Here is a 72,089-nt window from a genome sequence, read left to right as displayed (position 1 = left end):
CCCAAAATTTAGTGAATGAGTAGAGAGACAAGGAGGTTTGTGGGCATCAGTATAAAAGGATAATATGACATAGCCAGACAGCATTAACCTCAGAGGCACAGAAAATTTATGTAAGGGTTGAGGCATAAACGCCTGGAAGTTGCAGTGAAATGGGAAAGAGACTGCAAACTGGCATCCAGACTCCCACATCCGGAGAACGTGGGAAAGCTATTAGCCTACATTTGAAAGAGCTGCAGGGGAAGTTCTTACTGTCTTCAGAAACAAGCCAGTCTTCAGGTAGGCAAGGGGACAAAGGGAAAATACTAGAAAGCCTGAAAGTATAGACGAGATTGTTAGTAAAGAAGTCTAGAGGAAGCATCAGGAAGATGAGCGAGATGAAGGAGAGAGGAGAGGAGAAAGGAGAGATTGGATCAGAGGAGAGAAATCACGGTTGAACTAATAAGGGAGAAGATAAATAATGACTTAGCTTTTGGTGGTGACCAGACCAATGGGCAAATCAACTTAAGTGAAAATATCTTTATAATACCTTCTTGTTGAAAGCTTGAACGGAAGTGGAACACCAACTATAGGAGTTCTTCTGGGTGCTGGGTGGAGAATGAGTATATGGCAGTAGTTCTCAGTGCTAAGGGCGCCTTAGAATCTCCCAAAGAACTTTTACAAAACGTAGATATCTAGGCTCCACTCCCAACCAATTAAATCAAAATCACTGAGAGTAGACCTGAACACTGGTAGTTTTTGGCAACAGAATTCTTTTTTTTTTTTCAGAGATTTTATTTTTTTATTATTTTTTAAGATTTTATTTATTTATTTGAGAGAGTGTTTGAGAGAGGGAAAGAGAGAGCACAAGCATGGGGAGGGGCAGAGGGAGAAGAAGACTCCTTGCCAAGCAGGGAGCCCAATGTGGGGCTCTATCCCAGGATCCTGGGATCATGACCTGAGCCAAAGGCAGATAGATGCTTCACTGACTGAGCCACCCAGGCGCCCTAGAGATTTAATTTTTAAGTAATCTCTACACCCAATGCAGGGCTCAAACTCGCAACCCTGAGATGAGAAGCTGCATACTCTACTGACTGAGCCAGCCAGGTGCCCTGGCAATGGTATTTTTTTAAGCTCTCCAGCTACTCTTACAGCCAGGGATGAGAACCACTGATAATATGGCAGTGGTTCTTAAAGTTGGTCGTGGACTATAGGTATCACCATAACCTGGGAACTTGTTAAAAATGCAAATTCTCAGGTGTTGCCCCAGACTTACTGAATCAGAATTCGGGTGGTTGGGCCCATCAACCCATGTTTTCACAAGCTCTCGGGATGACTGTGATGCATGTTGAGGTTTGAGAGGCAGTGGTAGAGGGGATGGCTTGGGGGGGGCTCACCTGCTGCCCAGTGGCCACGATAGCTGTGTGTGTAAGTATCCTTCATGGTCAGCAGAGTTATGTTCTCATCAGCATTGTATGAGAGTTCTTACTGCCCAGATCTTTTTGCATATAATTTTTGGACAGTTTGATAGGCAAAACACAAACACACACACACACACACACACAAATTGTTCATCTGACTTAAGACTGAAGATTTTTCATATGTTTATCATTATCATAAATCCTGCATGCTGCAGTTCAAACTATTTTATTTTATTTTTTTAACATCATTGCTGTTTATTTTTTAATTTAAATTCAACTAATTAACATACAATGTATTACTGGTTTCAGAGGTACAGGTCTGTGATTCATTAGTCATATACAACACCCAGTATTCATTACATCCCATGCCGTTCCTAACGTTCACCACCCAACCACCCCTCCCTTCACCCCCCTCCCCTTCAGCAACCCTCAGTCTGTTTCCTATGATTAAGAGTCTCTTATGGTTTGTCCTAATTTCTTTTATTTTAGTCTAAAATAAAAATAGAGACCAGCCAGTTACTATCGAGGGGAGGGGCAAACACACAGAAAACTTGCAAGGCGGTAGAAACTCTCCATTTAGCCTGCTTTATGAAGAATCATAGGATGAAGATAGTGTTTTAATCATGAACTTTCAACCTGAGAATATGAACATATACAATGACATCTGTTTGTAGTCTCCATTTTTATGAAAAAGGAAAGGGAACCACTCACAAAAAAAAAAATTTTTTTTTTGAGGGAAAGAAAACTAAGAAGAGGAAATTCCTCAAATTAAACGAGTTGAAATATTGGCAGTAGGTGCAATAAAACACACAGAGAAATGTGGTATACATTTCCTGAAAATGTTAGCTGTTCAAGGGAAGGGATCATGTTTCATATTTTCTTAAGTAAAACTTAGCATATCCAGGGTGGTCCATAAGTTTTAAATAATAACAATTTGCTCTCCAATCTGGCCTCATTTAGCTTCCTTTTTTCGCTGTAACATCCTGAATTTCTCCCAGGACTTAGCTTGCAATTCACTTAAAAAAGAAGAAAAAAGCTAAGAATAAACATATTTAGGGGGGAAGAAGGCAAAATAAAACAACAGTGTCCTCAAGTTTGGGCTCAACTAACAAATCATTTACAGAGGGGGAAAAAATGTGTTTTCATTTCAACATACAAATTCATTCAAATATTCATTACTGCTTACCTAGCCTAGTAATTGTTTCCTTCTTCCTTTCATGTCACTTTGCTGCAAGATTAATTTTCTTATAGCAACATTCAAAAGCTTTCAGTAACCTACCCCCCACTGATAACGCATGAAGTACAAACAAGCTGTTTACCAGGCAAAGGCCATGGGCAACCAGCTCTGGGGGAAACTACAGGAGAGACAGGAATGTATTGATCTTAAAAACTGAGAAATTGGGCGCCTGGGTGGCTCAGTTGTTAAGCATCTGCCTTTGGCTCAGGTCATGATCCCAGGGTCCTGGGATCGAGGCCCGCATCGGGCTCTCTGCTCCGTGGGAAGCCTGCTTCTCCCTCTCCCACTCCCCCTGCTTGTGTTCCCTCTCTTACTGTATCTCTCTCTGTCAAATAAATAAATAAAATCTTTAAAAAAAAAAAAACAAAAAACTGAGAAATTCCTGGAGAGACTAAAGGCCATCATCAACTTTGGGTGGAGAGGCTTGCAGAGATGGAGTAACAGGTAAAGAGAGCCCCACTAGATTGCTCTGCCTCTCTCTCAGATTTCCTTTGGATCACTGCCTGTCTCAGATCCACTGTGAGTCAGAAGGCAGCAAGAGTCCACAGAAGCAGGGAGGCTGACCATTCGCCCCAGGCACCCACTCCTCAAACCCCCTCAGCAAGCCCGCCTAAGGGCTAGTGGATCACGTATGAGACAATTGTCTTCTCCTTTTAAAACTTTAGAGGAGAATCCTGACCAGAGGAATCCTGTTGGGGAGGCAACAGATAAGTGGTTAACTGCAATCTGGTGTCTAGGACTTTCTGCCCTGGGGCTTATCTTCTAATACCTTAAAATCACAAAAGAGCCATGAACTAAGGCCTGAGCCTAGTATCTCATCTTTGTACTTGATGACTCCAGAGGAACATCATCAGCTGTGAAAAGATTGAGTGTGTGTGTGTGTGTGTGTATGTATAACTTGAAAGAAAGAATAGTAGATGGAATAAATAGCAAACTGAATATAGCCAAGGAATAAATTGTGAAATTGAAAGAGCAGACTGAGGAAATCTCCCAGAAAGCAGGGGAAAAAAAGGTTTTTGCATGGAGGATAAAAGTAGACAAGCTGACATACTGAAAATAGGAATCCAAAAGGAGAGAAGAAGAAAGGGCCGGGGCGGGGGGGGTGGGGGTGGAATATGTAAGGAAATAATAAAAACAAATATCCCTGAATTAAAGAAAGATGAAAGAACTCAGATGGAGAGAACTGAGTGTCCAATAAGAGAGATTAAGAACTCAGATACAGGATTGGAAAATTTAGGCACATCAAAGAGAAAAGGAAAATTCTCAGAACTTCTAGAGAAAAAAGAGCCTATCTCCTTCAAAGTTACAAGAATTAGACTGGCATCAGATTTTTTAATAGCAACACTGGATCCAAATATTTAGGGATTTTCTGTTCCTGATTTCTTTTTTTTTTTTTAAAGATTTTATTTATTTATTTGACAGAGACACAGCGAGAGCAGGGGGAGTGGGAGAGGGAGAAGCCAGTTTCCCGCTGAGCAGGGAGCCCAATGCGGGGCTCGATCCCAGGACCCTGGGATCATGACCTAAGCCGAAGGCAGACGCTTAACGACTGAGCCACCCAGGCGCCCCCTGTTCCTGATTTCTAATTTAATTCCACTGTGGCCTGAAAACACACTTTGTATGACTTGAAGCCTTTTAAATTTATGGAGACTTATCTTATGGCTCAGAATATGGTCTATCTTTAGCAGACACTTCAGCAAAGAAGATACATAGATGGCAAATAAGCACATGAAAAGAGGCTCAACACAATTAGTCATTAGGGATATGCAAATTAAAACTGTAAGGAAATACCTCTACACACCAACTATACCAAGTGTTGCCAAGAATATAGAGGAACTAGAACTCTCCTATGCTTCTGATTGGAATGTGAAGTGGTTCAACAACTTTGAAAAATAGTTGGGCTGTTTCTTAAGTTAAACATATACATACCATCTAACCAGTCATTCCATTCCAATGTATTGTCCAGGGAAAAAGAAAGTCTACGTTCATACAAAGACCTGTACTTGAACGCTCCTAGCAAATTTATGGCAATAGCCCAAACTGAAAACAATCTAAATGTCAATTAACGGGTGAATGGTTAAGCAAATAGCAGTATATTCACACAATGGAATTCTAGTCAGCAATACAAAGGAATGAACTATTGATACATATAATAGCATGAACAAACTTCAAAATCATTATGCTAAACAAAACAAAATCAAGGAGTATATACTGTTTGACCCATTTATATAAAATTCTAGAAAATGCAACTTATCTATAGCAATAAAAAGATCATTGGTTGCCTGGGGATGGGGAAGGAGGACAGGAAAGGGTGTGAGAACAGGATGACAAAAGAGCAAAAGAAAACTTTTGGGGGTGATAAAATATGTTCATTACCTTGATTATGGTGATGGTTTCAGAAATGTATGCATATATTAAAATTTATCAAAATCTATACTTTAAAATGCAGTTTGTTGTATGATACAAAGATAAAGTTGTGGGGCTCCTGGGTGGCTCAGTCAGTTAAGCGTCTGCCTTCAGCTCAGGTCATGATCCCAGGGTCCTGGGATCGAGCCCCACATCAGGCTCCCTGCTCAGCAGGAAGCCTGCTTCTCCTTTGCCCTCTGCCACTGTCCCTGCTTGTGCTCTCTCTCTGTCAGATAAATAAATAAAATCTTTGAAAACTAAATAAATAGGGGCGCCTGGGTGGCTCAGTTGGTTAAGCAACTGCCTTCGGCTCAGGTCATGATCCTGGAGTCCCGGAATCAAGTCCCACGTCGGGCTCCCTGCTCAGCAGGGAGTCTGCCTCTCTCTCTGACCCTCCCCCCTCTCATGCTCTCTATCTCATTCTCTGTCTCAAATAAATAAATAAAATCTTTAAAAAATAAAAATAAAAATAAATAAATAAATAAATAATAAATAAATAAACTAAAATAAAGAACTGAAAAATTAAAAAGGGAAACATTACCATCACACCAACCCTCCTTTCCTCCATTGGCGGCAGTTTGTTCCAGTACAACAGTTGTTTCCAGATTGCCGTGTTTCCAACCAGAGAGTCATGCCCTCCTCAGAGCCCTCAGCCTATCTCTGCAGGGCTCCTCCCCTAAATGTACAGGTTTTAATAATTTCAATCTCCTCTAATACGCTACAGAAATACTGGGGAAATATGAACACCACTTATTTAAGAAATAATTAAGGAAATTTCACTAATTTTTAAGGTAAGATCATATAGCATTAAAGTTATGTTTCCCAAAAAAAGTCCTTATCTTTTAAAGATTCACACTGAGGGGCACCTGGGTGGTGCATTCTGTTAAGTATCTGAGTCTTGGTTTTGGCTCAGGTCATGATCTCAGGGTCGTGAGATCGAGCCCCTGGCCGGGCTCCACACTCAATGCAGAGCCTGCTTAAGACTCTTCCTCTCCCTCTGTCCCTCCCTGCCGCATGCACTCTCTCTCAAATAAATAAATAAATCTTTAAAAAAAAAAAATCACGCTGAAATATTTACAGAGAAAACCATATGATGTCTGTAATTTGCTTCAAAATAATATAAGGGGAGGGATTGCTAAAGTAAATGGGGCTATGGATGAAACAAGATTAGACATGAATGGATAATTATTACAAATGGGTAATACATGGGAATTCATTATAATATTCTCCTTTTTTTATGTTTGAAATTTTTTACTATAAATGGTATGTTAGAGAGCATGCACACAATAATATTTGTATAATAAAACATGCACAGATAAAATATAAATATCAAAGGCATTAGATTGGTTGCTATTGGTGGAGGTGGGGACAGAAATGAGAAGTGGAAATAAAAGGAAATAAAAATGAATGAATGAATGAATGAATGAATGAATGAATGAAACAGAAAGGTCCAGCCCAGACCAATGGCCAATCTGCTATAAACTAAGGAGTGCAATTGGCTCAGCCTTCAGCACCTTAGAGGAAAACAATAATAACAACAACAAAGTCCTAAGTCTTTAGATTAGTATTTTAGGTCTTCTGGGTTTGGATTTGACCTATCACTTAAAACTTATTTTTTATTATTCACCTTCAAAATCTAACATTCCATCAAAACAAAATACTGTTGACTATGAACAGCCCATTCTCTGATTCCATGATGTAGTTCCTTGTGGTCCTACTGCCTAAAATTCTATGTCCGGGTCCCACCTCTACATAACAACTTTTCACCTCTCTGTCAAAGTCTAGCCCACATCCCACCTCTGCATGATGCTTTCCCCAATGCCCACCTTACAGTGGAGAGAAATCTATGTACAAGACAGACAGATAAACAGAATAGCACGTTATCGGAATTTTGCTTAAATAGTCATCCTTTTCTAATATGTATTAGAAGTTTTTGTTTGTCTCGGGTTTTTGTTTTGTTTTTGTATTTACCTTCTGTTCTAAAGATCCAGTTCTTTGCAGTATAGTATCCTAGGAAATATATCGGTTGTGTTCCTCTGTATATCCCATAATGCTTAGCACTTGTGTCTCAAATCTCAGAAGTGTTTCCTAAAATGATCAATGGTGGGGGTGGGGGGGGGCGGAGAAAAGGAAAGAAGAAAAGAAATGCTGGACTGAATGAAAAATTGAATTTCAATTCATGGTTCTTTTAAGGGTGAAAACTGGTCAACAAAGCATCCAAGCTCACTTAAAACCATAAATACGATTTAATAACAAAAGATGTTATCAATTTTATAATTTTTATTTCTCAGTTGTCTGGAGCTTTTTTTTTTTAAGCATTTAAGTGCATACATCAAACTGTATAAAAGAAACAAAAATACAAGATAAAAGCTGAAAAATTTGTCCAGAAGCCTTTTTGTGAGTACGCTGTGCCCACTTGATGCCTACTTCAACAGCAGTAAGGCGGAAAGGTGTTTCACACCTTTGCCCTCGAAGGAGATGTGTGCTTCCCACCCCTTGCTCTGTTTACCTCAGCTGACATGCCCAGCGAGAAGCAAAACCAGGCCTGGGGGCAGAAGAAACTCAGAACGTTTTATGGTAGGTGGCATAGCTGACTTTGAAGAGGCAGTCCTGAGTGCAAATCCCACGAATGCTTTTCAAAGTCGGTGATGTTGGGCAAGTCATTCAAGCTCTGATTTTCTCTGTTGAGCTGCTAATCTAAAAATGGGGTAACAGCTATTGTGGTCTGTTGCTGACTGCCCCGTCTCCATTTTCCTTTAAGTGACTTGATGCTTGGGGTGGGGTGGGGGGGAAGGGAGGCTGTTGCAGAGTTTTCTTGTTAAGAAGGTAATGAATGCGTTGGCACCACCTGGACATACTGTGGAGACTAGCATCTGGGAGGAAGGTCGACCAAAAAGAGGGTTAAAGTGTCCAGACAGGCAATAAGGTAAGGAGGGGCAGCAGAAGCTTCCCAGAAAGACTCAGAGACCATCTGGCTCTGAGCAGAGCTACTTCCAGACCAAAGAGAGCAAGCGCAGTTTGGCATTTGAGGCCCAGCCCCTTCTGGCCTCTGCACGCTGAAGCAGGAGAGACTAGGACAACCAATCAGTACTGGGTGGGCAGCATCCGCACCTCCTTGCTCTCTGTGCAGACCTGGGAAGTCTCGCGGGATCCTGCTTCCCGCCGCAGGAACCAGGACAGGAACGAGAGCACACAGGTCCGTTGTGGTGACACCAGCGAGCCAGCTTATACACCTGGTGTAAGGCATCCCTCCCAAGACTCCCAGAAATACCTAGCAGATGCATAGAAAAATGGGGAACTGAGGGGCAGGACTGAAGTCAAGCAATCACATTCTGGGCAGAAGAACCATGGTAAGTTGGATATTAAAATATAATGGTGGGCGCCTGGGTGGCTCAGTTGGTTGGGCGACTGCCTTCGGCTCAGGTCATGATCCTGGAGTCCCGGGATCGAGTCCCGCATCGGGCTCCCTGCTCGGCAGGGGGTCTGCTTCTCCCTCTGACCCTCCCCCCTCTCATGTGCTCTCTCTTTCTCATTCTCTCTCTCAAATAAATAAATAAATAAAATCTTTAAAAAAAAAAAAAAAAGAATCATACTAGCAGGGCGCCTGGGTGGCTCAGTTCGTTGAGCGACTGCCTTCGGCTCAGGTCATGATCCTGGAGTCCCGGGATCGAGTCCCGCATCGGGCTCCCTGCTCGGCAGGGAGTCTGCTTCTCCCTCTGACCCTCCTCCCTCTCATGCTCTCTCTATCTCATTCTCTCTGTCTCAAATAAATAAATAAAATCTTAAAAAATATATATATATATATAATGGTATTTCATTTTTTTTTAAGATTTTATTTATTTGTCAGAGAGAGAGAGCACAAGCAGGGGGAGTGGCAGGCAGAGGGAGCAGCAGAAAAAATGTAACTATTGTGTTGTGAAGGGATTTCTTTTTTCTTCATATCCCCCAACTAACCAAAGTTGACTCCTTTTTATACAAATACATATATATACATATATGTACACATACATATACATATATATACTTTCTATACATATACATTCTCTTCTCACCATTTAATGTCTGTTTGAATGTTAATATTCTACAGCATGTGGGCTACAACTCATTTTTTTTTAAAGGTTTTATTTATTTGTCAGAGAGAGAGAGCACAAGCAGGGGGAGCAGCAGGTGGGGGAGAGAGATAAGCAGGCTCCCCGCTAAGCAGGGAGCCCGATGTGGGACTTGGTCCCAGGACCGCAGGATCATGACCTGAGCCAAAGACAGATGCTTAATGACTGAGCCACCCCAGGCGCCCCAATAGTTATTTTATCTCTAAAAATTGGTGGTTATCATGGTTTACTCCAGGACATACAAAGACAGTAATAGTTTCTTAAAATGTAAAATTATAGCATATGTAGAAATATTCGCCTCCGGCTGCAATTTACTTTTAAAAGCTGTAGGAAAAGTATGCGTGTGTAATAAAAATAAATGTATTTCCTACTATTACCTATAACTTTCATCAGAGGTTAACAATTTTATTATTCTGGAATCCTCAATAATACAAGTATTTCAGGATTCAAACTGTTGGTAAACATGTTGTTTTGAACATCATTTGCCCAGAGAGGCCTTTCCTGACACGTGAAACAGCCACCCCCTGTCCCATCTAAACGATGTCCTCCTCCCCTCATTCTTTTACTGTCATAAAACATAATAATTTTAAATTATGCATTAATTCATATGGCTCTTTATTTAACACCAGTCTCTTCCTACCCAGCTTAGCTATAAACTGGGAGAAAACTACCAGGCCTTTTGCTCACTTGTTTGTCCCAGCATCTAGCACATTCCTGGCGCCCAGTAGGCACTTAATAAATACGCATTAGATCTATTCCTATTTCCCCAGTACCCCTACTTTACTCCTATACCTACCTCTCTTTATTGAACCCCGCCCTTCCCAGCTCCTCCATTAACCCCTGCAAAGTATTCACTGACTACTGGAACTAGAAGCAGGAGATGAACTAAAGCAACCAGATGGAGAGCTGCCCTCCAAGATGGTGCCACCACCACATGAAGTGAGCAGGAAATGCCCACAATTTCCAGAAATGCTACAGAAAATCAGGAAAGGTCAGGGAAAGAAAGGTCACTGATCTCAGTGTCCTTAGAGCCAAGAGCTGACTTTGCAGGAGAGTCCTGGGCCTGGGACCTTTGTTCTTCTATGGTATTGGGAAAGAGCAGGTGGCAGAGGGATGCCTGGAGAACTGGAAGTGAAGAAGCAAGGTGGTGAACACCTGGATTTGAGTTTAGATTCTGCCCTTTACTAGACATGTAACTTTACAAGTAGGCTTAAATCCTCAAAGGGTTGCTTTATTCAACTGGCAAATGGAAATGTTGTCTCCCACCTTGCATTGTTGAGAATTAAATGAGAGGATGCTTAAGAGTTTGAACACAATGACAGACCCACACTGTGGCCTCAGTTAATGGAACACAGCCTCCATAATCATCTGATCCTGGCCTTGCATTAGATAGATGAATGAGATGAATAAGCCTCCTTGATCTTTTCTTCTTTTGTAGGATGAATCATCTACCCAATTTCTTCCCCAGAAATGAGATACTATATCTTACATATGCAAAACTATAGAATTTTTTTTTTAATTTTACCATAGGCACTAATGAAAGAGACATTGTTCAGCTCCTACTGTACCCTCATACACTCAACTGGAGTACTGGGCACCCTGCAAGCTTTCTCACAAGATAAAGTGTGTTCATCTTACTGTCTGTGCAATGGGGCCTGAGCCCCTCTTGGAAGCCACTTGCAATACCTCCAATACAGTTTTAGAAATAGGATGGCAAGTGGGCCTGTGCATTTATTAATAGTATCTGTAGAGAACATTTTTCTGTAGAGACTTTTTTCAAAGCACTGTCATAAATGTTATGATGTTCAACCCTCACAATGACTATGAACCAGGGCTGGAATTATTATCATTCCCACTGGTTTCTTCTCTTACTTTTTTTTTTCTTAATCTTCCCCCTTTCCCCCCAGAACCCAGGCTAAGACATGAATTTATTTGCCCAAAGTAATATCACCAGCACGTGACTATATGAAGGAATGAATGGGTGAGTTATACTGAGCTGGTAGGTTAGGAATCGAAGACACTTTCTATCTTCTTTCCTTTCCCTCTCTTTATCCCTTTCTTCTTTCTTTCATTTTTCCCTCTGTTCTTTCTTCCTCTCTCCCATTTTCTGGTAACTTCTCATAATCTGCACCAGTTTTTATAGTCCTTCCCCTGGGACCCTGGAATGCAATACTAATGCGATTCCTAAACTACAAGCCTCAGAGAAAACAAAACATAATAGCCATTGTTTTTTATTATTTCAGCAGTGTGCTAAGTACAGTTACAAGAAATCCAGTGTTCACAAATCATGCAACGACACGTTAACTGAACTGAGCTGTTAACAGACTTGAAATGTTGAAGTAAATATTTGCCGGCTTACGTTGGCATATTTCTGCCTTTTAAATAAACTATCATATAATCATCTAAATATAAAACAAACAGCCTGAAACTGTCTAAACTAGCCATAACTTGAAAACTAAAACATGGAAACCTCAAGGCATGTTACTTTAGTTAAAAAGTGATGACCCTGAATCTCCTTTTTTACATCTAGAAATTTTTTTAAAAGTTTTTTTTTTAAAGTAATCTCTACACCCAATGTGGGGCTCGAACATACAACCCTGAGATCAAGAGTCTCATGTTCTACTGACTGAGCCAGCCAGGCGCTCCCATCTAGAAAATTTTTAAATAGGTAAGAGAGAGAAAACTCTTGTTGAGGATTCCATCTTCAAGCAGAATTTATCTTGTTTTTTTTACAAGGAAAAAAGAGGATTTATAAGCAACCTTGGGTGTAATATAATGAGCATGTATTCGCTTATTTATATCTTATAAACTTTGACATCATCAAACATAACAAATTTCTGAAAAATGTGATTATTTGTACTTTTCCTCTCTAGTTTTACATTCTAGATGGCTTCCACCATCTGCGCTAGGAACTTTTTATCAATATGGTCTACCTGCAGAATAGTATAGTGTAATGTTAACAAGAGCATGTTATTAATCATCGTTTTCATCACGAGTAATGTTCAAAAAAATAAAAACCGTAATCATGTAACAAGTCCAGTCAATGTAATTAACATCAAATTAAATATTCCTTGACATTTTGACACTATTTTGACTTACTGAATAAATCCCATCATAAATCTCTCATAAACCCTTCAGGCTTTAGATACTGTTTAGATATTATGCTTCTAAGGCCTATAGAGTCATAACAGAAACCAGGGACTATCAAAGGTAACTAAGGCATCTGTCTTTCCATAACATTTCCCACTGATTATCTCATTTTGAAGGAATCTAAGAAGGAAGCTATATGCCCTACCTGAAGATAAAGGCGGGGGGTGGGGGGAATTCTTCAACTGAGAGATTTTATCCCCAGCTGGAGCAAAGGGAATTTCTCCAGAGCTGGTGTCTCTTTCAGTATGCAATATAACAGCCCTGGTAGCTAAATCATTAGCAAAACTAACCAGAAGACAGTTTGACACACATAAATCATCATGATAACAATAGGTGCTGTTTACTATTTTCTTAAAAATGGCATCTAAATTATGGAGTTTATTTTCTTGTTGATTGTCTGTCTTCTCCCTCTAGAAGGAAAGCTCCATGAGAACAGAAATGTTGCCTTTCCCATTCACTCAGGATCTTCAGCACCAAGAACAGGACCCATGCAGAGTGGGTACCTAGTGCATATTTATTAAATAAACAAACACAAATTTAATCCAACTGGCAGAGAATTGCCTTAGTTACATAATCATGGAACTTCATATATTGTCCGAACTCCCAGACGTTCTTTGTAGTCCAGATCAACACTGGTACTAATTTCGCAGATAGTTTATGGACATATTTAATCCATGTTCTTAAATATTAAAAGACATCTGAAAAAAAATTTTCTTAGTTGTTTGTTTTGCATAGTGAAAACAAGAAGATAGTACCTAACTCTAACTTCAATAATAATATCTTTATGGACAAATTCTCACATTCAAGCTTTTGGCTATTGTTATAACCATTGCAGCCTAATTATGATTCAAAAAACCTAGTGAATTTCCCTATCACGCATGCCCACAACCACAGGACTGTGTCCCTGACCTTACTGAGGGCAAGGTGAATCCTGATTAGTTACCTGTATGTGGAAGTGGTTCATGATCTGTCACATAAGTTATGTTTGGTTTGCTGGACAGGAAAAAGGGCTTTGATATGTGCTTGAGAGACATTTCTGGACAGAGAATTTTCATTTTCAATACCATGAATTTTACTGAATGATACGATTATATGATACTAAAAAGGTGGGCTCTTTTACATCCATGGATTTACTTTATGGATCATCCTTAGGATTTTCCCTTAAAAAGGAACCATTTCTTGAGGGCAGCCATAGTAGCTCCTATGGTTCTCACCTCTCAAGGCTATTTGAGTGATTGGTGGTTCAACCCTTCATCTGCTTTTTGATTTTTCTCTGTATCTTCCTCCATGAGCACAAGACATAGCTATTATTCTAAAACCCAAAAATTATGAACAAAGAAGTCAAAGGGCATAGGAAGAGAAATAGAAATGTATAAAGAAAACCTTAAAATATCAAATTTAAGAGTTTCTTTTGTATAGTCTCAACCCGGTAAAGATGACGATATTTTGGAAGTCTACTGAATGAAATTACACCATCACTCTTGGGGCAAGGTGGGTCCTGAATTTGCAGTCAGAAGTCCTGGATTTAAGTGCAGGTTCTAGCATTCAACTTTTCTTTAGCTCAGTTTTTCATATCTAAAATGAAATCGCATTAAAATTCTGTAAGGTGTGAAAATGGGACATATATATTGAGGCAGCCTATTATATATTACGTTATATGTTATATTAAGGCAGCCTACATATTAAGACCTCTCGAAGGCAGGAGGTCAGATGAGGGTACTGTTGGGAAAGACTGTGAGGAAGAGATGGGGTGAACGTGAGCACTCAAGTCATCACCCTGATGAGGAGGGACCTCACCACCTGTCCCAAGCCAGTGACTCCTCTACCCAGAGAAGAAAGTCATTTCCTGGGCTAGCCTTCCCTTGTATTGTCTTCTTAAAAGACAGTTGACTGAGGATAGTTTTACAGGGGAAATGCAGGGGGAAAACTATCTGCTAAACTTCAACTCTTGAGGACCTCAGTTTGTGATGAAATATTCACTAATCAGTGTCCACTGCCAAGTGCTGGCAAGGTTGGAACAATAATGATGTGTTCTGGGCACCTGGGTGGCTCAGTCGGTTAAGTGTCTGCTTAGGTCATGATCTCAGGGTCCTGGGACCAATCAAGTCCTACATCGGGCTCCCTGCTCAGTGGGGGAGTCTGCTTCTTTCTCTGCCTCTCCCCCTGCTCGTATTTTTTCTCTCTCTCTCAAAAATAAATAAATAAAATCTTTTTAAAAAATGATGTGTTCTGATCTTAGCTTGTCCTCTAAATGGCCACTAGCTTGGCCACTACCAGTGTGACTTTTGGGCAAGACAAATAACTTCGCAGCCTGTTTCCTCCTCTGTAAAATTGCCCTACTCTACCAGTGTGTTAAAAGAATCAAATGAGATAAAAAAAATATGTAAAAGCTATACATCATACACAAATATGGGCTATTAGTGTGCTCATTCTTTGAGTCCAGTTCTTAGAAGTAGTGAGATATAGAAAGAAAATTCTGAAAGAGCAAATTAAATTTATAAAACACACCAAAGCTATCTACTATAACTTTATGGCTCAGAAATTAAAACTGTTAAGAAGATTAAGTAAGACTGTTGATGTAAAGCACAAAATTCAGTGTAAGTAGAAGAGAAATGTTCATTTGTTCACTCCTTAATTCCCCCTTTCTTCTGTCAAAGCACATCATAGGCCATAAAGGCCTACTCAAAATTTAGGTATTACTGTTGATATGATTGTGTTCTGTTTTCAGCAATGAGAGGAAAGTGGAATGAATTTGGACTCGGAAGGCAACCAGACCTGGAATCAAATCCAAGTCCTGCTGTTTTCTTGCTATTTACAAGTATGGCCTTTGAGTGTGCTTCCTAATCTGTGAGCCTCAGCTTCCTCCTCTGTAAAATGGGCTAACGCCTCATAGAAATCGTTCCCAACCCTTCTGATAACATTACACACCTTGAAAATGAGAATATTTTTACTGCAAAGGATGTTGCTGCCTGCAGTGAGATGTGACCAGACCACGAGGCTCTGGTCACCCATATCAGGTCCTCCTTTGCGACCACATGGGCTAAAGGGAATGCCATTTTGGCATTTCATTACTAGTTAGGGCACATTAGTATTCCAAGGCATGCTCTTTGGAAGGCTCTGCCTTATTTGTTCTGGGGGGGAGGAATAAAAGTGAATCTTCCTGGTCATAATAAATAAATGATTTCTTAGCTCCCCCTCCTTCCCTGGATCAGGGACAAACAGAACAACCTGCTTAGCTGGCTGCACACTCCTCCAAAGGTGACAGTTGGATTATGCCAGAGCAGAGCTGTCCACACTAAGTGATGCTTTGTGGCAACTCTCTCTTTGGTGAACTTACCACCACACCCTTCCATAGGAGCTGTGACCTGCCCACTTTAAGCATAGTTCCACAGTGTTCCTACCCAGGGCCAGGGAGGCAGCTGTGACCAGCAAGCTGTTGTCTACTTTGTGCAGGTGTCTACTTGGGGAAGGAGAAAGTAGAAGAGCCAGTGAAGGTTTGCCCGGACTACTCTTGCAGGGGAAACCCTGACAGTAGTTGTGAAACATTAAAAATTAAAGTGCCAGAGAGGATTTTCGTGGCCAGGAGAGAGCTTTTAACCCCGGCTTTTACAGGGGCTGGGCTTTTGAGTATTAGGGGAATGTCTTTCCAGGAAAGTCTAAAACATTTTACCTTCGCAACAGCAGAAAACATCCGTGACAAGAAGATCTTTTCCGAGCTTACTGCTACTTGAGTGTAGTAATGTTGTGTCTCCTAAAATTCCTACCTTGCCTTAACTGATGCAAAAGAAGTATCATTCATTTATCCCCCCATATGTGTCAGATGCTCTGCATGTTATTTTCAGTCTTTACAAGCACTCAGTGAAGTATCAATTTCCCCCCATTATACAGATGATGAAACTCAAGGACAGGAGCTTGCCCAAGGTCACAGAGCTAGAAGGGGCCAGAGCTGGGATTCCAAATCTGTTCTAACACCCAAACCAAGACTTTTCCTGTATTCCATGTTCTCTGCCCAGTAGTAACAGAGCTTTTAATAGATCTAATGAGTTTTCATTCTTTAAAACTGAATTTTTAAAAAAATGTAGGCAGGGAACTAAGAACTCTGCAATTTAATATTAATATTGGTATAAGTATATAACTGGTCTTACATGGACAGAAAATAAGACCAGGAGAGTAGACCAGAGCTGGATCAGTAAGTGGCCACAAGGAAAAGAGAAACAAGATAAAGAAGGGGCCCTACCCGCTCTTATCATGGGCTCCATCAACACACTGGAGACTAGTAGTATATTAAATAGCTGTATATATTTGTGCACACAATGACTGCAAATAAAATGATACTAACCATTGTATATATCAGTGCTTCTCCACTAGTCATTTTGATGACCTTAGAAACCCTTGCAAATATTTAAAGAAAGGTACCCACGGGGACACCTGGGTGGCTCAGTCGGTTAAGCATCTGCCTTCACCTCAGGTCATGAACCCTGGGTCCGGGGATCAAGTCCTGCATTGAGCTCCTTGCTCAGCGGGGAGCCTGCTTCTCCCCCTGCTTGTGCTCTATCTCTCTCTGACAAATAAAAAATATTAGAAATTTTAAAAAATAAAAAAGGTACCCATCTAATATTTAGAGTTAATCCTGATACGTGTAGACCAAGGTTTCTCAACCTTCACATTGTTGACATTTGGGGATGAATAATTCTTTGTGTGGGGCTCTCCTGTGCATTGTAGGATAGGTCGTTTTTAGAGGAGTTGATTTTTCCCCTCAAAATACCTATTAAATTTTAGCCTAAGTACTAAAATAAGCAGGAGAGGGTATTGTGTGAGGAAAAATACCTTCCAGAAGTACAATTAGGTTACTCCTTTGTTTTTGCTTTTAGGAACTGGTCTTATCGAAGCAAAATTGCTTGATATCCAGTACCATTTCCTTTCTAAATGATGTGATTATGATAAGTGCTTTTTTACATTTCATCATCCACAAATGATGGGGTGCTGTGTGCCAAAGTTCAATTATTTGGTGTTATCTGATCTAGGATGAAGTTCACATATATTTATGTGAACGAAGCTGAGTGAAATGGGAAGAAAAAGGTAGAGACTAAAATTAGGATCTTAAAAAAAAAGTAAACACATGCCTTAAAGACTGTACTCAGAATTGACAGTGGGCCTACTCTGACAATAATAATTGTCCCTGGCAGCCATTGTGGAACAGTTGATACTACATGTGACAAGGACGGATTTTTAGTTTTGTTTTTCAGTGCAGGGTCACATAAACTACAACGATAGCTAGAAAACTTGGAATAAAACCAATCGGTTAACACCAATCTTCAATTTCAGGACAAAGGAAATTGATTCCCAGTAAGGGATTAGCCTATTGCTCATTCCTTTTCATCTTCTTGAATCATCCCTTATACCAATTGCTCAAATTGTCTTTTACATTCCTCACTTAGAGCTAACTACCTGAGATCATACACCACTGAGATTTGCTTTAAATTACTGGGAGGGAGTGAATACCTGAAATGAGATTAGCCATGTGGTGATACTGAAGATGGGTAATAGTTACAATAGGTGTATTACACTATGTCCTCTGTACTTTTTTGTGCTTGTTTGGAAATGTCTGTAGTAAAAAGTTGTGTTTCTTTAACCATACTCCACTGAAAAAGTGGGAGTCTACTGGACTCAGCCATTACCTTTCCTGCCCCAACACATCAATCTTGGCATCCTCATCTTCTTTCCTAGCATCTCACAAGAAGGCCATGATACTGTTAGGAAAATTTCACCACTTGACATGTGCTTTGTATTCTATCATGCCTCCTGAGAGATCTTGTTTCCAAAGGCATCCTCTCTTGTTCCCATATCTTTAATCCCCCCCACACACACACTCCTACCCATCTTCTTTAAACATTCAAGATCTCCCCATCTTAATTAAAGGCCTTCACTTGGCAGAACAGACCTTTTGCAACTCTACATGAAAATAAGCATGTTTATACTTTAGAAAAATCCCTATGAACTAAAAGTCAGCTTTAAAAACCAAGTTGACAGAGGTTCTGTGTTTTGTTGACTTGGAATGACAATAGCACATCTCAGCAACATGCACTGGAAATACTACATAATATAAAAAGATTTGCACTTTTTCAACTAATTTAGTAGCATTGACATCAGAGAATGTGTAGGTTGGAAGGGAAACCTCATTTGAACAGGTGGAGAAGGAAGGGTCCCTGATGATAAAGAACACCACTTTACTTAGATTGGGCAGGTTACCCTGAGCTAGGGTGAAGACCAGTCTTTTGGATACCGTGCTTCTATGATAAAGCCCTGGGGGTACTTCTTCAATGTAGTCCAATCAAATTCCAAGTATAATGCAATGGTAGGGGAAAATAATCCTTTTTGCACTTTGTACCGCGTACACTTGAGAGATAGCTGTTTGTTTCTACCAATTAGTTAAAATACAAAGCACGAAAATCGTAAACGCCTCACTGTCTGAACAGAGGTCTTTTGGGGGCAAGGGAGTGTCAAAGGAGAGGAGGGCTTAGTGGAGTTAGAATGAAGAGCCCCCAAAAAGAAGCCCTCAGCTTCACCCAGCCTGTGAGGTACAGTAGAAAGTACACCGGAGTTCAGATCCCTGCATCGCCACTACCTGTTATTTACCATTACTGGATCTCGGTCGCCTTATCTATAAAATATGGCAACAAGCAGCGTTATTCTATGCATTCCAGATCAAAGTGCTTGGCGTAAAGCAGGTGCACCATGAAGAGTAAATTATTGAGACCCCCGGGAGAGCATCTCAGGGATGTTCAAGCCAACAGAACAGTAAGGGCTGGGGCAGATGACCGCAAGTAGCCTGAACCTGCAAAATTTCTTCCTCAGAGACCCTTAGGCACAACCCTTCTGCTTGCTCAGTTGATCTCTGCGGAGCTGCTGACTCAGGGAAAATTGGAACCGGCGTGACTACAGGGAAATGTATTTCTTCCTCCTTGCGGGGAGGCCGGAAAATGAACGAGTCTGAAATGGCTGCTGCAACACTCTGAACAGCAGCCGAGGTGGGGGTGGGGGTGGGGGAGTGTGAAGGGTGGAGGGCCGTCACTTTGCCCCCGAGCAGGATCCCCGCATTGACCTCTCGCACGGAACCGGCACAAAGTGCTGAGTCACTGGGAGGCGGCACCGCGCGTCTGGAGGCGGGCCCCGCGCAGTCACGTGGCGGGGGCTGGATCACAACAACGACGCGGCGTGCAGCCCCCGCGGCCCGCGCCGCTTCCTCCCGCGACTGAGCCGCTCTTCGAGCATGCTCAGCTCGGCCCCGCGGTGGCGCCGAGTCGCCAGCCTCCCAGCTCCACGGTCCGGGTTTTCCGGGCGGCCCTGGAGGCGGGGCTTGCGGCTGTCGCCGGGGTAGGAGGCGGGGAAGCGTTGTCTGGATCGCCGCTGGCAATGGTAGGTTCAGGCCCACTGAGTCCAGGTTTTTTCCGCGGAAGATGTGAAGAGGAATCCGCCGTTGGGCAAGGCTTGGAGAAGAGCTGGTTCTGCAGTCTACCAGAGCCTTTTCCCCTTAGCGATCGTTAAACCTGTAAAAGATCTGTCCGGGGCTGGTCGCTGAAAACCTACTCGTAGAAGTACTGAAGGAGAAGTAAACCTAAAAATGAAAAACACTGTCAAACAGAGGGGATTGATTGTCGTTGAATGTGACTTCTGTTGATCTGTGGTGGGTTTCTTCCCGCCCCGTAACAGCAGTTGGTAAAGGCACTGTGGCGGCCGTGGTTTAACTTTGACATAACTGACCGATAGTGCCACCATGCTGCACCTGATTTGAGATTGAACGGAGCCCGGGGGCTCTTCAGGGTACTGGCTCAGATTTCGGGTAGGAGAGGCCCCCTTTTGTGTCAACTGGAACCTGTGGCTGAATGACTCAAATTACAGTGTTAACTCTCACTACATTCAGTACCACGTAGGGCTTTGGCTAACCTTGAACTTAGTCTCTTACTGAACCACCCTGTCCATTAAAACGGAACTGATATTCTCCCAAGAGCCCAGCTTCAGGTATTGTGAGGAAATCCAGCAGGGGTGGGAGGAAAGTGTGTGCATTGCAAAGTGTAAATGTCTGCACCTGCTCTGTTTCAATTAAGAGGAATGTGAGCGACAGAGAGAATCTTAAATTTCCCATTAACCACCTTTAAAAACTAAACAGAAGCAGGTGAATTAATTTAAGCACTATACTGTATCTTAATATATCCAAAATACTGTTACAGCAACATGTGGTCAATATAAGATTATTAATGAAATATTTACATTTTTATTTTTGTACTGTCTTTGAATCTAGTATGTGTGTTACACTCACAGTACATCTCCTAGGCCACTAAATTTTCATTGGAAATGCTTGATCTGTATGTCCATGTCATAAAATTAACAGACAAAAAAGTAAATTCACATTCCCAACCTGCTCCAAATTTATGTAAAAGTGTTCCAGTAACGAAATGGAATATCAATTTTGAAATTTATATTTAAGTGGATTAAAATAAAACTAAAATTCAGTTTTACAGTCAAATTAGCCATGTTTCAAAGGCTCGGTAGCCACATGTGGTTGATGGCTATTGTGTTGAACAACGCAGGCCTATGCAAATGTGAGATGAGATTTTGAGAATAAAAAATGATCTTTTAGATGCCTCACCTGCATGTGAAACATGAGCAACACTGCCCCGCCAGCTCCCCAAACTCCCTGCCTTCCATAGAAAGCTAAGATTTATACAAGCGCTTTTCTAAAAAAAAAAAAAAAAAAAAAATCAAAAGGCATAAATCATCTCTCCAGAGGAAGTCACTAGTGTGGAGATATTTTTAAAATGATTTTATCCTAATGTAGAAAGAGATGCATGCATAAATGCAACCAAATTAAGGAGAGGAATAACTGGGACTCAACAGATAAACAGGAATGTGTCAGGTGGAGAATTCCAAGCAGGAAAAAACGGTGGAAAGCCAGGACCAAACAAGCCTGGTGATATTGGTGCAGAGGGTACAAGGAAGAGTGGGTGCAGAAGCTGAGGTTGCTGAGTCAGCCGTGAACAAATTAAAACGAGGCTTGATTTTTATTCTTGCTGTGAGCTGGGGATTGAAACATCTCTTGAGCTTCAAACACCCCCACAGCCGCACCCACACCCACACCCCACATACACACACTCCACTCTGGAAATTACAGCCAGACCTTGGGTTTCCATGTCCCCAATCCCTGAGAGGGGCACATCCACTATGAAGGGGTGTGGGAGAAGAGACTCCTATTACTCTATATCCATTCAGCAGTTAATGAGTACTTACTAAATGTTAACTTTGTAGTTGATGGAAGTGGGCACAATAAATACACTTTCTGGCCTCAGTACATGTGTGATCTAGTTGCTGTCACTTTTTCTCTCCTTGACACATCATCACTCTGTCAACACAGATTTCTGGGGGTGAGGTACCTCCTTTCTCTTTCCCACCAGGATAGGGTCAACTCCGGTTGTTTCTAATATCTTCTCCTTGGTAAGCTCACGTGAACATCATTTTAGTCACATAATGGATGAATATTAGGTTTTGCTTTTGGAGATGATTCCTTCAAAAAATCCATCTGGAGATGTTGTCAAAGTCCCTTTCGTTGCAATGAATGGTGTCTGGGCCATCCAAAGACTTTATCTCATCAAATAATTAATTTAGAGACTACACAAATACTTGTAATATTTACACATTGTATATACAGAAAACTTGTAGACAAATTGATTCCTCTTAATAACCAGGTAATTTATTGGCCATAGACTCTGAACGTCTGCATCGTGCACACTCTTACAACATCCATAAAAGATAGAATTAATATAATTTTGCACCGGTACGGAAATAGCGTGCCCAAGATGTCACAGTAAATAGTGGAAACTAGAATTTAACAGGTGTTTCATCTGACTCCCAAGCTATGGAGTTATTACCATACCCTGCACCTCTCATCTGTTTTTTATAAGCGTGAGGCTTTTTCTCACCTCAAAAAGAATATAGTGGGTTGTTATTAATTCCAATAACCAATTTTTTCCGCAACACAAAGTTTATCTCTTTGGATTAGAGAACACAGGTTTTTACGTAACTCCTTTGCCTAAAGCATGCGGGACCTCACTCCACCCACCGCCGCCCCTTTGACTCCGCCCCAACCACGCCTGCGCACGCCTCCTCCGAGGCCGCCTTTGAGCCTCTTTGGGCGCTCGGCCACGCCTCCTCTCCTGCACCGCCTTCTTTCCCCGCCCCCGCCCGTAGTCTTTAAAATCCGGAGCGACGGATCGCGCCCTGGAGCCGTGAGTCGATAGGAAGACTGGGCATGCTCTGTGGCGGCGCAGGTCTTGGTCACAAGTAGGAAGAAGCTAGTGCACGACACCGGTAAAGAGAAGCGAGAGCCGCCGCCGCACCGTGCCTGTGGGGTCCGTCGCTGCCGCCTCGGAGCAGGAGCGGGGCGGGAGCCGGAGCGGGCGAGGGGCGAGGCCGCCGGGCCGAGAGCCGCCCCGCCTGCCCTCCCGTCCTCTGCCTCTGTGTCCGCGCGGCGCGCCGGACCCCTGAGTCGGTCACCTGGGCGGCAAGGACCCCGCGCAGAGGAGCGGAGCGGACCGTCCCTCCGCCGGCTGCGGCCCAAGGGCGCCCCCGCGGGGCGGAGCAGCCGCTGCCGCCGCCGCCGTCTGCGGGCAGCTGAGTGTCCGGCTCGCGTCTGAGCGAGCGGCCGCCGTCAGCCCCGAGGAGGAGGAGGAGGGGGCAGCCATGGGGCTGCTGTCCCAGGGCTCGCCGCTGAGCTGGGAGGAGACCAAGCGCCACGCCGACCACGTGCGGCGGCACGGGATCCTCCAGTTCCTGCACATCTACCACGCCGTCAAGGACCGGCACAAGGACGTGCTCAAGTGGGGCGACGAGGTGAGCACCCGCGGCCTCCGCCCCCGCCGGGCGCCCCTGTCAGGCCACTCCCTCTCCTTTGTTCGGCGAGGCGCGCCCCGCGCCCCCACGGCGGTCCGCGTCCTGCGGTGCGCCCCGAGGGTCCCCAGACGCGTCCGCGCCGCGGCACGCTGTCGCTGCCCTCACCCGGCGGGCGTCCGGGGCTCTCCCGAGCATGGGGCCCTGCCCGAGCCTTCTCCCTAGACTTCTCTATCCCATTCATTCATTCTTAGGGTTCTCCCTTCATTCAACAAATGGGTTAGGCTCTGGGAGGGTGCGGGCGTAAGCAAGTGTGACATTCGGTGCTTCCAGGAGTTTTCAGTCTGGTATATCCGCTGGCCGCGTATCGCGATCTACCGTCAGGTGTCAAAATGCGCTTTTGCGATCAGTGAGAAAGGGACCAAGTTGTCCTAGAAAGGCCTTGCTGCTGGCAATCAGGTCTCGAGGATGTTCGCTTCTGCCCCATCTCATGCAGGTTACTTTTAAAACCCCAGCTGCTTCTCATCAGCTTTCTCGCACTCTCTTCACACTCCCTTCCTCACCCTCCCCGCTTCACCACCACTTTATAGGCATAGAACAGATATTATGGCTCAGTTTTCCTAAAGGGGAGGAAACTTCTTGTTCCTGTTTAATTCTGAATGGGAACTCTTGAAGCTTCGCAATTGGGATTTGTTGGTGCCTTTCTGTGGCCTGGATCCAGTGTCTAAACTTTACAAATCAGTGTTTCAACATGTGTTCTGCCTAGAGCTGAAATGTCTTTGCCTTTTCAGTTTGTTGAACCATTGTTTATTGGAATGATTTGGAAAGCATTGCCCCCTTTATATTTAGTTTTCGTCTGCCAAAGCTTTTTGTACTCTCCCTTCCCGTTTTTAAAAGTTACATGTAGATGCTATTTCAATAATTAAATGCTTTTGGGGCGCCTGGGTGGCTCAGTTGGTTAAGCGACTGCCTTCGGCTCAGGTCATGATCCTGGAGTCCCGGGATCGAGTCCCGCATCGGGCTCCCTGCTCGGCAGGGAGTCTGCTTCTCCCTCTGACCTTCCTCCCTCTCATGCTCTCTGTATCTCATTCTCTCTCTCTCTCTAATAAATAAATAAAATCTTTAAAAAAATAATAATAATTAAATGCTTTTTTGGAAAGTGCATCTGTTTGTTTTCACCATTTGTGTTCCGTGGCTTGCTCAGGTGTAAATTTATCTTTTAGTTGATGTTACTACCCTTGACCCAAGCGTCAGGGTGGTGCTGCGCCTGTTTCCTCACAAAATTAGTTCGTCTGTTTCTAAAGTTGGGAGATAATTCTGCTTTTTACAGTGGAATTGTGGTGTTTTAAGTTAGAAAAGTATAATAGTAATTCACATTTATACTAGAAGGGGTTTGCCATACTTTGGACAGAAAAGGGGTACAGTATTGTGTTTGGTGGTAATTCTTCAGTTTTATTCTAAAGTTCCTTGTTGCTTCATAGCATCTTCCGTTGTATATGTTCATTTATGTATTGTGTGCATTTAATGATCTGTCTTCTATCCCCCGACCCCCTGGTTTGTTTGGTTTTTTTTTCCTGTCCCACATCTCTTTGCTTCTTTCCCGCCCCCCCCCAATAAAGCAGCATCTTTTGGAGTGGGAAATTTACTGTCTAATAGAAGCCATGAAGTAGAAAAGTTATCTTAGATATTAAAAATAACACACTTCTCATAACTTTAAATTCTGCTTCAATTATGTGTAGGGGTGGAGTGTAGGATTTTCAAGAAGAGTAAAATTCCTGCCCACAAGTGTTGACAGTCCAGTCGGAAATAGGCAGCCTGACACATAGGGAAGAATTCAGATTGTGAAGGCTGCTCAGATGGTTAAAGAAAAAAGAAGAAGGAAAAAAAAAAAAAGCCTTACTCTACTTTCTACTCCTGAAATGGCACTTCACCTTAGTCCCCTGAAGTTGGTTCTCCCTCCCATCCCTGACCTGTGGTATTGCAGGAACGAGTTCTCCATTGTGGTATCTCTACGACTGGGCAGGGAGGAGGTGAGGTTTTGGAAGAGGGTAGGGAGTCTCATGCCGAAATATTTGCTGATGCCTCCAGTATCATGTTAAAGTAATCACTCTTATGTTACAGAACGTTATTTTTCAGACTGCAGGTCATGATCCATTAGCGGGTTGAGAAACACGTTTAGGTTCTCCCTAGACTTTTTTTCTCTCCAGAACTTTAAAAAAAAAAAAAAGTGAAATGGAATTGGATGAAGAGGGACCACTTTGTCATAAATAGCAAGTATAGCATGTCAGACTTTTGAGTTATTTGAGGGCACGTGTGAGCAGGTCTGTATTGAGTCGCATGTAAATTCTTAGTATGGTTGCCACTTAAGGAGTTTGAGAGCCAGACTCTCACATTTATCTTGAGAGGCTTCCTTGATGAGCTGAGCCTTTGAAAAAGAGCAGGAGAGAACTACTCCAGTGTTGGCGCCATTGCTTACACATAGGAACTCACGGATCACATCTGCTGAAGCAGAAGTCTGCAGGCAAGGCCAGGCAGCAAGCATGCATGTATCGTATGCAGAAGCCTTGAGAAGTAACTGAGAAACAGGCTGGGCAGATAAAAGGGGAGAAGGGTGTGGTGGGTGGTGTGGCCCTGGAGATGGAGGATGGCCTCGCCAGACCGAAAATGGTGTTTGAGATGTGATATGTTAGACTGCTTGGTGTGATACCAAATTACTGCTTTTTGTGGGAAGTTTTGGTCTTAGAAGCTTCCTCCTTGCCCCCCCCCCCCCCGCAAAAAAACAAAAACCAAAACCCTTAAAACTGTGGTTAGGAGACCCTGCCACTTTTGGAAATGCTCAGCCCTAGTTACTAGGACAATATTTATATCTGATGGTGTTTATCAGAACTCTGGATTTGTATTCCAGGGCCTGCCAAACTGCCTGTGTGATTGTGAGCCTCAGTTTCCTCTTGTGGAAAATGACAGGGTTGGACTCTCCTAGCTTTTATAGTTTGAGTAAGAACAGTTTCAATAAGATTTTTTCTTTAAATGTACATATTTCAAACCAGAATGTTACTTTTTGAAATTCACCTGCAGATAATCTTTAGACTGTTGAGTAAAGCCAAGGCTACCACCAATCGTTGTAAAAACGGTATTCTGAAGGTGTATGTCTGCTGGCTTTTTGGAAATCAAAAGTATTTTCCTGTGATAACCTTATGAATATGTAGATTCCCAGATCAGCTTACAGATGCATTTCACCTTTGGTGTAACGGGTCCTAACCCTAGCCACCATTTATGGTTTCTTTAGGAGATAGTTCTAAGTCCTGGATTGCCGGGAGAACAGTTCATTTTGCCCCAGGATGGGGACTGTGGGGGAGAGGTAAGAGGGCTCTTCTTGGGTGCTCTCTTGCCTGCTAAGCATTCTACATATGCAGAAAAGAAAGCACTTACCTTTTCACAGCTGACAAAAACTTTTCAGGTGCAGATTTTGTTTTTAACTGGAGTGTGCAGTAAGTACAACTTTTGAATTCACTCTAGTGTTAGCTGCCTGCCCGGCCTTTTCGGCTACTTAACAACAGAGACATTATCAGAATTGAAATCTGTCTGACTTCAGGTCCGTTTCTTAAACACGTAATACCAGGTTTTGGATTATTTACAATGTGTATGAGATTTCATCAAATCTCCTTTTACAGAGTTCACGCTACAGGTTATAGAGGTGTCAGAAAACAACATTTAAAAGCAAATGTATAGTTTTCCCAATTTTTCTAACCCAGTGTAGTGGCTCTTAAAGTTAAGAAGGTGAATTGTCTTCTAGTTAGCAGAGAAGTGCATGTGAACTTAGGAGAATATATGTCCTTAATATTTGAGTGTGTTCTTACCATGCATAAAGCCAACAAAACTGGGATGGGATATGTTAAGGGCTGATATGTCATCCATTGAGTTTGAAGGACAAATTTGCCTGTGTAGGTTAAGAATGCTTAAGTGACTATTTAGAAAATGCATAGCTTGTTAATTAATAAGCTTATGATCCTATAAAAAAATAACAGCTATAAATCTAGAATGGACAAACAGATTTTCATTTGAGTGTAAATTAACGTGTAGCTTTGGACAAATTGCTTTATCTCAACCTCAGTTTTTTTATCTATAAAATAGGATGATAATGCCTTATAGGGTTATAAAGATTAAATGAGAATGTTGATGAAATGGTTTACAAGTAAGTGCCTCGCCTTTTGAATGAAGACTCATAAATGGTAACTTAAAACATTCACTTGGAAGTTCTTCAATATCTGTTTATCTCATTTAAATAGCCATGGTCAAGCAGACTCTTAATGATAGAGCATAAACTGAGGGTTGCTGGGAGGGAGGTGGGGGCATGGGTTAAACAGGTGATGGGGATTAAGGAGGGCACTTATGTTGAGCGCCAGGTGTTTGTAGGTGATGAACCACTAAATTCTACACCCGAAACTAATATTAGTACTAACTAACTGGAATTTAAATGAAAACTTGAAGAAAAAAATAATTAAAAAAATAAATGGCTGTGGGGAATGGGGCATTCCATGTATGTGGGTATTTTCTTAACCAGTTAACTTAAATTTGTTTTTTCAGATAGAATTATATTCCATTAGCTTAGTTATTTTTGATGGTATTGATTGTATTTGAGAACTATAGTATTTCTTTTTTTTAATTCTTTTTTTTTTTTTTTTAAGATTTTATTTATTTATTTGAGAGAGAGAGAATGAGAGAGAGCACATGAGAGGGGGGAGGGTCAGAGGGAGAAGCAGACTCCCTGCCGAGCAGGGAGCCCGATGTGGGACTCGATCCAGGGACTCCAGGATCATGACCTGAGCCGAAGGCAGCACTTAACCAACTGAGCCACCCAGGCGCCCGAGAACTATAGTATTTCTAAATTGCATTTTAAAATCTAAATTTTGCCTTAATGCATTATTGGACACTGACCAGAATTAGATATGGAGTACAAATATTTCTTGATAGTCATTAGGAATGTTCAGGTTTCTTACATTGAGTATTTTGTGACCTGTAAAGCAAAGTTGTTTTATCTTTCACTTTGCTATCACTGTGGACATTGTTTTAACAGTATTTATTATTCACCTGTCTCTAAAGCACAGTGGTGAAATCAAGGAAAAATAAATTTGTGTTTCTGAACTTTTTATATACTCAAGGCATCTGAATGTGTTGTTAAATTTAGAAAACTATATTGGGGGCATTACTGACGTTGCTGGTATTGGATGGGCCATATTCTCATAAGTTTGCAAGTTAGTATTCTCTGTTTATACATACTTTAACCAAGTTAGGTGGATTTTTAAAAACTCTTTACCACCTTTATTTTGATATAATTGACATACAGTAAACTGCACATACTTAAAATATACAGTTTGCTAGTTTGATAAGTTCTGATATATGTATATACTTGTGAAACTACCACCACAATCAAAATAATATACATCATCTCTAAAACTGTCCTTGTGCCTCTTCCTAATTCCCCTCTTCCCTCCCCACTTCCACAGGCAACCATTGATCTGCTTTCTGGCACCATAGTAGACTTTGCATTTCCTAGAGTTTTATATCTAGGAAATCATAAAGCATGTACTTTTTTGGTCTGGCTTTTTAAGCTGCTTGTATATTTTGAGATTCATTTTATTGCATGTTCTTTTGAATTACTGAGTAATATGCCATTGCATGGATATACTACAATTTATTCATTTGGATTGTATCCAATTTTTAGCTATTACAAGCAAAACTTGTATCAACATTAATGTATGTGCCTTTGTATGGATTTATGCTTTTATCTACCTTGATTATTCCCTAGGAGCGATTTGTTTTAATTTTTTTTTTTTTTTTTTAAAGATTTCATTTATTTATTTGACAGAGACACAGCAAGAGAAGGAATACAAGCAGGGGGAGTGGGAGAGGGAGATGCGGACCAGGGAGCCTGATGCAGGGCTTGATCCCAGGACCCTGGGATCATGACCTGAGCTGAAGGCAGACGCTTAATGACTGAGCCACCCAGGTGCCCCGATTTGTTTTAATTTTTAAAGAAACTAACAAACTTTTTAAAAATGGTTGAACCATTTTACATTCCTAGCAGCCATGTATACCAGTTTGTTTGTCCATATCCTTGTCTACACGTGGTATAGTCAGTTTCTTTAATTTTAGCCATTCTAATAAGTATGTGATGGTATTTCATTGTATTTTTAATATGCATTTCCCTTGACCAGTGGTGATGAGTATCTTTTCATGAGATTATTTGCCATCTGTATGCCTTTTTTGTGAAGTGTGCTTAAAGCCATTTGCCTAGTTGAGTTTTGATAGTTCTTTATATATTCTAGATATAGTTCTTACCAGATAATTTACATTGCACATGTTCTTCCAGTCTATTTTCATTCTGTTAATAAGGGTGTCTTTTGAAGAACAGAGTAGTTGTTCATTTTAATGAAGTCCAGTTTGTCTGCTTGTTCTTTTATGGATCATACTTTTGGTGTGGTATCTAAGAAATCTTTCCTTAATCCAAGATCACAAATGTTTTCTCCTGTATTTTCTTCTAGAAGTTTTATAATCTTAGGCTTTACATTTAGGTCTATGATCCATTTTGAGTTAGCTTTGTCTATGGTGTAAGGTATGGATTTTTGATGTGGGTTGCCCCAGCACCATTTGTTGAAAAGACCATCCTTTCTCCACTGCCAGAGGTACATGGCCTTTGTAGCTTGTCGAATTCCAGTAGTCTGTCTGTTCATGTGGCTTTATTTCTGGATTCTTTGTACTGTTCCACTGATCTGTCTATCTTTATGCCAGTACTATACTCTTTTTATAGCTATAGCTTTATAGTACGTTGTGAGATCAGGCAGTGTTAGGTCTCCAACTTTCTTCTTTTTCAACTTGTTTTGACTTTTCTAGGCCCTTTGAATTTCTACAGGATTTTTAGAACCAGCTTGGCAATTTCTACCAAGAACAAACCCTCCTGGGATTTTGACAGCAATTGCATTCAATCTGTAGATCGATTTGGGAAGAATTGACATCTTAATGAGTCTTCTGACCCATGAACAAGTAAACCTTTAATTTCTCTTATCCATGTTTTTTTAGTTTTTAACTTACAAGTCTTTCACATCTTTTGTTAGATTTATCATGGTTTCATTTTTTTTCCTATTGTAAATGGTATTATGTTGCAATTTCTGATTCTTCATTGCTGATAGATTGAAATAAAATTGACTTTTATATATATATCTTCTGCAACCTTACTAAACTTGAACATGTGGGATACAGTTATAACAATGGTTTTAATGTCTTAGCTAATTTTTTTGTCTTTGTTATTTAAGATTAAGTTCAGTTTTATTTTTTTCTGAATAAGTTTCCTTCTCTGCATGCCTGGTTATCTTTGATTGGATGTCAGATATTATGAATTTTACCTTGTTGGGTGCTTCTTCTTTGTATATTCCTAACTATTCTTTAAGCCTTGTTCTACAATACAGTTATTTGGAGGTAGTTCAGTCCTTTGAGGTCTTGATTTTATAATTAAGCAGATCTGGAGAAGTCTCTAGTTTAGGGCTAATCCTTCTACTGAGGCAAGACCTTTGTGAATATTTTCCCCATTGCCCCTGAATTAGGACTTATTCTATTCTGGCTTGTGGGAACACACTTGGCCCCAGCTTTGGGTACTTGCCTCCTGTATGTGTTGATTTACTACTGAATCCTTAAGGGAGAGCCCTCTGCAGATCTCCAGGGTTCTCTGTGCAGCTCTTTTCTGTGGTACTTGGTCCTGTGAACTCTAATTGATTTGGTTTCCTCAGGCCTTCAGCTCCCTCTCTCTTCAATTCAGGGAGTACTCCAAGTTCTGCTTCACCTTCCTGCCCATGAGCCTAGAGCCTCTCTTCCAGGCAGTAAGTTGGGGCAATTAAAGAGCTCACTTCGCTTTTCTCCCCCATATCTCAGGAATCTCTGCCTTGTGTTACTGCTATCCAGTGTCTTGAAAAAGCTATTCCATACACTCTCTCTCATTTTGGCTATTTCAGGTGGGAAGGTAAAACTGGTTGCTTTTACTCCGTCTTGAGCAGAAGTAGAAGTCTTTCCCATTTTTTCTACAGCTCTGTTCTCCTTTCTCTGTAAACTTTGTCCAAAGGCTGGCAGCCCTCATGGTTATAAGATACCTCCAGCAACCAACATTTAGCCAAGTTTTTATTTTTTATTAATAAATAAAATATTTATTTTTAAGTAATCTCCACACCCATCGTGGGCCTTGAACTCACAACCCCAAGACTGAGTTGCATACTCTTCCAACTGAGCCAGCCAGGTGCCCTTAGCCAAGTTTTTTTAAAGTCAGGATTTTCTTTGCCTTTATGCTATGATGTTCATCACTTAGTATCCCTGTTTTCATCCTGTGACTGGGTATTTGGTGAAAACACATTATTTGAAAAGTTTGCGTACATTTTATGAATAGACTTTAATTTGAAGATGGAAGTCTAAGCCCCGAGTCTTCCCCTGAATGATTGTGTGATCTTAGATATAGAACTTAAATTCGTAAGACCATAATTTCCTTATCTGTAAGACTAATCACAAAAACCTACCATTTAGTTTTGAATTGCATGTTTACATATATATAGTTTTTAATTGTATTTTTAACAATTTAACTTTCAGAATACTCTAAATTCCATTCAACTTATAAAAATCAGGAAATGAATACAAGAAATGGTAGAATCTATTTCCTTACCCTGTCACCTTTTGGGTTTTAGTATTGGTCTAAGATAATATACTTCACTGGCTACTGACAAAGTAACCTAATTATAAAGCCATGGATACTAGGTTTCTAGAAATTTTTTAATGTCTTAAGCCTATTTGAGCCTCACAAACTTTCCATTAAAAGCAAGATGGGGGGCACCTGGGTGGCTCAGTCGTTAAGCGTCTGCCTTCAGCTCAGGTCATGATCCCAGGGTCCTGGGATCGAGCCCCACATCGGGCTCCCTGCTCCGCGGGAAGCCTGCTTCTCCCTCTCCTATTCCCCCTGCTTGTATTCCCTCTCTCGCTGTGTCTCTCTCTGTCAAATAAATAAATAAAATCTTTAAAAAAAAAAAAAAAGCAAGATGGTATTGCAAAAATGTTTTCTTGAAAACTGATATTTAAGTTTTACTTACATATGGCAAAACACTAAAAGCTTTATTTCCATGATGGATAATTTTTAAATTAAGTATTTATTGTGTACTTCCTAATATATCAAGGACTTCCTGTGTTAGGTCATGGGGTTGAAGAGAGAAATCAAGACAAGTGAGAAGCTCTCTACCCTTGAATTCTGGTGGAAGGCAGGTGGGTGGACGAGCGGGAGGGAGGAGAGGAGGAGTTTGCTGTATATCTAGAGATTCTGGGAGTCTTATGGATGGAAGGTGGGGATGGAAGGTCTCAAAGGGAGATGGAGAAGCAAGGAAAGGGAATGCACAAATGTGAGATTATGGAGGTGCCTGATGTTGAGGGAGTATTGCTGTAACACAGGACCAAAGCAGGGAAAAGGGAATGGCTAGAAGTTGAGGCTGGAAAGGTGGGTTGGGTTCAGGTTGTTGAAGGTCCTTTGTAATAGGCCATGTCAGGAGACATAGTATTGTAAGTCCAAGACTGGTACAAGGGGATTTCTTCTAGGCCCCTTTGGTTATAGTGTGAAATGGAATGGGTTGGGAGGAATAACTAGAGACAAGGAGCCCACACTACAGAGGACATGTCATTGCTAGGAGAGAGAAGAGAGTGTAGCCTAGGACTCTGGAGATAAAGATTTGTGTATATTAAAGAGATACTTTAGGGCACCTGGGTGGCTCAGTCAGTTAAGCGTCTACCTTTGGCTCAGATCATGATCCCAGGGTCCTGGGATCGAGCCCTGCATCGGGCTCCCTGCTCCACAGGAATCCTGCTTCTCCCTCTGCTTGCCTCTGCCCCTGCTTGTGAGCTCTCTCTGTGTCTCTCTCTCTGTCTCTCTCTCTGACAAATAAAATCTTAAGGGAAAAAAAAAAGAGATACTTAAGAGAAGGAGTGAAAGGACCTGGCTGGCACATGAGGGGTTAGGTTATGTCTCTCATACGCGTTCCTGGCAAAGATGACCAAGTGAGTAAGAGTCCCTGCAAGGATGGTTCCTCGGGGAACAGTTGGTTTGGATATTCTGTTCTGGAACCCTTTAATTTAAGGAGCCCTGTACTCCTTTAGGAGAAATACCAGGTAGACAGGAGAAAGCTGGAGCAACATCTGAGCTGACTGTGTGTGTATGGTGGGGCAGCCACAGGCCTAAAGATGGTGGTTAAAACCAAAGTGGAGAGTGAGCTAGCCCAGGGAGAAGAAACCTTGGCGGTGCCTCAGAACCCTGATGAATACACGTGGGATCCTGAGAGGAAACCGTGTGAGGGGTAGTAGCCCTGTCATGTACAGGAAGAAGAGCACGCTTTCAAGAGCTGTGGAAGGATGGGAACTGAAGTGAAGCCACTGGATTTGCTGGTTGGGGAGGGACTGGAGGCTTTGGCAACAGCCTATCTGGAACATATTAAGAATTTGGGAGAAAAGCAAAAGTTGGTTTCTGGCCAAAATAAATGGCACAAAGCCCGTAGATGTTTTCACAGCTCATAGGGTCCTTGAAATCTTGATTATAATTTTAGAAAGAAACAGAATTGACCTATTTTTGTTGAATTGGATAGCATGTGGGTTTGGGTATCACTTAAGTAGTACCTCCATGGCTATTAAGTTGTCTCTGTAACATATTGACAATGATTGTAATGGATTGAGTATATTAGAATGATGTCCCTGAGTCTCCACTTAAAGATTGGGTTTCTCAGACATTATTTAAGACATTAGGGAAACATGATTAAACCTCAGACTTCTAGCCAAAAGAGCTCATTTCAGATATATCTTTTTTTTTTTTTTTAAAGATTTTATTTATTTGACAGAGAAAGACACAGTGAGAGAGGGAACACAAGCAGGGGGAGTGAGAGAGGGAGAAGCAGGCTCCCCGCTGAGCAAGGAGCCCGATGCGGGGCTCGATCCCAGGACCCTGGGATCGCGACCTGAGATGAAGGCAGACACTTAACGACTGAGCCACCCAGGCGCCCCATTTTGGATATATCTTGATAGGTATTCAGAAACCTTGGTTATCTGGATTGGTATATCCTTGGAGAGTTGATATGGCTACAATTCTGTTGGACACTCTTTGGAGAGATTTCTGTATGCTTGGGTTTTCTGTGTCTGTCATGGTCAGACAGACCATTTGGGATTTGGTAGTTAAACTTATTTCCAGAACAGGATTACAAAAGAACCCCAAACCAGATGTTCCTCATTGCATAAATGTTCACACAGATCCACTGGTCTTGTCTCCCTTCCCCCCGAGGTCCTTTTTTTAGTCCTTTGGATTTGGTTAATGCTTTTTTTTTCCTTTTTTTTTTTTCCTCCTGGATGCTGATGTAGCAGAGTTAAAACAAAACTGTTAGGCAAGAGACTCCATGACCCTTTTCCTGGAAGCTAGTAAGAATCTAGGCTGTGACTCTGCCCCATGTGGATTACCTGCAGGGGTCATGGGCTGGGGTACACGGGGCTTCACATATTTTAATGCTCTGGAGAGAGAGTCGAGATCTGGAAGTACCTTCAAAAGCTGGTTGGCACTTGTCTGAAGTGTTTTCAAGAGTTCAGGGTTGCAGCAGTGACCTGCAACCCTGAAAGTTAACATTTTTTTCATTTGAAAAGTTTTTGTTTGAAAGGATATGCTCTGAGCACTTTAAACCTCAGACAAACCTGAAGAGGTTATTTAGGAGTGTGTCCTTCATTTCCTTCTGGAAATGTTCACATGTTTACACAAGTTGGGTACTTGGAAGTTACCTTTTTATCTAGCGTGCTTTCAGACAGCCCTGCCTGTGCTTAAGCATGGTAGTCCTCTCTTCTTGGCCCCCCAAGGCTGCCACTGCTGTATTAAATTATATCTAGCGGTCCTGATCCTGGGGGCTTTAGTACTCAGAGGACTAGGAAGTAAACAGAAGGCTTCTAAGTATAAAGTGTATGCACTTTACTCCTAAAAGTGTCTCAAGCCCTCACCCAGAGCACTCATTTAATACACAATTCCTGAAAGCTTGGCATCTGGTTTCTCAACCCAGGATGAACTATAAACCAATCGATTCAGAGAGCAGCTGTGAAAAGCACATCTAGACGTGGCAGCCCATTGTACCTCAAAGAACCTTGCTCTGCTGTGATTCTAGTTAAAGAAATAAAATTGCTAATGAAGTCTGAAGCCTTAATAAAAAGTGAAAATGTGTTTAGGATCTTCCAATTGATAGCAGAAGAGGATGTAATCAATTTTAGAAAGACTTCCGCTGATATATACATAAACATTTTTAAGAGATATATGCTTAAAAGGGGTAAGCTTTGGGTAATAAGACAATGCATTTGAATAAAATTACCTTCCTGGCAGTGCATACTGAGTAACATATTTGAGAGTGAAAGAAAAATGGATGATCATATAAGAATTTCTAGAAGAGGGCGCCTGGGTGGCTCAGTTGGTTAAGCGACTGCCTTCGGCTCAGGTCATGATCCTGGAGTCCCTGGATCGAGTCCCGCATCGGGCTCCCTGCTCGGCAGAGAGTCTGCTTCTCCCTCTGACCCTCCCGACCCTCCCCCTCTCATGTGCTCTCTCTCTCAGTCTCTCTCTCTCAAATAAATAAATAAAATCTTTAAAAAAAAAAAAAAAAAAAAAAAAAGAATTTCTAGAAGAGCTTAATAGAAATACAGAAATATAGATTTCCCCCACCAACCAAAAGTAGAGCATCCCTATGAAACATTTTGTAACCCAAAATGGTGTAAAAAGAAGAAGCAATTACCGTTAATATGTATGGAAAAAATTTTGAGTGTTCCCAGACCCCAAAAATAACCTTAGATATTTTTTTTTTTTGATACTTTAGGACATGTCTTGCTCATGGATGCACAAAATAAACCAAGATAAAGCCGAGATGCTCACTGACAAAGGTCAGAACTATGCCTACTTTAGGCTGACATGCTTGGTGTGGTTCCCAAGGAAGGGACTTGACTACATTCTCGATGTTTGGGGTGCCCATTGTGTCTAAAGGGGCTTGCTGAGAGGATGTTATTTTCGCCTTTTTCTGTAAAGGCAAAAAAAAAAAAAACCTTCAGATTTCTTTCATTTAGCAAAAACAGGTACAGTTATCCCCCACTTTCTGAAAATTTTGCATTACGGCATTTTGCTTTTATGAAAGACCTACATTAGTATGTTTTTCACTAACGAAAGAAATCCAAAGAGGATTTTTGCTTTTATGGGGGGTGGGGGGGCAGCAGTTACCATGCTAATGCAGGTCTTTTGTAAAAGCAAGTGGCCTACCACAAACTTTTGGAAAACAGGGAACACTCTTCTCTCTATACCAATTCCCCTTACGAAATTTTTTTTTTTCTTTTAAAGATATTATTTATTTGACAGAGACACAGCAAGAGAGGGAACACAAGCATGGTTTTATAGGAACACTGTGCTTTCCGATAATGGGGAAACCTTTGCTAATTGTAGGTCTGTCATACAAACGAAATGGCTTGGTTCAAATTTTTGAAAAGCAGGGGGATACTTGTATTGCTTTAAAGCTGGAAGGGACTCCCCCCCCCCCCCCCCCATTTTTCCAAATGATGAAACTAAGGCCCAGAGTCTAAGACAAATTCCAAATGTCTGTAATGGTAATATTTCTAAGAAAAGAGGGAAAATTAAGACTGTTCTGAGCAGGGTGGTGCCCCCTTGGGGATGGGGACAAGAAAGAGGTCCTAGTGCTGAGGGAGCGGGGTGGTCAGCAAAGGTTTCTCTGAAAAGGTAGCACTTAATCTGTGATCCACAGGAGCCAGCTGTTTGAAGGGATGAGGTGAAATCTTCTCAAGCAGAGAGAAGTGCTGTCAAGGCCCTGACTTGGTTGTTGGAAGAACAGAAGTGTGGCCCCAAAATGGTGGGGAAGAGGGAGGTTTGAAACAAAGGAGGCAGAGCCAGAAGACTGGCGCTAATGCTCTGGGTGAGGGGTGTGGGGTTTTTTGCTCAGTGTGGGCTGCTTGAAAGTTTCAAAGAGGGGAATGACGGGATCTGCTTGGTGCAGGAACCCAGGACTACTTGACTGCAGAATTAGGTGGTGGTCCACACTACCAGCTTTCACTTTTGGCTGAGTCCTATAGTACCTGAAACAAATGCCAAATGAAATATTTTGGTGAAATGGTACTTCCCTTCCCATGAGTGACCTATTCTGGTAGTCTCTATTTCAAGAGTTTTGTGTAATGTTGATTACAGCCTACTTTGGCTCACTACAAGGGTTGTAACTGATGTTTGGAAAACACCTCTATTCTGTCTCAATAAACTTACCCCGCCCACGAGCTAAAAACAATAGCCACTAGCATCTGAGTGGTGCTGTGTACTTACTCCTGCTTCAGGCAGTTTACACGCAGTTTTTACGTACTCCCTCCCAGAAACTGAAGGACTCCAAAGCCTGCTGCCCCCATATACCAGCTCCCAAATAAGCAGGAGGAAAAGCACTCTGACCGTCTTCATGGGCTCCAACCCAAGATGAGATTGAAGGTGGGCAGAAAAAGAAAAAGAGGAAGGGCTGGTGGTGATAAAGGAAGTAGACTTTTTGTTTGAGTGAAAATATAAATGTCTTAGAGCCCCAGATGCTTCAGTATTTTTCGTTACCAGATGGCCAGTGATTCCCTTCTCGGGAAATGCCCCATCCTTTCAAAATTATAATTCTGAATATGCTTGGTAAATTTCTCGGTCTGCAGGACAAATGCTAACGGGTTTAGTCACGTGACTGCAGCCTCCCAGCTAATCTTCTGCTGGCGGTGGAGCCCTTTATATGAACATCGGGCTGACCTCACTCGATAGTTATGCAGCCCGTGCCAGCCTCAGCCCAGGGCAGCAGGTAGTGGGCCAGAATCAGGCGCTTCGACTTACCTCTTTCACATGAATTTCAAATAGGGCAGGAAAGGAGTTCGCGTGAACAGCAGTCTCCATCTTTCACATCCCAACCTAAGGTTAGAATAGCTCTCAGTGGGATATGCCCAAACATCCAGGTGGTGTTCCTGAGGGGGAGCCCTGACGCTGCCTTTATGAGATATGAGTACGAAAGAGTGAGCTCGATTCTTGTGACGGTGGAATATAGCATTAAACTTGGAGGTGTTCAATCCCTGCCCCCCACCCCCTGCCCTGTCACTGGGGGCATAGGTGAGCCTCTCTGGGCACAGCAGTCACTTTGGAGGTGGAATTTCTCTGTTTTAGCATTGGTTCTCAGTCTCTTTAGAAAGCACTTTTTTTTTTTTTTTTAAACCCCTTTGGTGGGTTAGTCTACCACTAGTTCTAAAAACTAAAACTCCAGATTTCTATTTCTCGGGCAGTCCTTGAATTTAGGCCAACCTAACTTATACCTTGAAGGAATGTGCTTGTTTTCTTGCCCAGCTCTAGGAGTGCGTTCAGGCAGAGCTGGGTACCACCACGGAGAGCGGGTAGTCTCTCCAGCACCAGCGTGCCCCCTGCTAAAGCCCTAAGCTCGCCTACACCTGGTAGGAGCCACCTCAGAGGTTCGTGATGCACGCCCCGCAACACTGAGCACTGCAGAGCAGTCGATCCAAAGCAGCCTCTATCTGGATGGGGACCAGATTACCTCCTTCCTTGTTAGCCACGCGGTGACCAGGATTCTAGCAGAGGAATATGTTCACAGGAAAGAGCCAAGGAATTCATTTGTCCTTAGAACCCAGAAGCTGTAGGTCTAAAGTACAGATGTTTTGAGATAAATGAAAACTATATTTACAATAGTGTTTCTTCAGGAGGACTTGTCTTCTGGTTTAGGTTTAGGTTGTTTTAACTGCTGAGTTGCCTGTGTTAAGTTGGTAGCCACAGGAAGCATCACATTGGTAACTTTACTTGATGGAACTACCTTTTGTGGTGTTAATTTGTGTGAGAAGACTGGTTAGGTTGTGCTAGATTTGATTAGAAAGAAGGTAGGAATGCCTTTAACATGGTCTTTTTTCTTTTCTTTTTTTTTTTTTTTTAAGATTTTATTTATTTGCACAAGAAGGCAGAGTGGCAGGCAGAGGGAGAGGGAGAAGCAGGCTCCCCGCCGAGCAGGGAGCCCGATGTGGGGCTCGATCCCAGGACCCTGGGATCATGACCTGAGCCGAAGGCAGACGCTTAACCGACTTGAGCCACCCAGGTGTCCCTTAAGTCCCTTAACATGGTCTTTATAACCATCAGAAAATTAAAACTGATACATGCCTGAAGTGTAGTGGTATGGTTAAAAAAATAGACGTAAAGTCAGAGGCCCAGAAAATAAATGTCTCATGCTACTAACAGCACATGAAAGCAGATCTACTTTGAGGGATTTTCTATGTCATGAATTAGCATGCCCAGGTACAATTCCAGGGTTGTGGTTTCTTCTGGGTTTTAGTCCAGTGTGGTCCAACAGAACTCTGCAGTAATAGAAATATTTGCTTTACTCAGTAGGGTAGCCACTAGCCCTATGTTGCTAGTGGAACTTGGGAACTGGATTTTTAATTTGAGTTAAATCTAAATCTGAATAGCCACATGTGCCTACTATCTACTAGAATGGACAATGTGATGTTTTTTCTTTAGTGAAAGGTGTCATTATGTCTCTTATTTTCCCTGGCAACTCCCATTTTCTTCCTTTTTTTTTTTTTAAAGATTTTATTATTTATTTGAGAGAGAGACCAACAGCAGAAGCAGGGAGGAGAGGGAGAAGCAGGCTCCCCGCTGAGCAGGGAGCCCGACACGGAGCTCCATCCCAGGACCCTGACCTGAGCCAAAGGCAGACAGCTTAACCAACTGAGCCACCTGGGCGCCTCTTCTTTCCCTCTTTTACAGTCTTCAGTTTTTTCACTTAGGCTTCTTCGTGTTACTAATCTTGGCATGTGAAAAATTTTTCTCTGTGTGGGCCAAGATGATGATTCAAGGAAGTTACTTCACTGAATCATACAGGAAATTCACTGATGGTTATGTATTGTTAAAATTGAGATTAACATATTATAAATAAAAAGCAGCACACTCTGTAAGCTGAAGTCCTAATCTAGGATGCCAACAGAAGACCAGGTCAGGGTGAGGCCACATTTATTTTGGTTTCCTAAAGTGTAAACTTCCCTAGAGTACACCCTGTGTAATTCTGTGGTACGAAATGACATTTCATAGTAGGAGAGAAAGTCAAAATACATCCAATAATTTAAGAATTTGATAGAACTTTAGACTAAACTACTAAAGCATTTCTTTGGGGACCATAGGGCCGTTTAATATAACCTATCAGCAGTTTAAAACCTCACCGTAAACAAGGCTGCACAAAAGCACGTGTGTTACAGATTCTACCTTATGGTTACTAGTCCCCCCAAAGTGTTCAGACGTAACCGCATAAAACAGTGGTTTTGGTATTTGCAGTGCTGTTAGATGTGTCTCACCTGGGAGTCCACCTTCAATCACATTGAGCCACATCAAATTTCATTACATCCATATTAGAATTTCTTACTCAAGTGGAAGCACAGCTCTTCTTTTGGTCTCGTCATGCACGTCTTCCCTATTTAAGTACAGGTGTTTAAAAATAAGCATCCCTGCAGCTAGCACCTCTTTGGGTGCTCTCAGTTTGTGTATCTTGCTAGGTATGGAAAAGGATGCCATCCGACTGGATGGTCGAGTGTGCCCAGAAGTAATGGTCATTTGTATTTTGCCATGTGAGAAAACAGTCTTTGGACAGAAGGCATGGCTGCGAGCTTTAAAACTGCTTCTAATCTAGAGAAGGACTGTTGTGGCGTGATCTCTATGGGGTGGACCCAGTTTATCTGCATCTCTGACCAGCCAGACCTGTGATTGTGCTGCAGTCAGAATGGTGGCTGGGGAAAGCATGGGAGTCTTCTGGGAGGTTGTTGAAACATCAGTAGACCCTCTCCTTCGTCTGGCCAGTCCCTTTCCTCCAAGAAGCCTTCTGATCCCCTAGACTGGATCAGTTCTACTGCATACGCACAGTTCTACTTGGTCATCCCGAGCACTCTCCCAGATCGTTTGGCTCTGTTACGTTACTGTCCGTGACTTGAGAACCACAGTGGAAGCTTGAGAACAGAGCCACACCTGCCTGATTCTTCACCGTATTGCCAACACCTACTAATACTGGGCCTGGTTGAGTGGGTAAAAGGACAGAGGGGTGGGAGCAGACAGCAAGATCATGGGTTTGGGTGCTGAGCGGGCATGAACTCTGACTGGATCCTTAACCCTCAAAGTGGCTGTGGGCTTGCTTTGGAGTTAGCGTAAAGAGAAAACAGGGTCTCTGAGAAGCGACAGGTAGTTCCAGCAGGCATCAAGACAACCACCAACAGTGGAGTAGAGCAGCTGGCCCTGAACCCCAAATTTTGAGTTTCGGTAGGATGGCTGGAGACAATTTCTCAAAGTAGAACCTCCCTAACACAGGGAACTGCCTCTAACTGCTTCTGAGCCTTATAGAACCTAGATTGCTTTCCTAATGGAACACCATTTTTACCTCCAGGGAGTAGAAATTTTCTACTTTCTACTTTCGTAAGCTCCTTGAAATCCTTACCTTCATGGTAGAGTATAAAAAAATTTTTTTTTTTTTTTTTTACAAAGGAAATTTATTTTAAATTAGTGGTAAATGCCATGTAAAGACAACATGAGTCCTAAAAAAATTAATATTTTGATATTAATGGTTACTCTTGTTATCTTGAACTCTGATGCCACAAGTATTTCACTGTCTGCTATACATCCAGCATTGTCCTGAGTACTTACATCACCCTCAATTAAGATTCTTTACTTCTGTTGGCCTACTTTTGGATGAACATAAAGCACCTCATGCTTGTGTAAACCTGCACTGAATGACTAGTGGGTTATTGTGTTCAGGTCATTCCTAGCAACACTCTATAATACGTAGCCTACATAATAGTCTTTTGAATGGGCCTTTGTCTTCGATTCAGCAGCTCCAAGATACTAGTGGCTTTTTACCCTAGTGGGATAAAATTTAGCCTTTTTGGCAATGAAATCTAAATTTTAATTTTCATTTGTAGAAAAAGTGCACATTTTAAAATGAGTGTCTCACCTAGTGGTAAGTTATTTTGATTGTGTCTATTCTCCCCCCATTTAAAAAGATAAATGACGAGTACCACATAGCAGTGTCCCTAAGTTACATTTAACCGGGAATAGAGAGCCCAGGGGCTATTTCTGCTACTTTGAAATACTATATTGATTACACAAATTTGAATTAGTCACTCTGCAGACCACTTATAATGCCTTCGGGTTTGGGTATGTGTTCAGTGTACATAGATGTTGCTATAACTCTGATTACGCAGCCCGCATGCTATTTGAAGTTAGGAAGCAGGTATGTTTGATCCTTGGAATCTGTTGTGTTCAGAAGGGCCTCTATGTCCCTTCTGTTATTTTCTCTTTGATTTTATCTTTTTCTCTCTCATCCTTTGGATGCAAAAAGGAAGTTTAAGATGGGGACAAAATCCAGATATAATAAAATCCTGTGGCATTAGGTATTCTACACGGGGAAAGCATTGCCTTAATGTGTCATTTTATTATCACTCAACAGCTAGCTCACTGAACCAAACTCCATTTTGGCTCTAGTTTGGCTGTTAGGAAAGATCGAGTTAATCATTTGATGTTTGTGTGATCTGGAATTAGAAATAAACATAAATGTATTGAAGTGGGTGGGGGAGGGGTTTAAAAAGATAACAAAGACAAGAACTGAAAGAACCATCCTGAGCACTGAGGCAGAAAATCAAAGCGACTGGGGAGGCGGGAGGTGGTTACTTCCGAGCACCTTAAATTTGAGTTGGAAAAATGTTTAGGGAGTTCTTAAGGCTTCCAACTGAACTTTCATTTTATCCAAAAGTAAGCACGTTTGTTTTTTGTCTCCTTGGGTAAATATTCTGATGTGTTTCTGTTTCATTTGCTTAATGATATCATGGATGATTATTTTTTAACTAAGGAGAGTTTGGTTTGTAAGCATTTTAAATGTCATCCGTTTGGCTGATATTTAAAGCTCAGGCTGAGGGGCGCCTGGGTGGCTCAGTTGGTTAAGCGACTGCCTTCGGCTCAGGTCATGATCCTGGAGTCCTGGGATCAAGTCCCACGTTGGGCTCCCTGCTCAGCAGGGAGTCTGCTTTTCCCTCTGACCCTCCCCTCTCTCATTCTCTCTCTGTCTCTCAAATAAATAAATAAATAAAATTTTTTAAAAAAATAAAAAATAAAACTCAGGCTGAGTTTGAGCTTTTTGTTCTTCTGCCCTTCCCATGCTTTAAACTCATGGTCTCAGTGATTTTGAAAACTAAGGATTTCAATTATTTCAAAACTAGGAAACCAACAAGAGTTACTGCACTTTAGCTTATATAAGTGGTACAAAAATTCTTGCTCATTTTGATAATAGATAAATGATGGGAACCCAGTAAGCTAGGAAGTGTCTCTTCATCTGTCTTGCAGGAAACATGCTCTCTGGTTAAGAAGAGAACACAGATAGTTGATGATGCCGTGCAGATATGTTGGAGCCAGTGATCAAAGGAGGAAGTACTGAAGTAGGAAGATTCCTCCTCAGAGAGGCAGAGCTGGGCTAAGGCATCTGTTGAAATCTATAACTGTAACAGCACTGTCTCTATGATGTCAGGCCCACTTCATAAAATAAAGCATAATCAATTTGTGAGATTTTCAGCCACTATTATATCATGTCCCTGCCTCATATAGCTTATAACGATTCTTTTTTAAAGATTTTTATTTGAGAAAAAGATAGCAACAGATCGTGAGAGCACAGGCCGGGAGGAGAGGGAGAAGCAGGCTCCCTCCTTAGCAGGGAGCCTGATGCAGGGCTCGATCCCAGGACCCCAGGATCATGAACTGAGCTGAAAGCAGACACTTAACTGACTGAGCCCCCCCCCAGGCACCCCATAACGGTTTTTCTAAAAGCTTATCATTACTAACCAAGATTGGCATCCTTTAGAGTCCTAGCAGCAAGGTGTGCTGTGCTTCGAGGCCAGGCGGGCTAGGTTCACATCCCTGCCCTTACACTGTGGACTTGGGCAGTTTATTCAGCCTCTCTGGGCATATTTGCACATTTGTAAAATAGGTGATCATGCCTACTTCAAATGATGGATTTGGAGATTAGGATCCACATACGAAAATTCACAGCATACCCTTTCGCATTATGCTCATTTAAAAGTAAACTTGCTTCTAACACTTAGGATATTTTTATATATCCATCCTGAGACTTAGCAAAGTTTCTTGTTCCATCAGCTCTTAGCTTCTCCATCCAGATCCAGGACTCCTGGATAGCTATCTGTACTTAAATCTGGGAGCAATTCCGGATTCTGCAGCCCAGTTTTCAGGCATTTGACATTGAGTGATTGTACAAGTGCAAATTTCACATTTCTGGTTCATGTAGCTAAACCAAATAGTCTTACCTATTTCTTGAACTAAAAAGTTCTAATAGAAAAGCAAGAATAGGAACTTAAACTCATCAGTAAGACAGCTATCTTAGTTCAGGCTACTGTAACATTTACCATAGGTTAGGTGGCTTAAACAACAGACATATTTCTCATGGTTCTGTAGGTTGGAAAGTCCAAGATTAAAGGTGGCGGGAGATTTATTTCCAGATGAGGGCTCTCTTCCTGGCTTACAAACAGCTGCCTTCTTGCTGTGTCTTCACATGGTGGCAAGAGAGATCATCTTTCTCATTTCTTCTAGTAAGGACACTAATCCCATCCCATTGGGGATTAAAGGCTTGAACATATGAATTTGGGGGAGTGGGACACAAACATTCAGTCCATAGCAACAACTAATAAAAGGTAGTTGAAAGTTTAATTTTTACTGTTTAAACCTGCCAGGCTATTTTCTATGGTTACTAACATTTTTCCCCTTTATAATTCCATTTCTTAGCTGAGGTGTAAAACTGTCTCTTGTTGAACACAGACTGTGTCTGTGGTAATGGATGGCTAACTGAAACACCGTCCAAGACCAGGCAGGTACACATAATAAAGAATAGGCCACCGCAGACCAGAGCATGCCCCCTCAGAGGAGAGCAGCTCATACCCCACCCAGTAGAAATGGGCTTCTGGGTATTTGTTTTTAAGGCTGGAAATCTGGATTTATATGTGAAATGTCAGGTTGATACTGGATTGTTGCTTTTTTTTTTCTTTTTTTTATGATAAGCTAAACAAAGTATTTCTGCTGACTGGTCTGCTTCGTGGGGCACCAGTTGATCACCTTTTCTTTTCTCTGTCCCAGTATCTTGTCCAAAGGGTACTTTGAAGTGTTTGCCTGAATGGTCTGATTCCATACCTTTTCACTTACATATGGATAATGTTTTATTTCAGCCATAAATCATGATTCATAATCTTCACTGTTTACACCAACTATCATGATTAAAAGCATGTGATTTCAGGGAAAACAAAAGCAGGCTCTATTTGTACTCTGCCCAGAAAAGTCTCACTTTGGTATTTAACTCCTGATTTTTATCAGAATTCCACCAGGTATTGTTATAAATGCACTAGTGCACCTTGCCTTGTAAATTGCATATGGTTTCAGGGTGGGGAAGTTGTCTTAAGTTACTCTTGAAAAACCAAAATTAAATTGTTGAAACTCCTAAAATAACTTCTCCATACTGGTGGTTTATGATTATGATTTAACTCTCCAACAGTGAGACTTACAATGGGAGTTAATAACCTGCCAGTAAATGAGGATAATCTACCATGATAATCTGCTCAGATAACCACTTTCGTAAACTTCCGGTAAGCCACTTGAGGAAATAAATTTAAAAATGCAGTTTCTTTTTGTAATTGCAATTTATAGAATTTTAGCTTTGAAATACTTTTAAAGTACAATCTGTCAAAATGGGTATCTTGACTTTTCTTTGGGATACTAAGTAGAGCAGGAGAAAGAAGTAATGAAGGAATAAGTTCTGGTTCTCAAACAGTGGCCCTATTGACTGATGGCTTTCTCCAGTTTTTCTTATTATGCAAAAGAACAGTCATTGTGTGCCATGTAGCGTAAGCAAATGTGACTGTCAAGTTACTGTGGGTCCTTTCCAGCCTTCACATCTCCCTGCCTTCTCCTGAAGATGACCCTGAACACGAGTCTGGAAGGAGGTTAATCTTTCTTTTACTTTCAACAGGTGGAATACATGTTGGTGTCTTTTGATCATGAAAATAAGAAAGTCCGGTTGGTCCTGTCCGGAGAGGAAGTTCTTGAAACTCTACAAGAAAAGGGGGAAAGGACAAACCCAAAGTAAGCTGATAAACCAAAGGGTTGCTTTAGTGTTTCTGAACCTGCTAGAACTACTAAAGTAGAATCATTCTTCAGATGTAGGAGGCAGGATGGCATCGCCTGGTTCCCCTACTTCATAGATGGGTGTAACCTTGGGCAAGTTACTTAATGTCTCTATGCCTCTCTTTCTTCATCTGTAAAGTAGAGATAGTAATACCTCCTGTGTAGGGTGTTGACATTTTAAATACTTAATGTATTTAAGCACTTAGAACTATCAACACAGTATAAAGCCTGCTTACTATTACTAAATGTTAAAAAAAAACATGGACAGAGTGTTACTGAGATCCCAAACCATGGTGCCAGATAAAACTTACACTGAGTTTATTTGGCTGGTAGGATGTTTTTTAATACTTCTCTAAGTAGACAAAGAGGTGAAGGGGCATGTACTTTTCAGTTCCATTTTCCTACTCCGGCAACTTCGGGAGGCAGCATTTGAGTTTGGAGGCCAACAGTGAACTGAAAGAGCCCCTATGGCCTCCTCCCCTTTCTCACAAAGTGGACTAGCTTGTCTTGAAGAGTGAGTGGGCTGTGTGTGGTTTTCAGTTACTTACAAATATTTTGGATATTTGTACTTCTAACCCTCACCTAGTTGAAGAGCTCAGGAGAATGACCAGCCTTTGGGAACTGTAAAGGAGTTCTTAGCTTCATTTAATATGGAGTGGTGTCTCCATTTTTGGAAGTGACTTTTTAAAAACTTCCAAAAATTGAGTAGACGGCAGCAAAATATGAGGGAATGGAATTTTTCCTCCTCTGTAGCCATCCTACCCTGTGGAGACCAGAGTATGGCAGTTACATGATTGAAGGTACACCCGGACAGCCGTATGGAGGAACAATGTCCGAGTTCAACACAGTCGAAGACAACATGAGGAAACGTCGGAAGGAAGCGACTTCTTTATTAGGAGAAAACCAGGCTCTCTGCACAATAACTTCATTTCCCAGGTTAGTTCCTAAATGAACATGCCCCAGCAGATCGTTCAGAGCTTTAGGTTCTAAAAGAACAGATCATGACCCACGCATTTGACCATACAGTTCTACTTTACAGACAGTTCGTACTTTATATGCTGCATTTGATAGAATCTGTAATGTTAGAGCCACAGGCAAAATTGCGTGCCAGTTTCAGCAGGCGGGTGGTGGCCCGGGGCACTGTGGTGAGAGCATTCGTCTGGCCTCAGTGGGCAAGACCGTGAGGACCACCGTGACTGCTAGCATCGTGGTGGCATCCACCCCAGGTCGGGGTGGAGGGAGCGGCGCGTCTGCCAGGCAGTTCTGACCCTGTAAGGAGTAGCTGAGTCAGATGATTATCAGGTGCTCTTCTCACTCGACTCTCACCGTTGCTTCCTTGGGCCTGTTTGCCTGCTGGCAGATGCTGGTATTGGTGGCCGGTGGGATGGTCACCTGGTGGAGGGCTGGCATCCGTGCTCCCAGGCCACTGCTGATACATCCTAACTGTGAATGAGGGGGGTCATTAGGCCATGTTTGAGTCTTGTGTTGAAAAGGAAATTTACAGGTTGTCATCAAATCTAGTTATGGCTGAAAGTTGCTAAAAATAAATATAAAAAAAACCATAAATAGTGAAGCTATGCTCTTAGCTAGAATGAGGTACATAAATATCGTACAGTTACACATAGGAGCTCTGCATAGGAATGCAGTTCTACCAAATTGTAAATCTGACTTACCTGTGCTAGCTGTCAGATTGTGGCAAAGTATGCTTCCTCCTCAGGGTTCAAAAGAGCTTTGGGGATTGGTATCCATAGACTGAAACACTTAGAACTATTTTTATACCATCCCTCTTTTTTCTGATAAATGTCCATAATGAACTCAGGTGTTCGGAATCCTACCACTGGTCTTGGAAGGGATTTTCTTTTTAAAAATCTTCAGTGTAACATCTAAATGGTTGAAACCCTATTTAAGCAACTCAAACATTTAGAGATACATCTCTTATTTTCTGTGATTGCTTTGTTCCATTAGGCAGGCCACTCCCTGCTTCCTGCCAGAAGAAAAGCCCCAGCTGGATGAGGGTGGACAGGTTTGCTTGGAAGAGAGTTGGCATAGTCCTTTGCGCCTAGTGTTTTAAGGAGGAGGTAAAAAAAAAAAAAAAAAATCATGACTGCCTTTCACTCAGATACTTGAGAGCCTGCTCCATGCCAGAGCCATGCAGTGTGGGGATGCAGTCATGAATACAAAGAGATAGACAGTCTTTGCCTCTGCGGAGACTGAGTGATCAGATAGCCACAGATCTAGGGAATATAAAGTTGAAGTGCTGGGAGGAAAAGATGTGGAGCAGAGAGTGGGACGTGGTTGTCAGGTGGACTCTGTGAGGTGGGGAAGAGGATTGGAGTGATGTCCAGAGTCCTGGTACGACTTTACTACGAGTGGGGAGGGGAGGGACAGCCTAGAGAGAGTGAGCAGAGTGGGCAAATGTCCCAGGATGAATAGGGAGAGCACGGAGCCTCTTGAGAACCAGAAGAAGGCTGGCCGGTGGGGCCAGGACTCTGAGAGGGAAGGGGAGGCTGGGCAGGTAGTTGGTGGGCCAGATCCTGTTAACTGAGAATTTGGGTTGCTATCCTAAAAGCAGTAGGAGTTACTATAAAGGGAGCGCTGAGACAGAGGAATAAATTTTATTCTAAAAATCTAATTTTTTTAAAAACTTATATTTTTTGACGGGAGGGTATTTTTGGACTTGTAAACAAAACAAGAATAATAATTATTTAGTTGGAGAAGCCTCACCTTCTATCAGTCGTAAATGATAAGGAAAGTTTTGTTTTGGCATCAAGAGAGAAAGGAATACTTGGTTTCTTAAGTGTAAACTGTGTGATTTTTCTCTGTAAAGAGGCAAAACTCTGTATCGTGGAGCTATAATCCAAAACCATGCCCAAGTGAATATTTAAATTTAAATTAATGACACTTAAATAGAAATTTTAGTTTCTCAGTCACACTAGGCTCAGTTCAGGTGCTCACTAGGCACATGTATTGGACACACTGGTATTGGACAGGGTGGACATGAAATCTTCCAGTGCTGCAGAAGGGTTTGTGGGATGGTGCCAGTCTGGAAGAAAAACAGTGCTGTAGGAGTCTGAGGATCAGAGTTCTGACTGTCTCTGTCCTGCCAAACACATTTTCATTCTCCCTCCATTCAGTCTAATTCTGGTTGCCTCAGAATCCTCAAGGTTGAAGTCTGCCACTCTTACAGGATTTTCCCTAAGTTTGCAGGCTCCTAGTAAATAATGCACACAGCTGCAAGAATTCTCAGGAACCTTCATTATAGCTGGAAACGGTTTTCCAGATAAGATCAGCAAATTCCATTGTTGTTCACAAGGCGGATATGGGCAGCCAACAGGTGCTTTATTTTATAAAAGGTAGGGGCTGAACATAAGGCATGGGTAGTCTTGGCTCTTAAGCCCAGAGTTTCCTACCACTGATCTAAAGCCCTGCCAAGAGCCTCCCTTGTTTTGTATTCACAAACTTTGTCGGTCTTTGTCCTGTCTCACAGCACATTTAACAATGACCTTAAAATTCTTAACTTGAAGAGCTGGATGTGGAATTTGAACTTTACTTTTAGGGATAAAGACAGAGGTTCCTTTTTCTGTGTTGGAATTAAAGCTCTTGGTTAGGTCAAGTAAGAGAATAGGGTTGGGTCTTAGACATCAGAGGGAGATCTTGGAGGCGGATGGGGACACCTGTAGAGACACTACGTAATCCTGAGGGACTCATGAGGTGATCTGTAGAGGCAAAAAGCAGGAGAGCCCTTTGATATTTGAACAAGGCTTATCAACAGGTTGGGGGCAGTGGGGCTGTGCAGGGGTCAAAAAACAATCAGATGAGAGATGAGATGGTAAAGGAAGACCATCGGACGCTGTGTAGAGGGAACCCATAGCCTGTGACAATTGACGTGACCTAGCCAAGGGACTTCTGTGCTGTTGGTGCTCTCTGTTAAATGAAGAGATGGATAGGACGTGAAGAAGCACTCTAGAGATCCCGAGTGAATGGATAAAGTCTCTTAACAGGCTGTAATCGCCAAAGATGTCGGTGAGGAAGACCAAGTACAAGGGGGGTGTTTGTAAAGCACGGTACTTACACAGCATTCATGTGCTAGACTCCTGGTAGGGGGGAAAGTAGACGGTGGGTGGTTCTTAATAGGTGCAGTGATGGTGAGACGTTATTAACTTCTGAAAACAAATCCTACCTACTTAGTTCTTCAATTTGTTGTAGATTAGGCTGTCCTGGGTTCACGCTGCCAGAGTTCAAACCCAGTCCAGTTGAAGGAGGAGCTTCCAAGTCCCTCTTCTTTCCTGATGAAGCCATAAACAAGCACCCCCGCTTCAGGTGAGTATGGCTCTGCCTTTAAACACAGATGTCCCTCACTCTTACCCGTGCCTGCTGAGAGTAAGGCGCTCCTTCCTAGAATCCTTGCTGAGCACTTACTGAACTCAGCCTCCTATTGTAATGAACCGGAGAACCCAGCAGGATATACACATGTGACTGCTTGATCCTTGCTTTTTAGAGCACAGCTCGACTTGCCCATCTTACAGGTCATCTTAAAGTCGTTGGCTTAGCCACTGTCATCTTAAGTGTACAGATTTTTTCAGTCCTAGGTTTATAAGCGCCTATTTGGGGAAGTTTTCTTAGTTATTCCTACCTTTTCTCCCCCTCTCTGTGATCTCATTCCACTTACTATACTTTCATGACAAGGCAAGATATGTACAACTCTTTACCTTCTATTCTATTAACTTCTAGCTCTAGTAGCTTGTAGTTTCATTCCTGGGTTCAAAGTGGCTTCAGGGCCCACAACAGTTTGATCTTACTTTGTACCTTGAATCTCCTCTATAGTCCTAAACTAGGCTCCTGACCTGCAGGTGAGGCCCTTGGGACTTGCCAGTGTTGATTCCTTTGACAGGTCTGCACACCTGTTAACATGCAGAGTCTTTTGATGGAACAGATTTATAGATGGAGTTTCCAACTTCAAATGTTACAGTGTGCCCAAGGGGAAAATAGATTCAGCTGCAAGAAAAGATAAGATTATGCTGGATGCCAAAAGGTAGATGCATCAGAGACCCTCCTTAGAGAAAGGAGAGGATGCTTCTGATGGAGGGGATCCTGGCAACCGTGGGAAAGAGCTGGTCCACAAGCTGAGTCTGCATCACCACTGTCCACTAGAATCATGTCAGCCTCAGATGTTTAAAATTTTCTAAGTCACATGAAAATAAAAAAGATGAATTTAATTTTATTATATGTTATTTAGTTTTTATCCAAAATTATTTCAATATGTCAATATTTTTAAATTATTGATAAGATATTTTACCTTATTTTTGTGTTTTGTAGTAAGTCTTCAAAATCTGGTGTGTATAATATCCTCAGAGCATATTTTAATTAGGACTAGCCCCATTTCAAGTGCACAGCAGCCACAGTGTGCCTGGTGGCTTCTGGATTAGACACTGTGGGTCTAGAGAATAGGTATTAATACTGCCAATTGGGAGGGATAGTAACAAGGTATTGGAGCTCCAGAGATGCCTAGGGAAAGTAAGTATTAAAGCTTGAAGTCTTCGGAGTAGACATGGGATGTGTTAGAAACGTATGGTGAGACCAGATCACCAGCAGACCCCAGACACTTGAATTTGATTTGAGAAGTTACAGCAAGCTGGGGTATCTGGGGTTGAACAGGGGAGACAGTGGCGTTCTTGAGTAAGAGGCAGAGGAAGTGGTGTTAATGCAAAGCCTTCTCACAGAAAATTCCCTCAGAATATCTTGATGCACATAAATATTCTATAGGATTGCCTCAGAGAGTTAGTTTGAGGTAGGATTTCATTCTATTTACTTGTATATGATCAAATTCTTCTTTTACATGGTGGTTCTTAGGAGGCCGATTTATGACGTTTGGTTGTCTTTCAGTACCCTAACAAGAAATATCCGACACAGGAGAGGAGAAAAGGTTGTCATCAATGTACCAAGTAAGTCCACAGCGGATGGTGGGGTGGGAGAGGCACCTGGGGAATTGCTGTTTAAATCTTGAATCTCACCCTTGTCCCCCTTTTTTTTTTTTCCTTTAATTTAATTCTACAGTATTTAAGGACAAGAATACACCCTCTCCATTTATAGAAGCATTTCCTGAGGATGAGGAGGCAACCAAGGCTTCTAAGCCTGATCATATTTACATGGATGCCATGGGATTTGGGATGGGCAATTGCTGTCTTCAGGTATTGTTTCAAATACACAGAGAGGCAGAGTGCCCTCATCCATTTCTACTTACTAGTTTTCTTTATAGATTCGCATTTTTTACAATTACATTGTAATCAGGTTGAAACGAAAGCCAAGTGTGCCTTTCTGAAAACCAGTGATTTTTAGTAAATTCATTGGTAGCTATCTCTTGATGGAGAATCTCCAGTTTACTACAAAGATAAATGGTTGTTACTTAACTTACAGTGCGAAATATTCTATGATCCCTGCCTCTGTTCTTTCTGGTGATGGTCGGGCCTAGAGCTTGTAACATCATTCAGATCTCTGTTTCTGAAAGTAACCTCTGGATGCACTCCAGTGACCTTGTGATCCAAGGGAAGGATTGTTTGGACTTGAAATGTTCATATTCAGGCAAGGCCATCTAGTGGTATAAAAAGAACTACTGAGCAGCCCGTGTTTGCCTTGCCCCTGGCTAAGTCACATAGGTGGTACAGCCTTTCTGTGTTTTCTCCATTAAAACTTCCCGTGGATCTAGTCAGATGGCTGGTGCCCCTGGCAGGAACTGTACCCAAGCTCACTTAGGACCTGGGTGGGCGGGCACAGGACCCTCCTGGTGGCAGTGGGCCTGTGGTTGGCCTGCAGCTGGGCCTCCTACTCATGGGTTTGGGTAGCTCTCCTCACTTCTTTTCATCTTGGTTTTCTCCTTGGTTAACCGGAAGGTTTATATTAAATCCCTTTCTAGGTCTGACTCTAAGCTAATATTTACTTTGCTGTTTTTTATCAATGGAAGTGCTGGTTTTAACCTTTCCTTTGCTTAAAATCATAAGAACAGGAGTAGGAGTTGCACAACGTATAAAGTGAAAATTGAAAACTTCCAGTAAAAAGGCTACTTGTTATTGTCCAAGGAGATTGTATGCAGTTCGGATTATTTCTGAAGATTAGAACTGGCGTCCTTAGAGGCCTGGAGTAGTGTGAAGCCTAGCCCCACATCAGTCACTGGGCCTCCAGTCTGCCCAGTCTCCATCCAGAGGCCAAAAAACTCTGCATTCCCATCATCTCAATTGCAGTGTAGACAGGCGCCTTCTTGCACATAAAGCTCTGATGTGCTTATTTTTACAACTCTGTAAAATGAACATTGAATGCCAGAGTCCGATTGCTCCATGTTGAATGTGTTTACATAACCATCTCTTTTTTTTTTTTTTCTTCTGATTTTCCTGACTCACAAAGGCAGTATAAAGTGTGTGGTCTTCCAAAAAAACAGGCCAGTAAGTTTCCTTACAAAGGGTCACATTTCATAAAAAAGAGACCTTTTTACTTTTACCTGCATATCTGCTTTTCTATCTTAATTACAAATGTTTTTAAAGAGAACCATTAAGCTCTAGAACTTACAGTGCATGGCTTTAAAATTGTAACAGTGCAATTGGAGTACTGATTGCCTTTTCTCGGTTTAATATTAAACCAGAGTGCCTGGCCAGGGACAGCACAGTTACTTCATTCCAAAGGGATAGTCTTTCTCTTGAAATACCATACAAATAAATGTGTTCTAACATTTTTATTACCTGTAGATGCAATTTTCCATCCAAATTTACGCTTTGTCATGGGTTTAGGATGAAGTTTTCTTTTTGTTGGTAGCACGTCCAAGACCCTACTTTGAATACTCCACTTAAAAAATTATTAGCATGAATCACATAAAGTTTATGGGAAATGAGATGAATTCCACACATCACCACAGAAAACACCCTGCTTTGTGTCTCTCAAGTGGAAAACTAGAAACTGCTTGTTAAAGTAAAGTAGAAAATGTTTTAAAGTAATTTTTTAAGGTTAATGGAAGACTTAACTGTACAAAACAGAAAGTCACATAATCACACTCAAATGCTTGACTCTTGGGGAGTTTTCCAGGAATCATTTAATAAGTTCGTGCACGTTGTAATAGGTATTTCTCCCTCTAAGAAAAATCAGGTGCCTTCAAAAGTGGGTTCTAGGTAAATTTTAGATTAGACATTTAGTTTTCTAACATCTATTTTTCATACTTCCTCTTTTTTCCCCTCTGTTTCCTAGTGACACTGCTTTTCCTCTTATGAGATACTTTAAAGGGACACCAGAAGCCAAAACTGTTCATACTTTTGAAGGCATAAGAACTCCCCCCCGCACCCCCCCGCACCCCCGCACTTCACTGTTGTAACTTAACTGTGGAATTCCAGGTGCGAATTTTCTTAAGCATACTTTTTTCCAGGATTTGCCTGTGAATTGTCTAGTAAATACTAAGTCATCTAAGAGAAGCCAATCTGTCCCAGCAGAGAAGTATGTAAATACTTGGCTTACTGTCTCCCGTTTCCTCGCTTGACATGTTATCCTTAGCCTTGCACAAGCTGATTTCTGAGTTCCCACCTCTTTGCAGAAACTGCCCTTGTTTTGGTGAAGAGTGACCCAATTGCCAACCCTGCTTAGGCTCTTCCTTTAACCTTTGATAGTCTTATTCCTTGAGGTCTAGGACACAACTCTTCTCTATGTTGTATTAATTTGTAATGGCTGGTTAATTGCCAGGGCATTTTAATTAAAATATAGCGTTGAATCATTAACAGAAATTATAGCAAGTTGTCTAAATAATTATTTTTCTGTAGTTACCACACTGACGTGAATATAATTCTCCAGGTAGACGGTGAATCTCCTAACAGAAGTTCTTTGTTAAAAAAGCAAAATTGAGACCTGGCTAAAACTGGGAAATAACAGGTTGGGATTATAACAGTAAACATTCACTCTGCTACTCTTTCAAGGATTAAGCCCTTATTTATTTCCTACACCAACACTAAATTCAAAATATCATTATTAAATAACAGAGGACAGGAAAACTGTTCCCCATTTGCAGTTAATACAGATATGCTATAACCCAACCAGGATTTGTGTTCCTAGTCTCTTCCACTGCTCCCCACCCCAAGGCAGGCAGGCCTTTTTTGGTTTCTTTTGGGTAACTGTTTCTACAACATTTGTACTAATGAATGATACGATTTTTTTTTCTCTGCCTAACTCTGAAATGTTCTACTTACGCCTCTTCTGCAGGCTTCCTGGGTGATCCTGCCCATCTTCAGAACATTATCTGAGCTTCCTCCATAAATACTTCTTCACCCCAGACTTGTCTTCTGGGCATTAGCCCTGGAGACCCAGCCACTTAAAGCGTTTCTTTACGTGCTCCTTTCCTTCATATGCCCGTCGTGTCTTGGTGCCTCTGCTCACTGTCTGTCCCAGGAACACCCAAGCCAAAACCTAAGTCACACCTTTATTCTCTCTACCCCCGCCCCACCCCGGCTCCTAGCGGCCACTGCTTTGACTCCGGTGTGCCGCCTCCTACAGCCCTCCTTGGTTAGTCAGCTGCAGTATTTTAACTGCTCTCCCTTCCTCCAGTCTCACTGTGTCCCAGGCTATTCCTGTACTTGCCACCAGTGAGCTTTGAAATCCATTATGAGCATCTCTATCCTTTTGTACCAAAATTTCTCTAACCGTTGAGCTAACTGAAGTGCCTGGGATGCTGTCGAGGGAAATAAGTCACGGCGATGCCTTGCTGAACTTGCCATTTACCTAGTGTCTTCCTTTCCTTTCCTGACATTTTAATCCTATTTAACTTAGGAAATGGTTATATTAGTTGTGAACATGATCAAATGCCATTGTTTGGCAAAATTCATCCAAGGCAACTTTTAAAAACAAAACTGCTGTGTTAATAAGTGTTGTTAGCTGTGGAGTGACCGTTGCACACCATGCCCTCTGTCTTCCCTGGCCATCCTCCTCCTCAGACTCGACTCCTTGGGGAGGATGTTGATGATTCATCATTGTTAATAACCTGTAATTTTTAAACAGGTAACGTTCCAAGCCTGCAGCATATCTGAAGCCAGATACCTGTACGATCAGTTGGCCACTATCTGTCCAATTGTCGTAAGTAGAAACGACATCTTACTTAAAAGACTTCTTTGTAGAGAGAGTGCTTGTGCAACATTTGCTGACTCTGTGCCATTTAAGTCCAGTTAAGACTTTATTCAGAAATGAACTAACATAAAGAGTTTGCATTTAGAGCTAATGGACTTACTCCAAGCTGTAGAAGTTTACTATTGCTAGTAAGACATCTGTGTGTTAAAGTGTCAAGTTTGAGTGTAGCCGTTTCCCCTCTCCTGTCCTTCACATTCAGCATGACAGAGGGGATGATTAAATGAATCCCATCCAAGGATTTGAGTCCCTTTTGGTATCTTTCACTATGAAAAAGCAAGCACAGAGGAGTAGAGCTCCATAGGGCTCACCTAAACTGATTCTTCTAGACCAGAGATAACTGCATGGTGCTTTTCTCAGCGTGTAAGTGACACTTTGAACCTGCAGGTGCTGACTCTTGTTTGTTTTTAGATGGCTTTGAGCGCTGCATCTCCCTTTTACCGAGGCTATGTGTCTGACATTGATTGTCGCTGGGGAGTGATTTCTGCATCTGTAGATGATAGAACTCGGGAGGAGAGAGGACTGGAGGTGGGAGTGATTTTCCTTAATAGTCTTTTTTAAAAAATCAAGCAGGTAAAATGGGGTTATTGTAATAACTTATAATGTTGAAGTCTCCCTTAAATTTTTATCTTGAGTGGTTTAGTCACAGGTGGGAAGAAATTCACAGGTTATAAATTTGTCTTTGATGTCATAGTGTTTGTTTTGGGGTGAATATATAGGAAACATGATTTGGTTGGGGTAAGGAGTTTTCATCACTTTTTGAAATCTATATTTGTTTCCTCCTCTTCTAAAACTTAGTGATGCTTTTTTTCCCCCCTATATTTTGGAACTAAGTGCTGATGGGCTATTGTTACCAAAAGGCTTTTGATACTGCATGAGTGCTTTGTATATGAGCTTTCTGCTGTGGAATCTGTGGTCAAAGATTATTTTGCCCCATATAAAGGGTTAGATTTGCCTACTAAGGGTAGGTTAGTGCCTCTTATTTGCATGTTGAACTGTGACTGTGTACCTCTCCAACCTGGAGTGTGCGTCAAAACCACCTTTGAAGATCTTTAAAAATAGACACCCAGGCCCATTTTAGACCTAATGAACAAATATCTCCAGAACTGGGACCTGGACATGGTTTTTAAATGAGCCTCTGATGTTCTCAGCCAGGGCTGCACTGGTCTGCTCTGGTCTTCATGTGAGTGCTGTTGAACATGTTGCCTGAGTAGAATAAAACTTTAAGGGAGAAATGATTTTAATAGCTCTGTTTTACGTTAATAGGTTTGCTTTCAACCTTGGCATATATTTTCCTAGCTTAATAAGAATGAAGGCGATCTGCTTTAAAAAAAAAAAAAAAAGTATACTTAAGTCATATCAGAGAGCAGCTACTTAAGTTACTTCCAGATTTTTAAAAAACAATTTTCCCTGATAACGTCTCAGGATTAACTTTTTTTCAGGTTGGATATTTATATATAATTATTACATATAAAACATAAAAGCATTTATTTCCAGAGCATTTTATATGACATTCATTCGTATTTTTTTTCAATTTTAGCCACTGAAGAACAATAACTATAGGATCAGTAAGTCCCGATACGATTCGATAGACAGTTACTTATCTGAGTGTGGTGAGAAGTACAATGACATCGACTTGACGATAGATAAAGAAATCTACGAACAACTGTTGCAGGAAGGTGAGCAGCCACTCCTTTTCTCTAGATTTGATTACACACTTTTAGTTATTCAAAGCTCTTTAGAACTTGTTGCTGACTTCTGGTCTGGTTTCTATTTTTAGTGTGAAGTCTCTTAACTTTTCTTATGAGGCTGCTTGTTCCTAAAGTTTCAAGTTCCAAATACTTGTGAGATCTTCTTGACTTTTAGCAAAGGAACTTACTTTGGAGGTCTGTATCTAGGTCCACACCAGTGCCCCACCAGGCATTGTGTAAGTAGCAAAGAAAATTCTGGCACTTTCTCAGGGTCTGTAGGATAAAACCCTGGGCAACATGCAGATACTGAACAAACCAGCCACTTCCTAAGCTTTTAGATGCCCTGTCTTCAAACTTGCTGAGCTGTCCTGTCTTCTTACTGGACTTAGACACAATGGAGCCTGTGGCTTTGATGGGAGTCTGGTGTAACCTCTCTTGACAGGCATTGATCGTCTCCTGGCCCAGCATGTTGCTCATCTCTTCATTAGAGACCCACTGACTCTGTTCGAAGAGAAAATACACTTGGATGATGCCAATGAATCTGACCATTTTGAGGTATCACCTCTGTTTTAAATGCATTGCACTTCACTAACCAAGATGGAGGCCATTTTCTGTACCTGTGAGCAGTTATAGGAGAAATCTCTTGACGCCTTTCACTGTCTAGTGCAATAAAGAATTAAGAAATTTTAGATTGGTTTAAAGTACCCTTATTTTATGATTCTGACAAGTTATATCTGATTTTGCATTTTTTCTGTATTTTCTCTTGATTGCAGAAAGGTGAAAAATTCAAACTTGCTGCGTAAAAAAAAATGGCATCAATTATTTCTGTGCTGCCAACATATCACCCAACTTTTGTTAAACACTTTGTTTTCCTAGTAGGTCACACACCAAGGAAATACTACATTGTACCTTTTTGTATTTGTAAATTAAGGAGTATTTGGTATCAGCAATGAATAATTTTCCCTTATTAAATATCAAGCCATCTTAATATTATCCTGGACATGTGGAAAGTTGGTTTTATTGTCTGCTTTTTTTTATTATAGAATATTCAGTCCACAAATTGGCAGACGATGAGATTTAAACCCCCTCCTCCAAACTCAGATATTGGATGGAGAGTAGAATTCCGACCCATGGAGGTAAGATGCACATCAGCAGGAAGTGATTCGATCATGCCCGTCCTCTGCCCATTACCCTTCTAATGCTCTTCTCAGAGGCTCTTCAAATACACATCAAATACGTGCATGATAAAAGCAGGTCCAAAACCTAAAGATTGACTTCTGAGAATAGATTGTGGACAGAGGGCTTCCAAGCCCCACGTGGTGAAGTAGGAGCTGGCTTGGGCATGACATGATCTGAGGAGGGGCCTGTCAGGGAAGAGCATGTTTGTGTAGTTGGTCCATAACTTCTCTGGGCTCCTGCTTGTCTAGGTTCAGTTAACAGACTTTGAGAACTCTGCATATGTGGTGTTTGTGGTGCTGCTTACCAGAGTGATCCTTTCATACAAACTGGATTTTCTCATTCCACTATCAAAGGTAAGAATGTCGGTATAGTGATGGGTTTGGGTATCTACAGATTATTATCTGTTGCTTATTTATGTATAATATTTATTTTAGATCTGACCTGATTGAGAATTTTCACCATTTAGAATAAAATGGCTTCTCCTCTACCCTATTCTTTTTCCTTTTAAACCAAAGCTTATGCTGTAGATTTTGGTACTGCATTAGTAGAGATTCCTGGAAAACAAAAAGTGCTAACAGTAGCTCCTTAGCCTGTTTGAAAGAGATTTAGGGTTGCTTTTGTTTTTTTGTTGTTGTTGTTTTTTAAAGATTTTATTTATTTATTTGACAGAGACAGTGAGAGAGGGAACACAAGCCGGGGCAGTGGGAGAGGGAGAAGCAGGCTTCCCACTGAGCAGGGAGCCCGACGCGGGGCTCGATCCCAGGACCCTGGGATCATGACCTGAGCCGAAGGCAGACGCTTAACGACTGAGCCACCCAGGTGCCCCTTAGGGTTGCTTTTGAATAACTACTTTATTTCTAGAAGCTTTCAATTTAGGATGATGGTTGGAGAGAATCCACAAGTTGATTTCATCCTCCCCCAAATGCCGTTTTGGTTATGATAGTAAAATAGGAGAGGGGCAAGTGTAACTGCTGGGATGCAGGAAAAGGTCACCTCAGTGGAACCAAACTGGAGATGTTTCTGGAGAAGGTAGATTGGACTATCAGAAAAACAACTACTAGTTCATCAGCTCCAGCCCAATAAAAACTCAAAAAGGAGCTCTCTGGAAGCTGTTTCCCAGCAGAGCCTTGGAACAATTCCAGACTGTGAGACAGCAGCTAATTAACTGGAGACCTTTGCTTCCAGGGCCAGTGGGTCCCTGGGCGCAGCAAGTGGCTGGGAAAGGTTGCTGGGCTGAGTGAGGGGTCTGCTGAGGATTTAGTGCCAAAGAAAGGAGAGGTAGAGCAGCCCTGTCAGAGCAAGCACGGAAGGAAAAAAGAAATGCCTAGCTCAGCCTCTGTCCCACCTCACTCCCTACTATCTCCATGAGGGGGATCTCCAGCCTGTACCTGTCCCACCCGCACACCCTGAGGGAAGTTTGGCCTCAGCCTGTCTCTGCCTGCTCTTAACACCTAGGCCAAAAGTAACCCATAGGATTCTATGGGCCATTTGCCCATACAGGTAGACCTGCTAAGGGGGATCAGCCCCTGTAAGGAAGAGTCCCTGGAAGTTCCCCATCTATGCCTTTGTTAACAAATATGAATAGATGTCTGAAAGTCAGTGGAAAATGGATAACTTTTAATGCCTTAAGGGAAGGGCCCAGCTGGGCTTACAGAATGCATTCCCCTCAGTGAAATATAGTTAATTCAAGCAACTGGAAAGAATTCTTAAAGAAATTCTAATTAGTGCCCTTGAAAAAATTCTAGAGAAAATAACCAAGCACTATGGAGGAGAGAGCATTTGGAGAAGAGTTCGTAGAAAAAGCTACGCTTTTAAAACTCAGTATATTCACCAGTTAAAGCCAACGATGTTAAAGATCCAAGTTGATAATCTAGGAACCAAATTGAGATTTATCTCAGGATGACAAGAAAATGGAAATCATGGAAAAACTGAAACATGGCGAATTCCTCTGGAAAGTTCAATGTTTACAATCATTTAGAAGAGAATGATCTATATAAAAAAATGAGATCCAGTAATCTGAGAAATAGAATTTTCCCTGAGTGAGAGTCCTTTGAGGATGGGACAGAAATATTTAAAGAACCCAAATCTAGGAATTTCTGAATCCTAAAGAGAAAAATCAGCCATCTGAATGGGAGAGAAAGATCAGATAGTGCCAAGAGGAAAAAAAAAAATGAGTTGATATCCCTCCTCATCTCCAACATTAAATGCTGAGATGGAGAAAAGTCTACAGAATCCTGAGGGGTAAGGAAAACAGAATTGTCTTCCCAAACTGGAAATTCCAGGTGATTCCATCAACACTTAACAGATTATTAGTGCTAATGGTATGCCAGAACTCTTACCTACCAAGGGGACAGTGGAAGAATTTTTACTTCTAACCTGCTAGTTAAAAGGAGTGGGAAAAGAACAAAGAGAACCTTTTCAGTGCCACAAAAGTTAGGGGTGGGGCAAGGGAGTGATATGATATAGCCCAGAGAACATAAAATGGTGAAAATAAGATGAAAACAAATGTGAATAGACTAAACTATCTTGTTAAAAAGCTAAAACAGATGATATAAAAGAGCAACATAATGGTGTAAGGTGTTTGCATCCCTAAAACAAGACAGGGAACTGGATAATGACCTTTTAAAGAGAGAGCAGAAATGACAAATTGATAACAGACAAAAGTGTGAGAATAAAGTATTAAATAGAGAAAGCCGTTTTCTGTATTCTTCCAAGATAGTATTGGAGCCATGATTTCTGTTTTGTATGTTAAAGTGTAGCCGGCCTTTCTCAGAAGCACAAAAGAATTAAAGGCACTGTAGTGTGGTGGCTCTGATGTGGCTGCATTGTTAGCATTAAATTCGTAAATCACCTGTACTCCTTACCGGCTTTTTAACCTGAACAAGGTACTTAGCATCCCAGTGCCTCTGTTTGCATGTGTAGATTTGGGGATAAGTAGGCTTTTATAAGAACATGTGGGATTCATGGAGGTAAATCACTTAGAGTGCCTTGCCTGTTACTCAGTGCCTGACAGGCCATGTAACCAAAGAAAGAGAAAGGCTCTTGGGGAATTAAATGGCACAGTTAATAAGCTGGCTTTGTATAGTCGTCCTCACAAATCTCCTACCACAGCACATGTTTTGCCAAGCGCCCTAAGGAAGATTTTCTTCACCTTTCAAAAGTAAACACCATACAGGATGCATTCCCACCAAAATCAACAAAAAGATGTTCAAGAGAAATTTAACTGTTGGAAATCTAAAATTACTTTCCTTGTAGGTATTAAATGAACTCAAAACTAGGTTGCTGGCAAAGCTAGTCTCTAAAGGGAAAATCATAGCTTTAAATACTTAAGAGATTTAAAGTAAACCTTAGCAGTCAAACTGATAATCTAAAGTGCAGTAGTAAAGTATACTTCTAAAGAGGAATTCATAAAAGCAAAAATTAAAATGATCTTTAGGAACTTTTGTCAGGAGTAAGAAAAAAATATCAAATGAAAACTTGTTCATAGCCATGATGGAATTTATACTGTTATTTGGATATGTTCATAGAAGTGTCTAGATTATTTAGGTCGTGTCTCAAAAAAAATAAAAATAACAGTAGAAATTGAGTATGGGAGACAGGCTCTACAGTAATCAAATACTTGGCACCATCCATCCTAGTTCAACATGACCCTTTAGCTTATGTATGTTAAGATTCTCCTAAATTTCGTTATGAGAAATAAGAGACTAAAAAGTGTTACAAGCTCTACTTCAAAAGTCACTGGAAAAATAGAGAATTCACAATCAAGAGTTTTTTGTACATGGAGACAAATGAAAATAAAAACACAATGGTCCAAATTTGGGAGACAGAGTATTACAGTGATACAAGCCTACCACAAGAAACAAGAAAAATTCCGAAGAGCCTTATGCCTAAAGGGACTAGAGAAAGGAGAACAAAGCCCCAAATTAGTAGGAGGTAGGAAATACAGCTCAGAACAGAAATAAATGAAATAGACACTAAAACAATAGAAAAGATCAATGGAACCAAGAGCTGGTTCTTTGAAAAGATAAATGAAATTGAAACACCTTTAGATTCCTCAAGTAAAAGAGAACACAGTAAAATCAGAGATGAAAAAAAAGTAACAGCTGACACCACAGAAATACAAAGGATTGTAAGAGACTACTACAGAAAATTATATGCCAACAGATTGGACAAACAAGAAGAAATGGATAAATTCCTAGAAATAGTATATTCCAAAACTGAATCCAGAAGAAATAGAAAATCTGAACAGACCAAATACTATATAGTAATGAAGATGAACTGATAATCCAAAAACTCAAAAGTCCAGGACCAGATGGATTTACAGGTGAATTCTACCAAACATTTAAAGAAGAGTTAATACCTATTTCCCTCAAACTGTTGCAAAAAAAAAAAAAAAGAGGAAGAAGAGCTTCCATATACATTCTATGAGGCCAGCATTACCCTATTACCAAAACCAGATGAAGATGTATGGGTGAGTATCTTTGATGAACAGAGATGCAAAATCCTCAATAAGATATTAGAAAACCATATTCAACAACACATTAAAAGGATCATTCACCATGATCAAGTGAGATTTATTCTGGGGATGCAAGGATTGTTCAGTAGTTGCAAATCTTTTAATGTGGTACACCACATTAATGGAGTGGAGGATAAAAATCATTATTTCAGTGGATGCAAAAAAAAAAAAAAAATTTGGCAAAATTCAGCATCCATTCATGAATACTCCCAACAAAGTGGGTTTAGAGGGAACATAATAAAGGCCATATATGAAAAACCCATGGCTAACATACTCAGTGGTGAAAAACTGAGAGCTTTTCCTCTAAGATCAGGAACAAGACAAGGATATCTATTCCTACCACTTTTATTCAGCATAGTACTAGAAGTCATCCTAGTCCCAGGATTCTGACAAGAAAAAGAAATGCATCCACATTGGTAAGGAGTAAGTTAAACTCATTTGCAGATGACATGATACTATATAGGAAACTCTAAAGACTACACCAAAAAAACTCTGAGGTAATAAATGAATTGGTAAAGCTGTAGGCTATAAAATTCACAGAAATCTGTTGCATTTCTATACACAATAACAAAGCAGAAAGTAAAATTTATATACAATTAAGCAAAAAAGAAAATACCTAGAAATAAACTTAACCAAGGAGTGAAAAACCTGTACTCTGAAAACTATAAAACAATGATGAAAGAAACTGAAGATGACACTAACAAATGGAAAGATACCATGCTTATGGACTGGAAGAATATTGTTAAAATGTCCCTGCTAAAACAATCTGCAGATTCAGTGCAATTCCTATCAAAATACCAATAGTATTTTTCATAGAATAATCCTAAAATTTGTTTGGAACAACAACAAAAAAACCCTCTCCCAAATAGCCAAAGCAATCTTGAGAAAGAACAAAGCTGGGGGTATCACAATCCCAGATTTCAAGATATACTACAAAGCTATTACAGTTGAAACAGTAAGGTACTGGCCCAAAGGTAGACACGTAGGTCAGTGGAACAGAATAGAGAGCCCCAAAATAAACCCACTCTTATGTGGTCAGTCTATGACAGAGGAGGCAAGAATATACAATGGGAAAAAGACCATCTCTTCAATAAATAGTACTGGAAAAACTGGACAGCAACATGCAAAAGAATGAAACTGAACCACTTTCTTAAACCAGATACAAAAATAAACTCAAAATTGATTGAAGACCTAAATGTGAGACCTAAAACCATAAAACTCATAGAAGAAAACATAAGCAGTAATCTTTGACACATACCTTAGCCATATTTTTCTAGATACATCTCTGGCAAGGGAAATGAGTAAAAATCTGTAACCACATCAAACTAAAAAGGTTTTGCACAGAAAAGGAAACAATCAGCAAAACAAAAAGGCAACATGCTGAATAGAAGATATCTGCAAATGTTATATCTGTTAATATCCAGAATATATATATATATATAAAAAAGTTCACGCACACACAAAACAAAATCCGATTAAAAAATGGACAGAGGGCTTGAATAGACATTTTTCCAAAGAAGACCTGCAAATGGCCAGCAGACATATGAAAAGTTGTTCACTCACCGTCAGGGATATGCAAATCGAAACCACAATGAGATATCTTACACCTGTCAAAATGGCTAGAATCAAAAAGACAAGATATAGCAATGTTGGTGAGGATGAGGAGAAAAAGAAACCCTTTGTGCACTGTTGGTGGGAATGTAAGTTAGTGAAGCCACTGTGGAAAACCATATGGAGGTTCCTCAGAAAAATAGAATTACAATATGATTTAGTAATTCCACTACTGGGTGTTACCTGAAGAAAAAATATTAATTCAAAAAGATATACACCCCTATTATGTTTATTGCAGCATTATTTCCAATAGCCAAGATATGGAAGCGATCCAAGTGTCCACCAATAGATGGAGAAAAAAGATGTGGTTATATGTACAATGGAATAGTACTCAGCCATAAAAAATGAGATGTTGCCATTTGCGACAGCAGAAATGGACCTAAAGAGTATTATTCTAAGTCAGAGAAAGACCAGTTCCTTGTGATTTCACTTCTATGTAGAATCTAAAAAAAAAAAAAAATGAACAAAACAGAATCAGACCCTTAAATACAGAGAACAAACCGATGGTTGCCAGAGGGGAGGGAGTGGGGGAGTGAGCAAAATGGGGAAGGGCAGCAGGTGGTACAGGCTTCCAGTTATCAAGGACTAAGTCCTAGGGAGGAAAGCGTAAGGACAGGGAATATAGTTAGTGGTACTTTAGTGTTGTATGGTGACAGATGGGAGCTACATTTGTTGCAAGCACAGCATAATGGATTCAGTTGTTGAATCACTATTTTGTACACCAGAAATGAAGCTTTGATATAAAATAGATACAGATAGCTGGGACCCACAATCGCAGGCTCTGATTTAACTGATCTGGTGTGTGGCCTGGGCATACCACATGATCCAGCAGTCTTACTGCTGAGTATATTTTTTTTTTCCTTTTTCTTTTTTTTTCTTTTTTAAGTAGGCTCCATGCCCATCATAGAGCCCCATCATAGAGCCCCAACCTCACGACCCTGAGATCAAGACCTGAGCTGAGATCAAGAGTCTGATGCTTAGCCGACTGAGCCACCCAGGCATTCCTGGGTATATATAGATTTTTTAAAAAGTTTTTTGAGCTCATGTATAGTTGCTGTGGCCAGAACTACCAGATGGACCCTCTGTTCTTAGAGGGCTAACCTTATTCCATATTTGACAATCTGTCGACTCTTTTCCTCTCCTCACCACAGTGAGGCAGCAAATCCCCCGTGGTAGGGAGGGCACAGCACTGAACCAGAAGTTCTCTCTGGGTTCTCTGCCTTTGGTTACCCTGGCATCTTGGGTGAGTCACTGTGCTGTGAGAAGAGAACCAACCCCTTGCCCTCCAGGGATTTCCTACTAGGCTCAGTCACAGCTTTGTTTCTAAAGGTGTTTTGGAGTACAGGAAGCCCATGTGAATGTAAGTTTTTGTTGTGTTTTTTAAAGTAAACTTAGAATTCCCCCGTTCTTATTAAAAAGCACATGCCCATCTGTAGTTGGAGGACACAGGCCGCACATAAAAGTGAAAAGTCTGTTCCTCCAACAGAAAGCGTTGAAGGGAAAATTAGAATTCTTATGGGGTGAGTCTTAATTGCAAAAGCGAGGAAGGCACCACAACTTCTATGTTGGATCGAGAATGTTCTGACGTAGCCATGATTATTTTTCTCCCTTAGGTTGATGAAAACATGAAAGTTGCACAGAAACGCGATGCTGTCTTGCAGGGAATGTTTTATTTCAGGAAAGATATTTGCAAAGGTATTACATTCTCTTGGATTTCTAGGGTCACTTACTTTAGGCTACAGCACGCTGCTCAAGCGCCTCTGTCCTGTCCTCTGGCAGGTGGCACCACCATGGTGGACGGCTACAGCAAGGCCCAGAACAGCACGGAACAGGCAGTAGAGGAGTACACCCTGATGAGCATAGACACCATCATCAACGGGAAGGTAGGGGCCCTGCTCCACGCCCCTCACCGCCTCCACCCGTGGCCAGAGCACTAATGATGTGCCCTGCTTCTCGTAGGAAGCTGTGTTTCCTGGACTGATCCCAATTCTGAACTCTTACCTTGAAAACATGGAAGTGGATGTGGACACCAGATGCAGTATTCTGAACTACCTAAAGCTAATTAAGAAGAGAGCATCTGGTATGGCATCCTTTGCTTTTTCTTTCTTGTTTTAAATCTTAATGTAGGCAGAACCTTTACAGTCTTACAGTCTTCAGTTTCTTAACATAGTCTTTTCAGGTATACTGTATTTTATCAGTGCATTCTTTTTCACACTTGATGTCTCTGCAATGGGATGCACCTTATAATCATTGACCGTTTAATTGGCAGTGGTTTTTCTCGTACCAGTTCATCAAGCAGTGATGCGTCTTTAAGTCCATAGCATCTTAGACAATGAACTAGAGTATCTAGATTGCCTGTTAGTCATTTATGGGCAGCTGTGTTTGTTGTACATCACCACGGGCGCTCTCTTTAGGGCTAAGTAACTCTAGGTTACAGGAGCGACAGCTAGGACGTCTGGTTCTTCAGCCTGCTTCTGATCCAGTGAGTGCCCCAAAACCCCTCTTTGTTTGTTTTGAGATCACATTGATGGTGCCTAACAAGGGCCTGGCACAAGGGAGCAGTCAGCTGTAAGAGTAATAGTAATGGCGTCTGACATTTCCCTTGAGACTTTCATGGAGTCACATAAGATATACCCCGAAACGGCGTGTCTGCCAGTTCCTCCCTTCATTCATTCTACTTAACTATTCCTTATTTTCTCCACCTCTTTGATCGAAGATGGTTCTGGGAACTTCAGACCCTACACTTCCTGAATCAGTAACAGCTCCAGCCAAATGGGAGGACACATGCTCTACTACACGTTTTAGCTCCTGGTTTTGGATTTCTTTCCAGTTTGGTTGAAGAATAATTGACATACATCATAGCATAAACGTAAGGCCTACGGCAGGATGGTTTGATTTACATATATGATGAAGCGATTACCACAGTAGGCTCAGTCAAGATCCTCTTCTTATATAGACAGAAGAAAAGAAAAAGAAAATTTCTCCTTGTGATGAGAACTCCTAGGGTCTACTGTCCTACCAACTTCCACGTCACACATCAGTGTTAGCTGTAGTCCTCGCGTACGTGACATCCTTAGTGGCTTCCCGTTTCTGAAGAGCTGGCAGTGCCCCTGTGTGGGTAACATCGAACCTTGGGATGTGTGTGCTAGTTGCCTGCAACCTAAAATTCTTCCCCAGGAGGAATTCTTCCAACTTCCCCAGCCTCTGCCATGTGGGTACACCAGAAGGTCATACTGATTTTTCTTTAGGATTGTGTTTATGCCAGTCACCAAAGTGAACTTACTGTAAAAAAAAAAAAAAAAAAAACTTATGTTGTCTTAATTTTTCCCCCTTCAGGAGAACTAATGACAGTTGCCAGGTGGATGAGAGAGTTTATCGCAAACCATCCTGACTACAAGCAAGACAGTGTGATAACTGATGAAATGAACTATAGCCTTATTTTAAAGTGTAACCAAATTGCAAATGAATTATGTGAATGCCCAGAGTTACTTGGACCAGCATTTAGGAAAGTAAAATACAGTGGAAGTAAAACTGACTCTTCCAACTAGACCTTCTGCCGAAGGAAAAACACATTACTATTTTATTGGAGAACTGACTGCAGTACTCCTCGGCCCGTGTGTGGGATGAAGACCAAATTCTAGAATGGCACTCTCGGGCCAGTCGGCCAGAGATGGGTTTAGAGGCTTTCCTTCAGTAGGTAAATCTAGAGTTTATACAGCATACATGTACATAGTAAAATATTTTTATGATTAACAATGTATTTTAATAACATTGTATCTAAAGTCCTTGTGAACCGGCTTGTACATTTTTCAGTTCTTACTCTGGAATACCTACTGTCTGAGCAGTTTTGTAAATGTAATGTACTTGTCACTGTACTATACCTGCATTCCAGAGTTTAAGATGTTTACTGTAAATTTTTGGTTTTGGTTTTTTTTTTTTAAGACTTTACCTGGGACCTGATTCACTGAAATTTATCACTTCTCTTTAAAAAAAGTTAGTCTTGTTAATTTTCTTTGAGTCTTCTTTGTTGTGTACTTAAAATCACTATTGAATCCCTTGAAATGCTTCCAGGGTAACCTTGGGTTTCTGGCACCTTGTCTCTAATGTTTCTTTTATAATTGGAATAGCTAACAGCTTGGTCACCCTGCCTCAAGCTTTCACCTCTAAATAAAATCCATTGAACTGAAGGCTGTTATAAAAGGTACTTCTTTGTTTAAATTTGCTGATTTAGGCATTAAGTTTAAAGAGCAGTCTGTAGAAAGAAAGACTATTACTTTGAATTCACCTGTGGTGAACTGGGGGGGTGATTTTTTTTTTAATTATTAAAAAAAGGGGCAGAATTCTCTTCCTGTACATACCAAGAGTAATGTCAGAAATAGCACCAGCCCTGTTGTGGCCCCTTTTGGTTCTGATCGCTGCTATATATATACTTCAATTTTCAAATCAAAAGCAGTTGCTCAAGTCTTTGTTTTGTTACTTTTTCTCTAGTTTCCAGTAAACATATTGACATTCTCCTAAAGACCATTCTAGATTTTACCTGGGAAATATTCCACATAATACTTACCTTCTCTATGAAAACCATGAATGAATCATGATGTGCACTAAGTTTTGTGAATCAGGACCCTACATGTTCAATTGTAAATAATTTAAGTTTACATAATTGTTAGTGCTTTTGTTGGTTTTTTTTTTCCCCCAATTAGTTAGGTCCTAACTGCTTCTGAAATAACTATGTATAGCAGATTATGCAAACTTTTATAGGCATAAATATTTAAGTTGTAATGCTAATTTTAACAAACTGCGATAAAGCTGCTTCAGCTAAGCCTGTTTGTGTATAAATACTATGCTTTGTGCGATGTTTCATACATGTATTTTGAAGGATTTAAGAATGCCTGTTTTTCATTTGCAGTTTGCTTGTATAAATCAGGTTGTAAAAAGGCAGATGAACTAAAAATGTTTGTGGTATGAGGAAATAAAAGAATGGAATTAGCATTCTGACAGCTTTCGGATGTGTGAGTTCCACAGCTAAATGGAGGGTGATGGGGATTGTTGTAATTAGCCCAGATCCTCCATGACATTTTTTTTTTTTTAAGATTTTATGACAGTGCGAGCGAGTGCGCACAAGCAGGGGAGAGAGGGAGAAGCAGACTCCCTGCTGAGCAGGGAGCCTGACACGGGGCTGGAACCCAGGACCCTGGGATCATGACCTGAGCCGACAGCAGACGCTTAACGACTGAGCCACCCAGGTTCCCCAGTGACATTTCTTCATTGCAATCCTCCGATGTTTTTAGAAAGAAGCCTGGTCTCAAAACAGGTGCCTCCACTCCTTTAGGAGCTGTCCACCCCCAGGGGGAGGGGAGAGACCTGCTGGACGGATGACAGGACCCCTGGCAGTGGATGTTTCTTTCAGTCCAGACTACTGCCGTGCTGAGTCAGTGGTCACAGGGGTGGTGCTGTGTCCACTGTAAGCTAGAGACACAGGACTGTGAATCAGCAAGCCTGGCCAAGAGCTGTTGCCAACCCATGTGTTTGGATCAACATCCTCTCCTCCCCCTGAGCCCCTTATAACATGATGGTCAGTCCACTTTTCTTAGCTCGGACTTCTTTATCTGAATGATCCTAGGGCAGGACTTGTCAAACTAATCTGCATCCAGATCTGCTGGGATCTTAGTAAGTTGCACATTCTGGCTTAGTGGGCCTGGGGTGGGGTCTGTTTTCCACTTCTAAAACGCTCCCAGGAGATGCTGAGGCTGCTGCTCTGTGGGTCCCTTTTGAGTAACAAGGACTTAGATCATGCTCTGTACCTCAGCTATAGTCATTTTAAGTCTCGAGTGACACTTGTCTTTAGTTCTAATGTGTTGTATCTAGATTCTTCTCTTCCCAAAAACCAGACCGCCACCTTTCCTGAGTTTTACCATCTGAGCCCAACAGAGAATTTGGGGTTTTAGGAACAGAACTGCACTCACTTTACCTCCAGTCGCCCTGCCAGCACTTCATCCACCCACCAAAATGCCTCCTGAGAGGAACACGTGGTGATACCCCAGCTTGCACCCACTTCAGCTATCCTGTTGGGGACACTCTGTACAGACAGCCCTGAAACTGCCCAGCCTATGCCCACTTCAGCTCTGGGCATACTACCAGGGCAGGCCCAACGTGGAATGTCCTGGGACCCTTCCCCCCCCACCAAATCATGCCAGCCACAATTCCTGCCATCCACACCTCCAGCCAGCCAGTCACCAAGCACACACAATCTACACAGGAGACAACCAGGCACAAGACCATTCCTTCAAGTTTAGAAGTAGCTATTCCACCTAATTCACAGAAACACAAAAGGTCAAGCAAAATGAGACATAGAAATATGCTCCAAATGAAAGGACGACAAAAATCTCAGAAAAAAATAAATGAAACAGATAACCAATCTACTTGATAAGGAATTCAAAGTAATCATAAAGATGCTCACTGGACTGGAGAGAAGAGTGGATGAACTC

The 72,089-nt window shown here is 41.5% G+C and overlaps 1 protein-coding gene across 3 annotated transcripts; it reads left to right on the top strand.

The window, feature by feature from the left end:
• Positions 1 to 22,566: 22,566 nt before the first annotated feature.
• On the top strand, positions 22,567 to 70,593 carry GCLC (glutamate-cysteine ligase catalytic subunit). 3 transcript variants are annotated; one of them, XR_010413656.1, is made up of 17 exons: positions 22,567 to 23,183; positions 46,313 to 46,425; positions 47,221 to 47,403; positions 50,674 to 50,787; positions 52,351 to 52,409; positions 52,522 to 52,655; positions 56,485 to 56,559; positions 57,019 to 57,135; positions 58,148 to 58,286; positions 58,741 to 58,853; positions 59,342 to 59,434; positions 59,726 to 59,830; positions 67,218 to 67,299; positions 67,384 to 67,487; positions 67,564 to 67,684; positions 68,321 to 68,815; positions 68,941 to 69,078. XR_010413656.1 is itself a non-coding variant. In XM_045867021.3 (16 exons), exons 1-16 carry the CDS (start codon positions 23,034 to 23,036, stop codon positions 69,150 to 69,152), a joined length of 1,914 nt encoding a protein of 637 aa, XP_045722977.1. In that variant the 5' UTR covers positions 22,567 to 23,033; the 3' UTR covers positions 69,153 to 70,593. The 3 variants fall into 3 exon arrangements, 2 of the variants coding, with proteins under 2 accessions (XP_045722977.1, XP_045722978.1); XM_045867021.3 differs by lacking the exon at positions 68,321 to 68,815 and having other exon boundaries at positions 68,941 to 70,593; XM_045867022.3 differs by lacking the exons at positions 57,019 to 57,135; positions 68,321 to 68,815 and having other exon boundaries at positions 68,941 to 70,593.
• Positions 70,594 to 72,089: the final 1,496 nt, after the last annotated feature.

The sequence above is a fragment of the Mirounga angustirostris genome, unplaced genomic scaffold (genome assembly GCF_029215605.1).
Source record: "Mirounga angustirostris isolate CCGP_5_RB_7025 unplaced genomic scaffold, mMirAng1.0.hap1 SCAF_8, whole genome shotgun sequence".
NCBI lineage: Eukaryota > Metazoa > Chordata > Mammalia > Carnivora > Phocidae > Mirounga > Mirounga angustirostris.
Note: the sequence above shows the minus strand (reverse complement) of the source record. Positions and strands in the feature narration are given on the sequence as shown.

Excerpts from the sequence above, each read along its gene's own strand:
- GCLC (XM_045867021.3), top strand. The coding sequence starts at position 23,034 with ATGGGGCTGCTGTCCCAGGGCTCGCCGCTGAGCTGGGAGGAGACCAAG. Across the intron at positions 50,788-52,350 it reads AACAAGCACCCCCGCTTCAG|TACCCTAACAAGAAATATCC; the intron begins GTGAGTATGGCT and ends GTTGTCTTTCAG. Across the intron at positions 67,300-67,383 it reads CAGGAAAGATATTTGCAAAG|GTGGCACCACCATGGTGGAC; the intron begins GTATTACATTCT and ends GTCCTCTGGCAG.